Source organism: Carya illinoinensis, chromosome 11 (assembly GCF_018687715.1).
Source record: "Carya illinoinensis cultivar Pawnee chromosome 11, C.illinoinensisPawnee_v1, whole genome shotgun sequence".
Classification (NCBI taxonomy): Eukaryota; Viridiplantae; Streptophyta; class Magnoliopsida; order Fagales; family Juglandaceae; genus Carya; species Carya illinoinensis.
In genome coordinates, this window is record NC_056762.1 from 29,920,221 (window position 1) to 29,992,309 (window position 72,089).

The window sequence follows — 72,089 nt, forward strand, 5'->3', positions numbered from 1 at the left end:
ACAATGTGGATATGATTATTTACTATTTCTATCTTCTATAATTATTTGCAACAATTTAGGGACATAAGCTAGCTGTGGAGTGTCTGTCTCCTATTTCAGACTATATCCAGTGTAACCACGTGAGTCTCTCCGCTCTCTATCACTTTTATGATATGGTAAATATGTAAAATAAAATAGATGTTTGGTTTCTAAAAGGAAAAAAAAGATCCCCTGCAAAAGCAATCTTTTTTCTTTCATGCTCATGTCATTCACATTGGAAAAAAGAGTAAAAACCGTTATCTAATGCTTTTTTATATACACGTTCTTCTGGCCTTTTGTAGGCCATTCACAACCTAACTAAAACCAAGCATAATTAGAGGTGTAATTAGGGATTTCAAGAAAAAAACCACTCAATCAGAGGATACGCAGCAAATACAAACTATTTAATCACCCAACCATTATGCAGTTACTAAACCAATTTCTACACGTAGCAAAAATGTAGAAGAACTAGTAAAAAATGCTGAAAGAAAATTGCTGCTTTCAGATGCAAATATCTAGCAAAAGGTCTACAAAGAAAAAGCTCCCATTTTTGTAAAGCAACGAGCTCGGATGAAGGGGGAGAGAGAGAGCAATGCCAAGAATCAATACCTGTGGTGCCGAAAGGTATACCCAAGTAACTGGTTCGACAATGTCAACTACCGATTCAAACAGAAATCGGTGTCCCAAATCACTCCTCCAAAATCAGACACACACAGAGCGGGATGGGGAGGAAACAGGAACCGTAGCTGCCGCGGAAGGGAAATGAAGTGGTGCACGTTCTAGGGTCCCGTTGTCGTAGTCGACGATGGAGCTAGATTTCCACCCCAGTGTATTTCTGTTAATCGGTCACCTGGGCACTGAAGGTAGGAGAAATGGGCAAGAGGCTCGAAGTGGAGATGGTACTCGCGTGGTAACAGAGTGATTTCGGGGGGAAAATAAAAAGGTCAGTGGGATTTGGCGCCCAGAGCCTATTGCAACGATATTACTCTGCTGCAACAAGTTTTTAATTCTTCCAAGGCAACTCTTCGCTGCTATAGATTATTATTTCGCTGCAATAACTTTAATGAAGCACCCCGCTTCATTAAACCGTATGTCGATGTGAAAAGTTTGCAAGGGAAAATATTTCGCTGCCAAAGTATATCTATTGCAGCGATTTTAATTGCAACAAAATAAAAAACGCTGCAAAAGGCCTAAATCCTTGTAGTGTAGCCACAATACGACTTTCAAAACTTTAGTTCTAGTTTATCATTACTCTTCTTTTATACCTGTTAGGAGGTATTTTCGTCAGGGCCTAAAGCCTATAATATTTCCCTAGGAATGCTGGCCCGAGCCTGGAAATGTCCCCTCTTGGTAGCTCGGGGCAAGTCCTAGACCCGTGTGGGTTGAGCGGGCTCCAAACCCATGCGGATCAAGGGTAATGGTCAATATTGAGATGGGACATTGCAGAACGGCACGAGAAACCATGATCAGGCGAAAGGGAAGAGACGGCATCAATCAATTCTGCCAGAAACCCACACTAAATGACTAATACCAAGAAAACCATGCTACATTAAATGCAGTATGGCAATGGAGACTCCAGGGAAAGACGTCCCTCTGCCCCATAACACAAGGCATGACCCTCCTAACCTAAAGGACCAAATATAAAGGTTGTCCAAGACTACGAGGTAAGGGGGGATGAATTCAAGTCTGTTGTCAATTATACACCATTGTTATCTTCTTCTTTAAAGTATATTGATCTCTACTCTATACTAACTTTGGCATTGGAGATTCCTTGGGCCATTGCAGGACCACCCATCTCCGCTTCAGGATCCACCTCGAGTGAAGACCAATGCCCCTGAGCAACCCGGCCCAAAGGCATACGAAACACGACATTAACAATATCCTAAGAGGAAAAGGTAAAAAATAAATAAGAAAATATATTATTTGCCCATGGTTAAGGGACATGGGATCCAAAGATGTGTGGCAAAATGACAATGTCTCTGTTTAATAATTTATTCCCATTTTTAGAATAAACATTTGAGTTTTGCTAGATACAAGCAAGTCCGTGCATCAATTCGCACGCCAATGATCTTTTTATTTAAAAAAATAAAAAATAAAATAAAATTTGAGAGAAAAAGAAAGTCTCATATCTCATAAAAATTATTTCTGTTTTCAATTCACATCGTTTCGTTAAATATATTTTTTATATATCAATATTAATGTGTAAATTAGTACATAAATTTTGCATAAGATTTTTCCTAAAAATGGACTCTGCAAGCAGCTAGCATGTATGCTTAAGTGAATTCTTCCCGCAGTTGTAAATACACGTACGTACAATAAATATGTAGCTCACTTAATAATAAGGGAGTTGCTTCTTCCACAGAAGGTGATCGACCAATTGTAGATCTTTATTTTTATTTTTTTTATTGTTTTTACTTAATAGATAAGTAAATTTTTTTAAAATGTATTTATGATTTTTATTTTTTTTTTTTAAACTTTTAACGTGTTTAAAAAAATATTTAGAAAAAAACAAAAAAAAAGATTAAAACAAAAAAGTTACCTATTCGGTGAGTACTTCGGTGGCCTCCCTATGCGGCCTCTCTCTCTCTCCCACTCCTCATGCCGCAAGAAATGTAGAGTAGGAATTGGCACATCTTTCGGGACAAAGCATTGAAATACTATAAAGTCGTCGGCCCCTTGAAATAGGTACAAAGCATGTCTTCTGACTAAAGTCTTCTATTAACAAAATGGCTTGGATTACGTACACCACATCTTTCAGTCCGTTATTAAAGCAGCCATTTTATTTTTTTTTTCGCCTTATTATTCTGGCCTTAATATTGGACAATTTTTGGCTTGTCAAATCCCTTCCTCCATGAGAATTGGAGGAAAAATCTTGACAGAGTAACCGCAAGATGTTTTGGGTGCTTCCATTAAACCAGATTACGTGTGCCAATTATACAGCCATTTGGTGCTTAAAAATAAGCTCCAGGGATCATCAGTATTTTAATTTGGATTTACAAGAAGCTCCTTGCTTGATTCCTAATCCTTGCTGTTTGTCTTCCATCAACATCCTATACACTTGTTTCTACTAATTAATGCTGATGATATCATAGTTTCATATCGTTTGTCCATTCAAGCATCCTAATTAATTATCAGATGCTGGGCTTCATCATCTTCACCGATCCAAACATATCAGCTTTGGAAGTACTTCTTCATGTCACCAACATGACTGGTTCATATCCTTATTCCTCTATCATGTTTTCTAGGTAGCACATGACGATTGGGGTCTACAAGTGGGCTATACGATGCACCTTGGTCCATGTATCATTTCTTGAGAGTGCAAAGAAGCAACCACTTGTCTCAAGGTCAAGCACCAAATCCGAGTATCAGTCTAGCCATGCAATATCTTGGCCGAGGATGTTGTTTAAAGAACTCCAACTTAAATTTCATTGTCCTCCCCCTCCACTCTCTGGTGTGATAAGATAAGGGCTTTGACATTGGCGTCGAACCGTGTTCCATGCTCGTACCATACATATCAAGGTCTACTACCATTTTGTTTAAAGAAGAAAGTGCACAACGACGAGAATATTAATTAATTGCAGCTATCCAGTTGACAAAAACCTTAGAAAATGAAAATCATATTTCTACTTGTCAATTAAAGAATGAACCAAACGTACCCTCACTTTCCATCATTATTTTCAAACTAAATAATTAAAATTTTATCATAACACAATATATCAGTTATAGAAATGTAATCATGTATATCACAGCAACAATTTGAACGTTATGAATATTCGTTGATAAAATTGACTATTGATGTAATAAACTCCCTACCATTTTTATTTTTTTTTTAAGATTTTGAAAATATTTTAGGACATTATCACGCTTAAAGACATTGCTCTACAAGATAGAGAGTGTTGGTAAAAATCTTAAGTTCATAAATATATTCCCCCTAAATCTAAGACTTAATAGCAACTTGAAGGTATTCTAATTAGCTTCATATACAGTCACTCGGCTGTGATGTTGCAGAAACCAAAACCCTGTTCAATAAGTGGAACGCATTAGCTGTCCGTTCTAAGGTTGGGCAGTAAGGGTCGGAGAAGGGCAATCACTCATTCTTAAAACCAGCATTCTTAAGACCAAAGAGTCGGGCGGAAAAAGGGGGGGGAAGCTCTCCGTTCCTGGTTCTTCTATAGCTGGATCCGAAACTGATAACATTCGAGATTATGCAGGATTATACACGAAAGATCCTTTTTTGGCTCTCTCTTTCGCCCTATGTCTCTTATCCTTAGGAGGTCTTCCTCCACTAGCAGGTTTTTTCGAAAAACTTCATTTATTCTGGTGTGGATGGCAGGCAGGTCTATATTTCTTGGTTTCAATAGGACTTCTTACGAGCGTTGTTTCTATCTACTATTATCTAAAAATAATCAAGTTATTAATGACTGAACGAAACCAAGAAATAACCCCTCACATGCGAAATTATAGAAGATCCCCTTTAAGTTTAAGATCAAACAATTCCATCGAATTGAGTATGATTGTATGTGTCATAGCATCTACTATACCAGGAATATCAATGAACCCGATTATTGAAATTGCTCAGGATACCCTTTTTTAGCTTCTAGAATCTATTTCTTAGTTCAAGATCCATTTAAACTTTACCAAAGATATGCAAAATTAGGGGTGCTACCCCTTATACAAATGGGTAGCCACCCATCCTGCATCCCTGTTGCATTTGTGGAGCTTAGTTTGCATTTGTGGAGCTTAGTTTACTTTTATGGCTGCCCGATTTGATAACCCAATCCGACAAGCATCACAATTTTTTGGTAAAGTTTCAATTAGGCTTTGGCCATGGAGTACAGGCTTGGAAACGCTCCCAAAAAAAAAAAAAATCACCTTGTTTGTGACTCGAGAAACAAAGTTCGCTAAATGTTTGCGTGACAAGTCACTTGAGTGAAACTCATGCAGAAACCTCACTCGAAACTCGCTTAAGCAAATACTAGGTAGAGAGTTCACTTGAGCGAATAACTCAATAATTGTGAAATTAGGATTTCCGTCGTACAACCCTATAAATATGTACTTAAATTCTTTGTAGCTTTGTGGACATAAGCAACTTGTTGAACCATGAAATCGTTATATCGTGTGATTGTTTATTTTTCTCTTTGCCTCCTACCTGTCTGTAGCATCATTGGTAAGAACTTGGTGGATTTTTCCCCCATCACCCCGTCCTGTATAGGTGGGTGGCTAAAGTAGCTTCTGCATTTCGTCCCTGCCCACAATCATGATCATCTGCATCCGCTTGCTAAGAGGACAGATGGAAACCACCACTGTTTGGCTACCCGTTCCACCAACATATTATTTTTCAAAAATTGTACAAAACCATACAAAAGCAACACCAATACCACAACCATGAAATCTCATGTGTACTCATATCTATAGATCTATGAGGTAGCGATGTACTCAAATCAAGAACTCATACAATGTGGGAAAAAGGAGAAAAGTAGGTGTAGCAGCAGCAGAGAAAAGAAAGAGGAATATTATGAGAGAATGCCCTAATTCATATTGAAGAAGGAAAGACCCAATTAATTACAAAGAAAGGGAAATAGAGTATATCAGTTGAAGGCCTAACAAAAGGTTCTAAGAAAATAACAAAAATGAAAACACCCTTTGACCACAACTATTTACACTTCAGCCTAAAAGGACAAAAGAAAAATATATATACACATATATTACCAATAAACTTATTCTAGAATCATCTCCTTATAGCACATATTTCAATTCTTCAAACTATAAACCCTCCAGCAAGATGGAGAATAGATGTTATCTATTCTCAGCTTGGAAAGATGAAGTAATAGAACATGAGATGGTAGAACTTTAGTAAAAATGTTAGCCAGCTAAGAAGAAGTGGCAATATGAGCTCTCTGAATGGAGCCTTCTTGAATCCTGTCTTATATCAAATGGTAGTCAAGTTCAATATGTTTAGTGCACTCATGAGACATTGGATTAGCTGCTATATGAAGAGCGGCCTGATTATCACAAGAAAGAGTAGTAGCTTGTGGATGAGAAATTTGGAGGTCAGCTAAGATGTATCTTAGCCAGGTGAGTTCATAACAAGTGGTGGTCATTGCACAATATTCAGCTTCTGCTGAAAAACGAGAGACTATGGTTTGTTTCTTTGATTTCCAATAAACAAGAGAATTGCCCAGCATAATGCAATAATCAGTCACAAATCTATAAGTGTCAGGGCAAGAAGCCCAATCTGAGTCACAATAAGCTCGCAATTCCAAGGAAGAACTAGCTGAGAAGAAAATCCCTTGACCTGGAGATGATTTGACATATGTCAAAAGCTTGTGTGCAACTACCAAGTGTACATCAATCGACTTATCCATGAATTGGCTTAAAATATGGACACTATAACTAAGATCTAGGCAAGTATTGTTTTTTTGATAAATAAAATCGAAAGGCGAGTATTGTTAAATATAATAACCTTCCAATAAGCCATCTAAAAATATTAAGGTCACCCAAAAAATTTCCAATTTCCTTGTTGAACTCAACATTTTGATCTATAGGAATCTTAGAAGGATGAGAATTGAGAGTTCCTGAATCTGCTAGGATGTCTAAAGCATACTTGCATTGGCAAATGTAAATTCCCTTAGAGGACCTGGCCACTTCAATCCCAAGAATATATCGTAGCGAACCAAGATCTTTGATCTTGAATTTATTATGTAAGAGATATTTAAGAACAACAATAGAGGTCATGGAAGTGTTGGCAACAACAATTTCATCGACATAAACAAGAAGAGATGCTAAAGACTCAGCAGTATTCATGGTGAACAAACTATACTCAACTTTTGACTGTTGAAAACCAAAGTCAAAAAGAGAGGTAGAGAATTATGATTACCACCGTCTTGAAGCTTGTTTAAGTCCATACAAGCTTTTAAGCAATTTGCTCTTTTGTTGTAACCAGGTGACTTGTGCATGTAAATCTCTTCTTGTAAGTCCCCATGAAGAAAAGCATTGTTCACATCGAATTAGTGCAAAAAGCAACCTTGAACAGCAGCAATAGAGAGCAAACATCGCACAGTTTCCATTTTAGCAACAAGGGACAAGGTTTCAATATAGTTAGTTTCTTCTAGTTGTGTATAACCTTTAGCTACTAACCTGGCTTTGTTCCTTTGTACAATGCCATCAAAATTAAATTTCACTTTATAGACATATCGACAATCTATAGCAATTTTACTAGGGGCAGATTAGTTAATTCCCAAGTATTATTTGCCTCCAAAACTAGCAACTCAATTTCCATAGCTTGGCACCATTTAGAATCTTTCACAGCTTTGAGCATAGGTAGTTGGTTCAAAATGGGTAGAAATGAAGGAAGAAAAAACTTGAAAAAGTGGAGAAAATCTCTGGTATAAAAGGTAATCAGAGAGAGGAAAAGAAATACCTGGTGTGTGTGTGTGTGTTGGCACCTTAGGCAAAAATTGAGTTGGAGAGTTAAGTTGGACCTACTCACAATGAAACTCTTGTAGATACTGAGGTGCCTTTCTAGTTCTAAGGGACTTGCGAAGTGGAGCAAATTAAGTGCAGGTGGAGTAGGAATAGAAAGATTATTGGCTAAGTGAGAAGTAACAAGAACAGGAGAATATGAAGAAGGGTCATGATGGAGATTGGAAGATGCTGCAAGAGTGTCTAAAAAAGAGTTGCCTACATCAATAGGTTTGAAACTAGATTCGTCAGCTAAAGGTTTCAAGTGAGGAAAAATTCTATTGAATAGATATGGGCTGATCAATATGGTGGGATAAAAGCCAAGAAGAAGAAATATCATTTTCCAGGGAAGAAGGAGATTGAGAAATGTTTTATAATGGAAAAATTGATTCATGAAACAAAACATCACAAGATATGAAGATTCTGTGATTATTAAGGTCCAACAACTTATATCCTTTAACTCCAAAAGGATATCCAAGAAAAACACATTTCTTTCCTCTAGGATCAAACTTCCTCCGGCCTTGAGACAAAATAATGGCAAAACAAAGGGACCCAAAAACTCTTAAATGGTTGTAGGAAGGTTGAGTGTCAAAGAGGATTTGGTAGGGACTTTTGTTATCTAGCAAAGGTGTAGGAGTTATGTTGATCAAATAAGCTACAGTTAAAATACAAGTATTCCAGTACTTGAGATGAACATTTGACTGAAACTTCAAAGCCTGGGCAACATTCAAAAGGTGTCTAAATTTTCTCTCTACAATCCTATTCTGTTGTGGGGTCTCTACATAGCTTCTTTGGTGAATAATACCTTTACTAGCAAAAACATCTGTCATTTGGAACTCCCCTCCATTGTCACTTCTTAGGATTTTAATTCTAGCCCCAAATTGAGTCTCAACAAGATTATAAAAAGACTCTATACACTGCCTAGTTTCAAATTTAGCCTTGAGAAGATACACCCAAGTACTTCTTGAGAAGTCATCAACAATGGTAAGGAAATACTTTGAACCATCATAAGCAACAATGGAATAAGGCCCCCATATGTCACAGTGCACCAATTCAAACAAATATGATGATTTATGATCACTAAGAGGAGAAGAAAGGCGACTTTGCTTTGCAAGAGGACAAGTAGAACAAGGCATTTCATTGTCACGATCAACACTATTTCTAACTATAGGATCATCAATTAACTTCAATCTAGGATTAGAAAAATGGCCTAGGCAACAATGCCAAAGACCAGAAACAGATAAGCTATCTATGACAATAGCAAAAAGTAAAAATATTCTTGTAAAAGAACTTTGAAAACTTGTTGGAAAGGGTAGAAGGACCAACCACAGTCTGCAAGAGGTGATAAAGACCAAGCTTAACTTCACCCATCCCAATCGTTGTCTAAGATGTGAGGTCTTGGATGAAACAGGAGTCAGAGAAACAAACAACACAGCATGTGAGTGACTCTGCAAGTTTCTTTGCTGATAACAAATTGAAAGTGAAAGAAGGTACAAATAACATATGTCAAGACCAAAGTGTCTGAAATTTGAACAACACCAATGTGTGTTACTGGAACATCATTTCCATTTCGCAATTTAACAATGTATGGGACCTATGCAGTCATTGTGGTCAAGAAGGAGGTGCAGCAGATTATGTGATATATTGCACCGTGTCAATAATCCATGGAGTGTTAGCAACATTGGAAGGTTGATGAGTATAAACTGATAAACAAGTTGGAATACCAGAGAATTTAGAAGAATTCGAAAGACCTGCTCCTGGTTTGAAAATGGCATGTACATTGTTGGCAGAGTGTGGAGTTTGTGAAGGATCCTTTCGATGAAGAAGAGCCAAGAGCTTCCAATATTGCCCCTTGGTTAAAGCCACTTTGGCTTCATCATTTTCCTCTTGATCAGTACTCACTAAAATAGCAAAAACTGATGTGTTCTTTGACTTGACATGAAGCTTGTGCCCAGGAGGATATCCATGAAGCTTATAACACTTCTCCATTATATGTGCAATCATATTGCAATGAGTGCATATCGGTGCTTCAGCATTTCCTGTCTTAAAACAATTTTCAAACAAATGTTCCAAAACCTTACAATAAGTGCAATAAGGCCTATTTTGTTTGCAATTAGTAGCAAGTTTTGCAGAAAATTTGGTGTTTACATAATTCCTCTTAGTGAAATGAGCCATAGAGTCAAATGTGGGGGGTTGAGAAACCATCTAATGTTGCCTCTCTTGCTGTTGGACTAAGGAAAACACCTTGTTGACAGGAGGCAAATGATTAGGTAGAATAATCTGATCTCTAACATTGCTATACACATCATTTAATCTCATTAAAAACTAAATCATGCAATCTCTCTCATATCGGTCCAAGAGAACCTTCAGCTTTCCACAATCACACTCAGGAATAGAATCATACACCAAGAGTTCATCCCACAAAGTCTTAAAGTCTACCATAATAAACACTGATTGAATCATGTTCTTGCATCAAACAGCCAAAGTCTATTTTAATAGAAAAATTCTAGGACTATTTTGTTGAGAATACCTATCTTGTAGCTCCACCCATAACTCCTATGCATCATCCACGAAAATGAGAGTTGATTTCACCTAGCTACTAACTGAGTTCTAGATCCATGAGATGACCAAATCATTGCATCCTTCCCAAGCATCCAATAGAGGGTCCTCTAGCTTGGTGGGTCTTTGAAAATCTCTATTGATAAAACCAATTTTGTTCTTGGCCCTAAGAGCTATACACATAGCTCTGGACCAAGGAACGTAGTTTTCAGTGGTCAAGAGATCAGTCACTAAAATGATTGCTGGGTTATCTCCATTATCCAAATGGTAAGGGTTGGTAAGGTTGTTAAAATTTAAGAAGTGTGAAGAGGGATTGTTGGTGTCTAAATCCTGCTCTGATGCCATGTGGGAAAAAGGACAGATGTAACAGCATCAAAGAAAAGAAAGAGGAATATCTAAGAGAATGCCCTAATTCATATTGAAGAAGAAAAGACCCAATTAATTACAAAGAAAGGGAAACAAAAGTATATCAGCTAAAGGTAGGGGTGTAACTGGTCCAGTTTGGTCCGGTTTTGGACAAAATTTAGGACTGAACTGGTATGTACCAGTTTTATATTTTTCAAAACCAATTACGCACCGGTTACCCTCTTAAACCGGTACTCCGGTTTTATCGGTTTCCAGTCCGGTTCGGTCCGGTTTTATCGGTTTTAATGTACTATATTATATATAATATAATATTATAATGATAATATATTGTAGTATATTATAATATATATTATAATTGTATTATAGACTATAATGATATATTATAGTATATTATAATATATATTGATATAGTATTAGTATAACTATTAATATGAACTATATAATATTATTATAACTATTAATACAATAAGCAAAATAATATAAGATTTTAAAAGTTTATACTATATTAATTAGTAATTTATCATATAATACAAAACTATTTTATATATAGTTATATATTGTATATAAATATTATATACAATATAAAAAATTAAAATGTATATCGGTCCGGTCCAGTCCGGTTCGGTTTTAGAAAAAGAAAAATTGAAACCGGACCGATTTTGACCAGTTTAAGAAAAATAAAACTGGTACCAGACGAACCTACCTCAGGACCGGACCAATGCCACCGGTTTGGTCTGGTCCGGTTCGGTTTACCGGTTTATCGGTTTTTTTTTATACTCCTAGCTAAAGGCATAACAAAAGGTTCTAAAAAAATAACGAAAACACCCTTTGACCTTAACTATTTCACCCTAAAAGGACAAAAAAAACAAATACTATCAATAAACATATTGTAGAATCATCTCTGTATGGCAGCAAGTTTCAATTCTTCATGCTGTAAAATACAAAGAAATCTTAAATCCATGGCAGCTCATCAACAACGTGGTCTTCAGTTGCAGAGACTCGTGGCTAAGTCATGGTCATATGACTCATCCTGTTGTAGATTGTGCCTTGGCCATAACCCACAACCACGGCTTGGCCATGGGTGTTGAGATTCTAAGAAGAAAGAAGAAGAATAAAAGGACTGAGGGGAAAATAAAATAAATTAAAATAAATAAATAAATGAAGAAGAAGAAGAAGCTGAGAGAGGAGCCATGTGAGAGAAATAAGGGTAAGAAATGAAAAGAAGAGAAGAGAAGGGAGAAAGAAAATAAAAGCAGCTGAAAAGTGAGAAAAGATAAATATTAAAACTTTTAGTTTATATCCTTATTTTTTATTTCAATAATAATAATAAAAACCTACATATATATTCTACAGGTGGCATGTGTGTACTCAACCCACCCCAAACCTACATGTGAATTTATTCTTGTTTATTTTTATAAAAAAGTTTATCTCATTTTTTTAATTTCTTATATAAAATAAAATAAAAAATTCAACTTTTTTAAATTTTATTATAAAAATAATATTAAAATAATATATTTTATTAATATTTTATTTAACTATTAACTTTAATTTCAATTCATCTCATGCCCACAATTAAGATGGGTCAGTTGGGGAGTCTAATTGCCCAGCCCTATTCAAAACCCTTGGATCTAAATCTATAATTTCATGGCGAGATACTTTTTAGAAAGTTCTGACGAGCTAACAACATTAAATTCTGCTTGTATGGTGTGGGCTTCAGTATCAAATATTTGATAGCACGCCTCTATCACTCAATGTACAAAGCTGCGAAATTACCCCCAGCCTCACCTGCGACTTTCCATCACTAAAAGGACAACCAAAAACCACTAACCAACAAGCAGTGTTACAATGCCAACATATGAAAGCCTGCCTTTAAATATAAAACCCGTTAAATTAAAGGAAAAATTATAGCTGGGTTTCTCAATAATACAGCTTGGAATAATTCTTGGTCAATATTCGACGGAGAACCCCCACAGGTTAAAGCGACCTTTCTGGTTTTTGGTTGAAATGAAAGGTGACTTTCGTAGAGAAGTGTCATCAGAAAGCAAAGCTTATTTCTACCTAGCTACTAATATTACCCAATCTTCTTTCCAGGAAAATGCAAGAAAGATAAGAAAGATTGAAAATTCCTCGTATCCTCAATGACATTGACTTTGACCCTACCAGAATATATACATACACCCCCAACTCTACGTCACGACTGTTCAAAGTCCCAAGAAAAGTAAACGGTTTTTGGTTTATAACAAAAAAGATTCTAACAAGAAATTTAAGGCTCAGCTGAAGCCACAACACTCAAGGTGAGATAGTTCCGAAACACAAGATGTAAGTTTGTGAAATTGACCTAAAAGTTATCAGCTATCTTGTGAAAGACCATAGAAATCACTATCAGCTTCGCAGTATATCTTCCATATCACTTGGTAAATGCCAAAACTGTCTGTAAACCATGTTTATGAGTAAAATTATGTCTGCAACCAATTGTGCAAGATATGTATTGCTTTCGAAATCATATAAACTCAGGAATTGGTTCATGCCAGCATCAAGCACCCCCCCAGTGATGCCAATGTTTGAAGGAGGGTGGATGGGAAGCAAGCAGAGACATTACTATAGCGTAATTGATGAACACGGATGAACATATGAGCAGTTTCAAAATTTCAGCAGGATTCTGAGAAATTTTGGGATCTCAATAAATACTCTCATATCGACACCAGAACTCTTTGGCATGCATGATGCAAATTAAAACTTAATCAATATCTATGACGCATCTTTAAACAAGTGTCCCCATTCAAGTAAATGCAACAATATATTCAACACATAAAAGAATGGCTAAAAATATTAACTGCAGGCAGATCTCTACGTACTTGAGTTTTAAATTCATAAATAGATCGTAAAAAAATGAGATAATATAAAGTAGATACATTGTGATACTCTCCCCTGCTAATCTCTTTCTGATGCAAATCAAACTCAAAAGGAATAAAGATCTTTCACGAGTTATTCAGTTTTTCATAGACAAATTTGAATTGCTCAAACGATAAAAATCTTCAATAGAATGCCAGTAGCTTGAGAAACAATAGACCAATTAGATGGAGATGAATTTGACTTCAAACTATATAAGATTACAGTCAAAATCTGACAAAAACACGAGAGTTCTTGCCATAGATAGCCTACATCAAAATTTTCAATTACTGTGATCCTACCTCCTTTATGTTACAGCTCTGTCGAATTGTCCAGATGAGTTTTCTGGCCTTCACAACATCACCCAAGCTAAAAGTTGTCCAAAAAATAATTATTGTAGCTGTTACAGGATCTATTATCAAAATATACTACAAGAGGGACATCAACCGATTGACGAACAAGAAAGATGAAATAAACACCACTATGATCAAAAGGACCTCCTACAGCAGTAGTCTACATTACATTTTCACAAAAACAGCTCTTACGAGTGGATGCGTCCATAAAAGATGCAATTCCTGATAAAGCAATGAGCTCACAAGCATAAGTTGCTATGGCAAGGATTATTGGTCCCTCCATCTTGGACTTAGGATGGGAAAGAACCCTGAAGGGGATAATGGAAATAGGCCTGGAGAAGGTGGAGGTTGAGGACCTGGACCTAAAATCCCCGATTGTGCCATGGGAGAAAATGCAAAATTGGGTGTCAGCGGCAGAGGGAACTGAATCCCTGGTGAGTACAAAGGATATGGTGATCTCGGTGACCACAAATTCATGTAACCCGATGGGGATGGCAAGAGGAACTGAGAGATTGGGGAGGGTAAAAGGGCAGGGCCATTTGATTGCGGGGAAGGGAGATTAGGCATGGGTGGGGTAGGACCATTCACCCTAGGAGAAGGGAGAGCAGGCATGGGAGGATTAGGAAGTAAAGCAGTGGATGGTGGATAACCCTGAATTTGACCCGGAAATTGCAGTTGTGGTTGAGCTTGAGCTTGGTTACCCCTTTGACCTGGATCCATTATTGAATTCTGAAGATATCGCATGTAAGCCGAGATAGGAGACTCAGCTGTATTTGCCCAAATTGAGTCCCCAGGTGTCAGTGGCTGCAACGGTGTGGGTGATGGCTGTCCAAACTGACCATGTCTGACAAAGCTATTATTGTACACCATTGGTGGAGGAGCTATAGGAACCGGCATCGGAGGGGGAATGTGAGGCCGGTTGATGGGCGTTAATGGGGGAGGCCGAATTTTCTGCAGCCGCACACTCTGGGGTTTTGGCAGGTTGTTCGGAGGTCTGGGCAGAGGTTCTTGAGAAGGTGAACCAGTAAGCTGCTGAACAATATTTCGAAAGTCATTCTTGCTAATGTTGTAAACCTGCGGCTGGGGCTGCTGCCTGGCAGGATTATTTGCAAAATTTGGTTGGTGCAAGGGACTCTTCCTTATATTTTTCCCCATTTTGTTCACACCCAAATGATCATTATGCCTGTTCTTGGAGTTATCCATTTGGTAAATCTATATACCTAAAACCCACAATAACAAAGAAATACTGCCTTTTGTATTGTCACGCAAAGTCAAACCATTCATATGCTTCAAAGCAGCAGCCAGAAATTTAAACTGCAGCTCAAATGCTAGCAATTTTTCAGAGAACCCAACCTCAATTTCCAACCATTTCGGAAAATCAAATATTTAGTTTTTTTTTTCTGCGCCCACAAACCATTCAAGGCTTGGAAAGACCCAAAACCTTATAATTCAAGCTCAAAACAAGCTTGACTTGTTCACGGTGATGTAAGCACAGAACAAATCAACCCCACAAGAACAAATAGCAAACCCGATAAAGCTGAGAGAGTCAGAAGCATAAAACATACCCTTTTCTTTGCTCAGTCGAATCAACAAAACCCAGATTAAATCAGCTTCGGTAAGCCCAGGAATTCCTCAAATCCCAAGCTCAAATACTTGGGTTATACCAAATTAAGAACCTGAAATCTGCAACAAGACTCCACCCCCACAGAACCGAGAAGAAACCCCCCAAAATTATGACAAAAGGCGAGCAGCAAATATTCTCAAAGCTCAATTCCAGGTCACCCAACAAGAAATTATCTTCAGAGCGTACGAACTCGAAAAAGATAAATAGCAAACACAAAGAAAGCAAGTGATAAGGAAGAGAGAGGGGACAGGGATTGGAAAATTAAGTCTCGAGTAGTGGAACTCAGCACCAAGGAGCGTCCAACTGCATCTTCTTCTTGCTCTTCTCCTTTTCTCTCTCTAAAAGAATACGGAACCCTAGAGATCGAGTTGAACGGAGACTCATAATTCAAAAGTCAATGTTGAAACGAAACGAATGACCTGTAATTCATTCAGCTAAAAAAAAAAAAAAAAAAGAATGACTTGTAATTCTATTTGGGAGAGAAGAGAATGGAATGGATGGGGGACCTAACAGTGGGACCCGGCGGCGACGATAGGAATGCATAAGTTGATTCGTGACAAAACTCATTTCCGGGTATGGGCGTTTCCCAGGCCACAGAGAAACCAGATGGAGTGGTTAACCAAAACTCATTTTATTTTATTTTATTTTATTTTATTATTATAATTTTTTTAAATTTTATATAAAATATAATAAATAATTTAACTTTTTAAATTTCTATATAAAATTAATATTAAAAACTTATATTATAATAATATTTTATTTATTATTATTTAAAACATTTTATCTCATCTAATTTAAACTGTGTAACTAAATAATTTAAGACAGACGATATAGTTATATATAAACTTTATAATATTTATTATTAGGGCTGTTCATCCGGACCGAGTTTTACCCGAGCCGGACCAAAACCCGGATAACCGGGTTTCCGGATATGGTTTTCGGCCCAGATCAAATCCGGGTCGAAACAAAGATTTCTAAACCCAGGTTAACCGGGCCGGGTACCGGATTTTAAACTCGGAACCGGGTTTAAAACCCGGTACCCGTGTTTCTTCAAAAGATGAAAATGCAAGCACTCTGTCGCTTTCTCGCACGCTAACCTAATTTCTGAAGACGCCGCAGCTAGCACTCTCTCGCTTTCTCGCACGCTCTCAACCCACACCAAAGGTCCGAAACCGTAGCCTCTGCCGATCGAAGTTTCACACCGAAGGTCTTGCTTTTCATTCTGTCTTTAGGAATCTAGGATACGTGATTCTCATATTAATATTTGATGAATGTTTTGGGTTATTACCCATTTGATACTTCGTACTTCATTCTGTTGTTGAAGGATTACCGAGTGTTATAAAAGTACTCTGTAGATAGTTGTTTTTTAGTTGTTTATTTAACTATAAATTACTTTATTAAGGGATTTTTCTTCTTATATATTGCTTTTTTTTTCCTCTGTTTGGGTTTTCTAGAAATAGAGGTGAGTTCAATGATGCCAAGAACTATAAGTGTAATTCTGTTTGGTTTTTCCTCTGTTTGGGTTTTTTTTTTTTTCCTCTATTTGGGAAAATGACCTGTTTAAATAAGTGTAATTCTGTTGGTTTTGAGGATTTGTGAGAATTCGAAGTGGGTATTTTTTGGGAGCTGAAAAGCTATGGTGGGCTACATAGCATTGCATTGCATTTTTGATAAATCATAATAAACCAAACTTTTTTTTTTTTTGATAAATCATAATAAACCAAGCATTTGGAGGGTAAATCTGAAAGAGAGACTGTAACTATGTCCATCTTATCTGTATGCTTGTTAATCTTGTCTATATGAACTTAGCTTAAGGCATGAATTTCACTTTGGTTTCTTAATTCCAGTTGTGTAGAGAAAAAATAAACATTTCTAACTGAGAAATCCCTCACCTTGCACGTATACATGCATCCACAGTATCAGAGTCTGCCAGATTCTAATATATACATTAAATTATTATGTATATATTATGAACATTGAATACTACAGATTTCATATGTTGATGCTACTCTGATAATGATGAGTGTCGAAATCGACCTAAATAGCTGTCCTCTGTCCAATCTGTTGCTCATTTGTAAACCTAAAATCTCAAATTAACATGTATATATACCTATTATACAGAAATCAATTGTTTAAACAGAACCTTGTTCTCTTTTGTTTTTTCTCTCTTTTTTTATTTTTTTTTATTTTTTAATGGATATGTTTCAGCCAGTAATACAAAAGAAAGAACAAAATTTAGAACAGTACAGATTGGCCCTTGGATTTGTTTATATGATGTTCAGTTATTTGTTTGCTGTGTTTGATTTTTTATTCTACTGTGTTTGTTACTCAATAACAGATGGAAGAAGATTCTGTGAGTTGTAATGTTGGTACAACTCAAGGGGTTGGTAGTGACTCCTTTTCTCTTTCAGTTGATGTGGAGGAGCATGGGAATCTACCAACTTCTTCATCCACATATACACAACAGCCTACCCATTCCGTCCCACCTTTATCCAAAAAATTCAAGAAAACACCTAGTAACCAATCGGTGGTTTGGGAACATTTTAAGAAAGTGCTACCTCTTGACCCCAATAACCCAAAAGCTAAGTGCAATCATTGTGGTAAGCAGTATAGTTGCCACTATAGGAATGGCACTTCTTCTATGAATCACCACCTTTATAATGTATGTGAAAATTCCCCTCTTAGGATTAAAGGAGCTGGAAAAAGTAAATCCTCTAGTGGTAAAAGGGATGCGGAGGGAAGAGTATGTAGCCCACAAGGTGTAGTAAAGTATGACGCTGAAAAACTTAGGGTGTCAACCGCTAAGTTTTTTATTAGGTGTGAATTGCCTTTTAGGCTAGTGGAGCACTTGGGGCTTATTGAGTATGTGGCTGATTTAGAGCCTCGATTTTCATTGCCATCCCGACTCACTCTAAAAAAGGATTGTATTAAACTGTATAACGAAGAAAAGATACAGCTAAAGAAATTATTAGAGGGTCAAAGAATTTGTCTAACCACTGATACCTGGACATCGGTGCAAAACATGAACTACAAGTGCATTACTGCACATTTTATTGATTGCAATTGGAAATTGCATAAGAAAATAATAAAGTTTTGCCAAATTCCCAATCATAGGGGCGAAACTATTGGGAGGGTGTTAGACTTGGGGTTGCATGATTGGGAGATTAATAAGATTTTGACCATCACAGTTGATAACGCCTCTTCTAATGATGTTGCTGTTGATTACATGAGGAGGAGGATAAAGGATAGTGATTGTACCATATTGGGTGGTGAGTTCCTTCACATGCGGTGTGCTGCCCATATATTGAATTTGGTTGTTAATGACGGTTTGAGAGAGGTTAATCAATTAATATCAACGATTAGAGAAGCCGTCAAATATGTGAAGTCTTCACCTTCAAGGTTTTCCAAGTTCAAGGCTTGTGCAATAAAGGAAAATATTAGCGGGAGAATGCTTTGTTTGAATGTTTCCACTAGATGGAACTCCACATACTTGATGTTGAGCACCGCTATAAAACACAAATTAGCATTTGAACGTTATTATATGTATGTAGATAATGAATTCGTGAACCCCACTAGTGATGATTGGAAAAAAGCACAGATTTTTGTAGAGTTATTGAAAATATTTTATGATGTTACATTGAACATTTCTGGTTCTTTGTATGTGACAGCTAATGTATATTTCTAGGAATTGTGCACAATCGAAGATACATTAATTGATATGTGCATGAGTAATGATAGCATCACTAGGACCATGGGTACGAATATGAAAAATAAGTTTGAAAAGTATTGAGATAGCACAAATAAGTTTAACTTGATGATATATGTTGCATTTGTGCTTGATCCAAGATACAAAATGTTGTCAATGAGGTTTTGGTTGCGACGATGCAAAGGGGATGAGATGGGGGATAAGATAGAGTCCAAGGTTAAGCTCTTGTTAAGCCGCTTGATTGAGCAATATAACAAATTTCGTATGGCTATTGGGCGGAGTTCTAATGTGGCTCAAGAGAGGCCAAGCACTACTTCTACTTCTTCTAGTAGCTCGACTAAATTTGATAGTGAGTTAGAGAAATACCTTGAGGAGCAAGGGTTCATAGAGTTTAGATCAGAACTAGATAGGTATTTGTCGGAGGGATGTGCACCAAAATCACTCAATTTTGATATCTTGGATTGGTGGAGAGTTAATGCTGCCCATTATCATGTTCTTGCTGAGGTAGCACGTGATGTGTTAGCCACCCCCATTTCCACTGTTGCCTCGGAGTCCGCATTCAGCACTGAAGGACGCATCTTGGATCCTTTTAGGAGTTCATTGTCTCCAGAGACTGTCGAAGCCCTCATTTGCACTCAAAATTGGTTAAGGACCAAACCTGTCGACATCCAGGAGTTGGAAGAATACATAGAGTTGATGGACCTTGAAGGTAAGTTTGAAACTTGAAATATTTTTTTGATATCTATCTAACTTAATTTAATATATATCTAACTCTGTTTTTTTAATATTTTTTTAGATGATTATCTAGCTTTAGCTTCACAGCAGGCTGTTGTGAATCAGCCTTTCCAGTCATGTTGAAGAAAAACTAGAGTAAGTGAAACTTTTCTTTGTTCTGTTTCTGTTGCTTCACATTTTCTGGTATATACGTAGCTGTTAGTGTATGTATTATTATCATGCCTTTTTTCCCTTTGTTGATACATGTATAAACAATAAAGCTTCAACATGCAAAGATACTAGAAGTTCAAAGACCTGCTTTCCAACGAGAGGATTGATGCTCACTTGATAATGCATATTTTGATGGAACTATGTCACTGCAGGTATATGACCCATGACACTTGATGATCAGTCATGAAATTAAGGGGTCCCCCAACGACAGTTATTTCCCATTAACATTTAATGTACAACACATTTTCTTTTCTGGGAAATGATCTATCTGTTCGTTAATGTTACCTACTTATTAGAAACAGCCTTCGATCAATACCTATAGCGTAATCTGTTTGGCATTGGGTTATATTTGAAGTTGGTATTTTGCAGTTTGTAGTGTTTTGAGAATTATTGTTTCCAACCTTGGTGTAATTCTTTTGATTTTAAGAATAGAAGGATGTGAATGTGTAGGCGAATTATGGGTTACAGATGAGTTGGAGAATTATTTTCCAGTTGGTGAATGTAGTTTTGAATGTTAAGAGTTGTTGGATGTAATTTTTCTTGTGCATGTTTTGGGATACTTCTACAGATTTGATGAATGTAATTTTTCTTGTAATGTATTGCTTATGCTAGGTGCTGAAAGTGATTGAATACATTCTGTTTTACCTCTCCCACCATACCAAGATGGTTCGGGTGCTGGAACTCCACGTTTGTTGTTGCTTGTTAATTTTTCTTTTTTGAACAATAATAGTAGGTGCAAGATTCCAATACTTATAAGTTAAAACCAGCCGGCAAATGCCTTGTGATTTTATTTGATTCAGTGGAGTTGCTAATTTATAGTCTTAATCACATAATCTATAGCCACTGGAAAAAAAAAAAAAATCGGGTTCAACCCAAAATCTGGAATCCGGTTATTTCAAAACCCGGGTACATCCAGGTTTCAGACCGGGTCTGATCCAGATTAACCCGGGCCGGGTTTCAGCCCGGATTTGAGACCCGGGTGTACCCGGGTTCCCGGGTTAGAACCTGGATGAACAGTACTGTTTATTATATATTTAATATGAATATCAACGGTTATAAGTATTATTGGCCCGTTTTATTTTTTCACTTTAACTTTTTTAAATTTATAAGATCTTTATTTGCAAATTTCATACGAGTAAATACTTTTTGTTTAAACTTTTTTATCATGTTTTTTTTTTTATGAAAAATAAATATTATTTATTTATGAAATTGAACTTACAGCTATGACTTGAGATATATAAAAAAAATCTCATATTATAAGCTAACTATTCACTGTTGGGGCTTTACTAGTACATAAATTTTTTTATAATTGATATGGTTTAAACTTCTATAACTCTTTACAGATAAATCGTCTGAAAGACCACACTCTGTCTAAAGCAGAGATTTTAAACTCCACCTTTCATAAGAGCATAGGACTTTCACTCTATGGACAAAATATCCAAAAGACTTTCTTTTTTATTTTTACCTAAACAAAAAAAAAATAACAATAAATATAAAAAGATTACATGTGTATATCTGCATTTTAAGCTAGAAGAAAAGTAAAATATAAGAAACAAATAGACTGTAGCGACGCTTGAGGGACACGAGTCATGCTATGAGTCTAGCAGCCAGTCGAGTATGAAGAAACCGAGATCTCTATTCCCAGAAACACTGTGCGTGGGAACAGAAGAAGCTTCCCAGTGCGATGGAGTGCGATTCTCATGTGCTGCTTTGACCTGCACGTGTGACTGATCACGTGTCGCTTTGGTTAACAAAAGCCTTCAACCATATGAAAAGATTGGTGGCTTGGGCGTCTTGTAGTGGGGCGCTTGGATAAATAGTTTTATATGGTAATAGAGTAATATATGTATGGAAAATTTTATGCATATTATTATACACACTTAATAACAGTCTCATATGATCAGTGTTTTTTTAATTTAAATTTTAAATTTCAGAATTTAAAATTTTCATGATTTTTAATAGCTGACGCATTAGCATGTATAGTTATGTAAGTAAAATTATAAATATAAATAATATTTTCCTATGGTAATAAATTAAATGGTAATCACTCTAAACAAAAATGATAAAAGAATGACAATGACAAAATCTAAATAAGAAATAATATTTATAAATTCGCATTTATAAACTCAAAATAGCAAATTAAATCATTAATAAACAACCTAACATGTTCATACGGAAAACCAATCTTTTTGGATGAGTTTATGCTGACTTTTGTTAGTGATGTGATGCATAAACTCAAAACAACAAATGGTAATGCTTTCAAATGTGAAACCAACCCCAAAGGGATTATACTTATTTGCACCAATATCTCCATAATTTCCGCTGGTTAAAACTTAATAGTAGAGCCCACCAAATACGTTTGGGATTGGTAAAAGAGGAATGCTAGCACGAGCTCGGTCTCGAGAAGAATAATTTTTATATATTTTTAAATATTTTTTTTAAAAGTAAAAAATTCACAATATTATTAAAAATTATTTCCTTTAAAAAAAAAAACAAATCAGGACATAAATTCGGAATCCACGTTCAGTAGGTTTTGTATTTCTCTTGGTATAATAATGGAATCTTTTTTCTGTCTAGATTCATTTTGAGCTATAAAAATGTGAATGTATTTCTTTCACATTCTATTACATACAATCATTTTTGTGTATTTGTTACATATTTCATTAATGTGATTAACCAAATAAATTATTTTATATTAAAAAAAGTGATCAAATTAGTGGAGTGCGTAAGAAATACACAAAAGTGATTGAATATAGAATTTTTAATTTCTTAATAGAGAAAATCTATTTATAAACTTTATTTTTTACACACTCAGCACACCGCTGAGACTATACTAAATTTATAATAAATCTCACTATAAGTGATGTGTTAAACATACTAGCTTATGTGTAATAAAACTCTTCTTAATAAGAACGAAAATAGTGAAGTACTAGGCTATATAAATTTCAACGAGTGACCATAATGTCCATAAGGTTATTAAGTCCTTAGTCATATTTACGAGAGCCGTGTTGAATCCACCATTCTTTTTTCCCCACCGGCATCCTCCTTTCCTCTTCACATCCTCATGCCTAATAGTTTAAATCAAAGTTGAAAAAATAGGTGTTACATTGTATTTGTACCTTTACAATCCAACGACTGGAATAAATCAAATCCAACTTAGACTTTAATTTCTTGATGGAGACTACGTCAAATGGATGAGTTCTAAAGCAAAAGCCAAGAATTTCATTAAAGCTGTGTTTGGATAGTGAAGTGATCATCTGAGATCACTCAATTATTATTTAATATTTTATTATTAATTTTCATTACTTTTATTATTATTTATTACTATTCAATATCTCACTAGCCAAATATAGCCTAACACTTCGAGAATTCAATGCTTAAATTTTTCACCAGAAAACTGTTAGAAAAAAAAAAAAAAAAAAAAGGATTGCAACCAAGAATTATTCAAGAAAGCAAAATCACAACTTTATTAATTAAGTAATATATATATTGGATTACACTTTATACGAAAAATTATCTTTGTAAGTATGTCTGAACACGTATGTCACGCTAATGGCACGAAAACTGTGACTTTCACAAGCATCACAAATATAAAGACAATTTATCGTTCACCGAATCACCTTAACATGAAAAATTCTATATGCACTTGATATGTGCGTGAAGATAGTATAAAAAGTGTGACTTCCACAATAATAATTGCAAGTACATTATATATATATATATATGAGAGCATCCGCATTGGTATAACTTTGCATATATACATATTATATGTATATATATGTATATGTAAAGTTATATTTGCATAATATGAATCTAAATTTATCTATATTAGATTATGCATCTTTAAATATTTGCATAACTATGAACAGTACATTTACATATTTGAAAATTTACTATTCACTCTCTAAAATATATTTTACTCATTCTTTCTCTCTCCTCACACTCTCTTTCTACATATTTTACATTTACATATTTTACTAAATCACTCTCTAAAAAATATTTTAATCAAATATTTTATAAATTTGAAGATCAGACCCGACCCGTGCACCTCTTTCTTATAGGTTCGGAGTATATGTATTGAGTGCTAATAGAATTTTTTTAGATGCTAATTGCATGTATTAACCTAGTACATGGAATTACAAACTCTATTAAGAAAAAAGGCAAAAAAATAATAATAAAATGATAATATATATATATATATATATATTCTTTTTTTGTTGTCTCAAATATGCATAAGTTAACGTGGCAATTTTACTTGAATGGTAAAGTGAATTTTAAAAAAATGTGATTTTGCATATGCATAAATCAATATGGATGTTCTGAGTAATACTACATATAGTTATGAAGTGAACAAACGTCGTATAATTATTTTAAAAAAGAGTACAGTTTATTATTAAAAATATATATTTTTTATGTAAATCTTATATTTATTTATTTTTTAAAAAATAATTATACAACATTTGTACAATCTTATTATAACTATTATTTTTCATAGAGTGGTGGAGTAGTACCGCTAAGCCAAAATTAACTTCACATTTTTTTCAAATTTTTAATTTAAATTTTTTTATCATTTTTAAAAAATAAAAAATATATATTAATTTACCAAAAGTCACTCTTTTAATTATTAAATAAATTAAAAAAAAAAAAACATTAATGAGCAGTCGGTTAACTGACAAAGTAGTGTTTTTCTTTTACATAAGGGTGGGTTGGGCCTATAAGTTAGGCAGATGGCGGAGTGGCGCCTATTGCCTTAATTAGCAGCCAACGTGTGTTGAATCCAATCCCTTGCCCTCCGATAAGTGTTCATCACTTCATGCATTTTTCTAGGAACAAAAAATATTCTGCTGAAAAGGAATTTAATAAAAGTATCACTCCGTACGTACGTAGTTGAAGCCCGTGTATGGGCGGATGTTGCCTCTAAAGTCCACTTTTTTCTGTCTATGCTTTGAATGCTGATTGGACTTACCACTTTGCATAAAAAAATTACATTAATATACTTAAAATTATTTTTTTAATTATTAAATAAAAAAAAAATATTTTTTTCTTAAATGATACCCCCGAACGGCAAAGTGGCTTTTTCCTTATTCTTTTATCGAGCAAATGAGACCATCAATGCTTCGTAACTCATAATCCATGCAATACATAGCACGATGATGGTATGGGTTAAAGCATTTCGATCGGATATCTATAATTTTATTTTTATATAATTTAAAGATCAGTTTATAGTTTTGACTAAGTATATCTAAATATTTAAGATAGTGTGGAGCCATTATGAAAGAAAAATAATAAATGCTTTTAAAGTGTCAATCGTATTTTATTTATTTCTGTAATTAAAGTTTAGTTTGGTTTAATTTGACAGATCTTGAGAATCATCTTTATTACATTTTATCTCATCTCAATATTTAAATATTATTTAAATACAAATATTTTTTAATTTTAAAATTTTAGCTTTATTATCTAATAATTACCTAATTATCACAAATTTCTCAAACTTCCAAACAAAATATAATTCAACATTTTCAAATCTCAAAATAAAACTAATATTAAAAAAATTATATTTTAACAATATTTTAATTTTATAATTTTTTTATTCAATTTTTTCTTTCTTATTTTTGAAAATACCTTAAAAATATTAATTTAAACTATTTTATTATTATTTACAGATTCTCGTCTTATCTGTATAACCAAACGATGCCTAAAGCAAGTCTCTTGATTTTCTTTTAATGCCTCCTTTGTCTCTAGCTACTTTATTTATGGAAAAGCTCATAAACTTTATTTTGTTTGAAATGAGATAGCTCGTCGAGAGCTCCGACATATTTATGTTCCTAATTTACCTTTGTCACTCATATGCACACATCTGTACATTATCAACTTTTTGATTTTGGGGTTTTCAACTTTGGAGGATCTTTGATCTAAGATTCATTGCAATAAAAATGTTAAAAGACTATTCATGATTCAAGGTTTTAACTTTTTGAAAATTGTGATTTCTCGAACTCAATTGATTTTTAACATAAATACACGAGGTATTTTTCTCATTTTATTAATATTTATAGGTTAAAAAAAGTCATTGAATTTTTTTTTATGAAACCTTAAAGTCAATTGAAGGTTGAACTATTTGTATAATGTGATTGTACTAAAATAATTGTTTACCATGGAAATGATGTATCAAATAAGCGGGTTAGAATCTGAAACAACACGATTAATTAATTGTATTGATCGAGTTAATGTCAAATCGACTTGCATCTAATTAAGATGATCTTAATCCTATCATTTAGCCTAATTTGTTTTCACAACTCTTCTCATATAATAATTACAATTTTTTTTTTAAATTCTCACATCAAATAAAATAAACAATTTAACATTTTCAAATCTCAAAATAAAAATAACATTATAAAAATATATTCTAACGATATTTTGTTTAACTTTCTTCAATTTCAATTCATCTCATCTCATCTGTAAAAACAAACTACAAGATATTGAGATCATTCAAGCAAATCCTAGTTAGAGTGCATCTTCGAAAGATATTTGAGATTTATAAAAGTTCTTCTATGGGCAGGGAACTTCGCACAGGGATTGTGCAGGAACGAGTTTCCAATAAAAAAAAAAAAAGAAAATGAAAATGACCATTTGCCCAACATGAATGGAACTAGAAACTGGGAAGGCTGAAATGCAAAACACGACCAAAGACGAACTGCAACCCATTTCCTGCTTATAGAAGAATTGCAATTCATTTCCTTGCCATTCATGTCCGTCTCCCTCATTCACCTTCGTCTCAAAAACTACAACCCATTTCCGTGCAACCCAGATTTTTTGGATAGAACCTCTACCTTCACCAGTCGTCTACGTTGATGTTATCTCTCGTAGTTTTGGAACACTTCACCTCCTCCACCAGTCATCGACATCATCTGTGGTAAGTGGGTTCATTTCCCCCAAACATTGTAGCCTAGCCAAACATTGTAGCTTCCAAAGCACCAAACAACAACCCTCTGTTCTTTTCTTCACCCAAAACTAGATTTAAGAATCACCCAAAGTGGTCGAACGTCTCAGCTGACGTGAAACCAACCTCCACATTGTGAGCCTTCCTTCCACATAAAATCGATGCCATAGCCAGCCCAAGTTGTTCCACCACCACCCTATGTTAGGGGCAACTTAGGTGTCACAGAAATTGTTGTGCAACCACCTCCTTGTAGCTTCACTCCTTGCCATGCTCTTTAGCCGCGCCACTACTGTCGATCTAGTCTAGCTCGATCCTAATACCCCTGGACCATTGCACCCACTCAGATTGATGGCACTAATCTCCTCTCTCTCTCTCTCTCTCTCTCTCTCTCTCTCTCTCTCTCTCTCTCTCTCTCTCTCTCTCTCTGTAGCCACACACCAAAGCCGCCACCATTGACCTCCAGTTGCACCATCGTTGATCTTCACGTTTCATCGCCAACACCCTCACACCGCATCGGATCTCCACCAACATGCACGAAGACAGAAGTGGATGATCTCGGTCTAGCCATCCCATGGAGTGATCGTACAAGTTTAGGGACAGTGTGTGTCACATTATTCCCATGGAATGATCTTTTGGGTGCTTGTAATTGTGCAGAGCTTTTATGTTGTCGAAAACCTCAGGTTTCACATCTAATTAAGAAAACTATTTTGACATGTAGTTCATCTGTTCTTGTATTTTTATTTAGGTAATTTAGGAAAATATGACATTATCTGAGTTGTTGTCGAATATCAAATTGTAAAATCTGCAACTGCATTGCCACCACTATCCTACAATCAAACTTAAGATTTATAGAATAGGCCTTTTTGTAGTGAGCTGAACGGAGATTTTTATAAATTTAAGGTTGGGACACAAATTTTCAGGTCTTGGCTGCGCTTTTGAGATGGAGGACAAGGAGATGTGGATGTTAGGTTTCAAATGCAATATCGAGTCTAGAGAAGCTTTGAAGATGGATTTAAATGGAGGAGGGGGGATAAAGGAGGGAAGCCGAATGGATGTTCGTGCGAAATGCATTGTATCATTTTCCACGTAGACATTCGTGCGCAATTCCTGCCCCAAGTATCTGCATCCATCATTTTTCAATTTATAAATATAATTATAAAAAAAATATGATTACAAATACATTCGTCTTCACTTAATATATTAAACTAAACATTTTTCTTTTCAACTCTTGTACGGAAGGGAATGGAGAGAGAACAAAAAACACAGGCATATTTTAGAAACAAAATTTTGGGGTGCTTTTGAGATGGAGGACAAGGAGATGTGGATGTTAGGTTTCAAATGCAATATCGAGTCTAGAGAAGCTTTGAAGATGGATTTAAATGGAGGAGGGGGGATAAAGGAGGGAAGCCGAATGGATGTTCGTGCGAAATGCATTGTATCATTTTCCACGTAGACATTCGTGCGCAATTCCTGCCCCAAGTATCTGCATCCATCATTTTTCAATTTATAAATATAATTATAAAAAAAATATGATTACAAATACATTCGTCTTCACTTAATATATTAAACTAAACATTTTTCTTTTCAACTCTTGTACGGAAGGGAATGGAGAGAGAACAAAAAACACAGGCATATTTTAAAAACAAAATTTTGGGGTGAGAGAGGCTCGAACTCTCGACCTCAGGATTTCTCAGATAGCTATGAGACCTACGCGCTAGCCAACTGCGCCACCACCCCTTTTGTTATTTCAGCAATAAAATAATATAATGAACATTAAATATTCTTTCTAGAACGCTCGGCTGCCAGCCCAGATCCTGTCTCGGTAACATCGGCTTGAAAAGCACAACCCTGTCTTTCGCAAGAACAAGTCCAAACAGTCACCACTTCTGCTTCCTCTCCTCTCTCTGCAAATTCTTTTTTTTTTCCCTTACTTATTCGGACCCATTTCGTCAAAACAGATCTGATCTGCATTCCTAAAGGTACCTTTGTGCTCCCCCGCCCCCACTACTTTCCCTTCCTAATTCATGCTTTTAATCGTGCTTAATTTTCATGTCACACTGCCGCATTTTTTGCTTTGATCTTTATATTCTGTATTGTCTCTGTTTCTTTCATCCATTAATTCACTTCCCTCCCTTTTCTATCTTGCGGTCGAAATATGTATTTTCATTGCCTTTTGTTGTTCCATTAAAAACAAAACTTGCATGAATTCCAGCTATGGAAAATCTCAATTAAGTTCTTTCATGATTCTAAATAAAAAATTTTTTAACGTTGCTGTTGTTGTTTTCATTTTTAATCGCGGTGGTGGCTACAATGGTTGGGCTATTATTTTTTTTTAGGATTACTGTTTAGGGTTCTAGGTATGAAGGTCTAATTACTATTCCCTAATTAACAATGGGCTGTCTCAAGTTCTGCATGTGTATAGCAATACGTGAAGAACACAAATCGGAGATGAATGGGTGCTCTTAAATATAGAAAGGAACTAATCCCCCCTTTTTTGAGGGGTGGCGGGATTATGAAGATGGCTTGAAATTGAATGCTGGTGATGTTTAGATTGAGGGACTTCTTGACTAGGTAACTTATATAGGTGAGCTACTCATGTTGTTGAGTCGTTGATGAGCTCTTGGATCAATAACTTAGCTGTGATTTAAACTATTAATATTATAGATACCATAATATCATTAGTCCATGGATAATATTAAGCCCTAGTTAATACAGGTTCTATTTATACCATAATTTCCATTGAGATGGAATCGTTCATTCTGATTGTTAATTATGCTTTGCATGGATCATTGTTGGGGAAAAATCCAAAGTCATGACCGAAATGGAAAATCGTATTACGCCATCACTTTATTACGTCATTTTATGATATCACAAAATTGGCTGTGTTACAAGGGATGATAGACACATTTCAAATGCTAAAAGCAAATGAAACCGTTTTTTGGATGCGCCAATGAGCTTCATCTCAGATGGCACTTTCTTAGCCCTTGAGAATGGAGTGGAGAGTGAGGTCATAAATTCGAGGCCAACTCGGTGCGTTATCAGATTTTATATTTGTCATTATTTAAAATAAAATTCTCTCATTTCTGTGGGGTTCTGGAGCCCCAAGTGTCTTAGTTTGTATATTCCCAATCCAATGACGGCTAAGGTTTGTTTGGATGCTTAGAATATCTCAAAATTTTGTGGATAATAATGAAATAATTTATTAATAGTAGTGAAATAGTTTGTGTTAAGATGTTATATTGGGTTTTGGGCAAGAAGAGAGAAAAAGTTGAATAAAAATATTATAAAGTTAAAAAATTGTTTGAATATTTTTTTTAAAAATTGATTCAGTTGTATTTTTTATGTGTTTTGTTTGGAAGTTTGGGAAAACTGTATTGGGTTTTGTGTTTGGATAATGATTTGGTAATGATTAATAAAAAAGTTGAAGATTTGAAATTGTAAAGTGTTGTGTTTGAGTGATATTTGGGAAAGCAATTATGAGAAGTTTTTAGAATATCTGAGAATATCTCATTACCCAAACAAGGCCTAAGTCTAATTGTTGGATTACTTTTCTTGAAGGGACTACAACAATTTCAGTAGTGCAAAGTGTAGTCCATTTCCGATCATTAAATTGCTACTCAATCTCATACCATTGCGATAAGTAATTAATTAACTTATGCATAACATTGACTGGTGATGATAAAAAAAGAAAATGAAGTTCTCTAGTGCCCTGGCTTCTTGGTCTCCATTATTAGCTTCCATAAATTCAAGCACAAGTAAAAAGGATTTTGCTGAACACGTTGTGGAGATAAATGTTATGGTCATTTTTTAGCCTTTTCGGATCATGCGAGTTATGTTACTTTATTCAATGTCTATTTTTTGTTTTGGTGCTTATTAATTGAAGTTGATCCCAGATCATTTATACTTGCTATACTGCTTTACTTATAAAAAAAAAAAAAAATATTCATCCTTGTTATGGTATCTGGATGATGTGATCTTTTTTGTTAAGAGATTAGATGGTTGACAGAGTGTGATGTGATGCAGTCACCAAATGGGCATTGCGGGGACTGGAAAAGCTAACTCTCATTGGTAAGAAATATGAAGTGTTTTTCATCAGATTGGAAACGATACGAGGATTGATTGATTTGCTTCATTTTAGTTAGTTTCTTAATGCAGATGCTAACCTCTATCCAAAATGGAAAATGGAAAAAATATGAATGCCACCGGAACACAAGATAGCTTTATGATGAAGCCCCATGACCAAAGACAGCGCACTAGAGGCCACCTTGATGTTATCACTCGTCGCATGAAGAACCGAGAACGGCAACGTAGGTATAGGGCTCGGAAGCGGCTTGAAGCAGAGAGTAAGAAGTCTTGTGTTATAAATGAGTCAGCTCCACCACAAGTAGATTTACAACAAAACAAGATCCATAACCCTTGTATGACCCGTGTGCATTGTAAACGAGATTGGAAAAAGGACGCAAGAAGGGCTCATACTTCTAAGGATCAAGATGTCATACCTAATGGCACTGTTAAATTAACTAGTGAAAATCAGACGCCAAGCTTGGCATCTGGAATCAAGGCAGAACCATCATTTGAAAGGGGTTATTCTGAGATTTCTCATAGCATGGTCAATTCTGAAATGCATAGAACTATCAGTGGTCGAAGAGATTGGAAAGGAGATGCAAGAAAGAAAAAGTGCTAGTGGTTACCAACCTGTAGGGTGCAACATCATACAATTAGAGTGTCAGATAACTCCTTATTATGATGTTTCAGACCGTTCTGAAGTTTTAGTGGCTCAAAAAACTTGTGATGTTATTATGCTAACTGAAGAAGTTGTTTGTGGGAAAAGTTTTTGTTCACAGTTTTTTTTTTTTATTACCTTTTCAAAACCTTTGATGTTGCAGATGAAGGGCATTCAGAATATGCCAAGAAAAGTTACCATTAGGTTACTGCCAGGTTCTGACGGTGGGAGAATCCCGCTTTAGTTTGAAAGGCTGGTATCATATGGTCAAGAATGATCAGAATGTATGACGTAATTCATGTAAGATCAATAAACATGAATCGTGAATATATGAAAATAGTGTCTTGTTACTGCATTAAAGGCCAAGTAAATTACGTTTCCATGTCATATTTGTTGAGCATCTGAATTCATATCTTTGAATTTGTTTATGGTCAATTATTTTGATAACTCATAGGTGTATAACCGTTGTGTGGACTTTGTACTACTTCCATTTAAAATGTTAATTGTTAAAATAAGTTGCTTTGGAACTCTCTAAATAGTTAGGTCTTGTGAAAGAGCAAGGTGCTTTCTGCGTTTCCCTTTGAGTGGATATCCTTTGATCATCTTCTTTGTTTTTTAATGATTTATTCATTTAGTTATTTGTATTATTTTTTGCAGGAGTAATTTATTTTTGAGTAATATTATGTATAGTCATAGAGTATGTACAATCATTTTGAAAAAGAGCTGGATCTATTATTAAAAAATTAATTTTTTTAATATAAATTTTATATTTATTTATTTTTTTTTAAATTACATAATATTTACATATTTATGATTATAAATATAATTTCTCTTTAATTTTACCTGCAATACTATCTCCTCGTCATTGATGGCCACTCTTTAAGCATTTATCATCTGTTCTCTTGTCAAAAAGGGAATAAATCATCTTGTGTTTCTGTAACAGTACGACGCCATCCCTTGACGTATTATCGGCCAACCAACTGGTATCTGGCAGAATGATGACGTGTACAGCAGCTGCAGATAATATTAATATTGGTTTTAAACGTAAGTTCAGTATGTATCACTGGCAAATCCTGAGTTTTATTATCTTAGGGGTATACCCCATAAAAGCAACTGTACATTCAAGAGGATTTGGAGTCAGAACCCTATTCCTATACAACACCAAAGAGCAACGGCAGGTGATAGTCAAACCAAAACCATTACATGACTACAGTTAAGCATGGTAACAGTTCTAAGCATGAAGAATACTAATGGAAAGAGCATCATTATAGCCATGAAACCATTTCTATGGTTACCTGGATACATAAATACTGTTTTTCCCACAACAACATGACATCCTACATAAACATTGATTAGCTTGACTGCACTAGTACTGCACAATTCATTTATACAAACATGGTGATCATATCTCAAACGGTGCAGCGTCTTGCCACTTTCTTTCTTTCTTTTTCTGGGATGAAGGCGCGAAAATTCTTGACCACTTCTTGCAGAAGACACTACGCAAGATTTTTCAACTAAAATATAAATAGCAATGGATTTAGAAATGATTGATCGAGTACAACTAATTACACCCGAGAATATTTTGGAATACAGGACCTAACTGAAACGTCATTTTCATAACCACATTGATGATCCCATCCACCCTTAGATTTGACTTCAATTAGTGCATCTGTACGTTGAAACACAATACCAAAAATAATAAAAACGACACAAATTAACAGAAAAGAGGGATAAGCAAAAGAAAGTTGTTACCATGCATGCATGTGTCAATATTTTCTCCCTTTTTTCTCTCCCCCATGTGCCAAATCCTCCAAGCTCCAATCCCTTCTCATCCCACAGCTCCTCACCAACCGGGGCTCTGTGCCGCCTCCAAATCCAACAACTCCTTCACTACAAGTCCGACGATGACCCAGCCTTACCTTCTTCTCTCCCGGCTTTACAAATCCACTTCTCATATTCTCGTAGGAGAACAGATGAATGTTCCCTGTCGAGAACAGATCCACCTTTACACAACAACATTCTCCTGATCGGTCAAATTCTGTCTCAGACTCCGATGTATTACTCTCCTTATACTTGCATGTAAGGCAATTTAGGTTCATGGCTATATATATATATATATATAAGTATGTATGTATCCCAGGGTTGTTGTCGATGGGGAAGGAAGCTGGGAGGAGCTGGGGGATGAGGTCAAGTTCTAGGCTCGAGCTAGGTTGAAGCTTTCAAGGCATGAAACGGGAAGAAGAAGACAACAGGAGAAGAGAGATTGGAATACAAAGATGTTAGGTACGAAATTGGTTTTGGTTGTTAGGATCATGGAAAAATGACAACCGGAAAGACAGCTTAACCAGATCTAATTTTGGCTTTCAACAACTTGCAGTGCCATAGACCAATCCAATGGTATAAGATACGAATTTTAGGGTGCTATGTTTCTAAGAAGTCTTAATTTGGGGTTCATATATTAATATAGGATTGAAGAGTCATGTTTATCCAAATCAAATAAAGAAAAGAAAAGAAAAGGCTGATAAAAAAAAAATAAAGATAGATAATAAAAAAGATTTTCAATCATAATAATATGGTCTTAAAAAGCATTTTGCTGCAAATATAGTAATTTTGAAGTAATTTGCTAACACAACCAAATACAACTTCGTTGTAAGAACGGAAGCCTTTTCCCGGCAAGCTCCATGCCAAAAAAAGCATTGATTCCATCTGGTTGGCTACAAATAGAACCCAGCAAACCTGGAACAATTAGTTTTAGTTCATAAATTATTTTTAGTTCCCACAATCGCCGCTTGATATTTTAACATACGGCCAGTAGTTCTACAATTTCTACATACTTGCACATAGGAAATTTTATCATTGTTTTTGGGGTTTTGGCTAACACAACCAAATCAACTGCAATATATCGTGAATTGACCTAGCTCAATACACTAGAGTTGTATAAGATCAGACCTTGAACATTGATATCTTACATTTTTCAGAGAAAGATTGAAATTTGTTACTAATGAATTAACTATCCTCTAGGAGACGTTTCAATGCCCAATCTGCTACATATAGCAAAAGAAGAATTTGGGTAGGATCCTATAGTACGCTTGTAGTCTCCTTACAGTTACACTGCAACAAGCTACTTCATATGAGGTTATTCGATCCATTGGGCCAATATATAAAATTCATTATTGGAGTTTTTTGTGTTTCACATTTATATTATTACAGTAAGTTCGTATAAAACATGTCAGTAATCCATAAGCCTAAATTTTTTTGTTGTGGCAATCCATGTTATGATAGATTTTTATTTCTTGAACTTTTATCGTACTTTACTTTCGCAGGGCCATCAACAACCTTTCGAGTATAACAATATGGAATTTCTAATAATACCAACAATGTCTTGTCTTTACAATAGGGGGTGGGCTCCAACTCCGACAAAGTCGGAATGCACACCTCCAACCTCCGACTCCGACTGAGGAAGGAGGTTCAAATATCCTTCGACTTTGACTTCGACTGGAGTTAGAGTTTGACTCTGACCGGAATTTGGAGCTCGGAGCTTCGATCGGAGTGAAGTGGGCTTTATCCCATTCAGATTGGGCCTGGGCCCACAGCCCAATATCAAAGGCCCAATATGAAATTAATCATTGTTTAAAAATCTTAAAAAAAGATAAAATAATGTAAAAAAATAATTAAAAATTCTAAATTACCATGTGCAATGACTCAATCACGTACAATACAAAAATAGGTGATTTAATGTTTGCAAAGTGCAAACAATAAATTTAAATTATCAACTATAAGTTCGCAATAAAGTTAAATTTATAGCACCAAAATATAAATAATAATTTAGATTTGATTTAAATAGTCCAATCTCGCATCAGTCACAGTCAATAAATTTGAGTTGATGACTCGATAGTGATCACTGATTTCCTTCATGAAGTTTTATTGATCAGATGCACTATTATTTCTTTAGTCATTTAACTATAGACTTCTAAACTATTAGCCAAGTGATATATGACATAAATAGAACACATTTACATTATGAACTCACCTCTACCTCTAACTCTAACGAGTTTTGCATAATGGTATTGGGTTTCTCACCAATAAAGGAGTTAGGGGGTGCTCCATCCAAACGGTGCTTCTATCTCAATCATTCATAATTAGTCTACAGTTCACAGATAGGTCTATAAAATTATATAAATCATAAATTAAATAATGAAAACATTAAAATTATGTAAATAATCATTTAAAATCATAAAATTACCTAACTCAAGCCTATCGCTCTTGGCATCAACAATATCTACTCCAATGGCATTTGAACTTAACCAGTTTTGTGTGCAAACGAGGGCCTTGATGGTGGTTGAAGACAATGAACTCTAATAAGCATCCAAGACACGACCTCTAGTACTAAAAGCCGAATCAGAGGCAACCGTAATTAAAAGAATGACTAGTACATCCGTGGCTATTTGGGAAAGAATTGGAAACTTGCTATAATTCACCTCCCACCAAGTTAATATCCAAAATGTTTCACTAGGTGCCCCGAAATCTTCCATAAAGTAAATGACTTACACTACATAATATTCCTCGATGCACGGTTTTGATGATACCGTCATAGCTGCAATAAATTTAAACTCTGTGCATGTGTGTCATCCTAGGAAGACGTTGAGCCGGTCGGGCATGAGAAGCTATCACCTTCGGTTGAAAACTGACTACAATTGTTGTAATGACTATATAAATCATCAATATCATATTTAAGTGATTTAATAAACTAATCAGCATCCTTATCACTGAAGATGTCCCTATTCCAATATTTTACAATCGCCAACTTATATCAGGGGTCAAGGATCGTAACTACAAATAATAATCTATTTATCTTCTCCACATCCCCCAATATTTATTATATTTGTATTTCATTCTCATAATCATTACATTAACAACCCAAACTGTTAGCACAAATCTATTGCAAGTGGTCATAAAGCCCCGAGATATCCTCGAAGTACATGTTCATAATATGTCATAAAATAACTTCAAAAATTGAAAAAAAATACCTGACATTGGCCCAATCAACTGTGTTCGGCATACCGAGCCCACTTCTTTCCCAATTGACTTCAACAAAGTATATCTCATACCCCTATCCTCGGCCTCTATTTGCTCAAATGCTGTTTGGGACTTCTACACTACAACCAACATCATGTAGGTAGAGTTCCATTAAGTCAAAACATCCAATTGCAACATACTGGAAGACAGGATCTCAAGTTGTTTGGTTACTGTCTTAAACTGGTGTAACCATTAGAGGGAAGCCCTCACATATCTCACAAGGTTCCATACTTTAATAATAGAATCATCAACCTCCTTGAACCCCTAAGAAACTATGAGGTTGATGGTATGGGCACAAAATTGAACATGGATAAATTGGTGCTTACAAATGATATCCACATTTATCGCCGTATTCCATCTGAACCAATCACTCGCAGTATCATTCACATTGGCATTGTCAATCGTGATACAAAACACTTTTCTGATACCTCAGTCCTTTATACAGTCATCCATTTCTTTGCTAATGGATGAACCCTTGTGATCAATAATTTTTTTAAAGTCATAATCTGCTTGTGTAACGTCCACTCACTGTCAATAAAGTGAGTTATGATATACATGTAGCCCACATTCTGCATGGAGATCCATGTATCAGCCGTAAATAACACTCTCTGGCCAGTGACCAAAAACATTTCCTTCATTGCTACCTTCTCCTTGGCATGCCTCTTCAAACAATCGTGCATCACAATATACTGTGAAGACATGGAAAATCGTGACTCTAAAGTGTTCACAAATTTACAGAAGCGTGCCTACCTTGTCAACTGTGATAATAGGCATCTCATCAATGACGATCATTTCTACAAAAACATCCCTCAACATCTTCTCACTCTATTGAGGGATTGATAGCTTCTTAATCTGCATGCCATCAGTGGCCATAGAAGTCTCATAACTCAGTTTTGTCTGATCAATTGCCACCGGCCCTTTGTGTATCTTATACTACCGGTAGCATGTAAGATGTGCTATTAATACTCACGTGCGTTACTTCTTTGAATGATAACTGCATACTTGCCCAAAGTAGTGGCATCGAGCCTAAGGGTTCTCATGATCACCGGAAACTTTGGTGACTTGTTCCCATGTCCACAACATTTTTTTAGTAGGTCGTGCTGGTCAATTGGCCTCAACATTCATCAACTTCTCCTCCTCATTAAGTATATCAACATCTTCTAGATCTATTGAAACTAGATTACTTGCACAGGAGGTAGCTGTTCTAGATGGGGGTCTACTACCCGAAGTACCCTGTCGGTGATGCCAACAGATCAGTGTCATTCTCTTGTGGAGAATTGCAGCAACATGGTGTAGTATCCATAATTTACTATTCAAATAATCTGGAACAATTAATAAGCAACCATCATTTAACATGTTACAAAAATTATCTACAAATTAGAAACACATTAAAAAAGAAAAACATATGTGTCTAGTCATGTTTGTGATTTTAAAAATAAATAGAATACAAAAAAACTAAACGTTTGCTTGAGCCACACTTGAGCGAAGGCTCGAGCGACCGTTGTTTGGGACAAAAAGACCCGATTTTTCCAAAACCTAAATCACTCAATTCTTAAATTTAATAGTTTAAAAATTGATATTATTAAAATGAAAAACAAAAGATCATAAATATTTCACAAATTTCAAACCACATTGTGACAATTAAATGATTTCAAAACCCTAAAATTCTACAAAAAACTAAGTGAGCGAGTGAGTGCTGAGTAGCTTACAATTTGTAATCAACTCCGGAAGGTGACTTGCGACAGCCTTAGGTGATGGCAGACTATTGGGGGAGGTAAAGCATAGTGCCGAGAGGAGGGAGACAAAAGGAGTTGTAGGTGGGTGTTGTGCAAAAGTGAGGGGGGAAGAAGGGAGTCCTGCGTTTAGAACCACCTTCTTCACGAGCGGAACGATGTCGTTTAGTTACTTCATTAGGGGGTCTTGCATTTTGGACCTCCTTATGAGTCATTATGTGATTTTTTTAAAAAATATATTGGAGTTCAGAGTTGGAGTTTGGAGCCCACATCGAATTCCAACTTCGACTCCAACTAGTGGAGTCAGAGTTCCTCTGATTCCAAATTTTGAAAACTCTTAACTCCGTCAGAGTTGGAGCCTTGTTAGAATTTGGCCCGAGTCAGAATTTCAAAACTTTGCCCACCCCTACTTTACAAACATACTTACTCCAATCGTCACAATAAATAAATTAATGAATATGGCCTAATTTATGTAATCTACCCATAAACATCTTAAACACATCAACAATAGCATGTAACCAACATATCACATATTCATCAGCATAATCCCAACTTTCAAAACATGGTTGAAAAATAAGAATATAGATGGCATTCACAAGAGAATATCATAAATATGAAATTATAACTTATATCAAGAAATCTCACCTGTTTTGCCAAACCCACTCTAGCTAGTGCAGAACTTCAAATTATGCTGAACAAAAGTAGGACTTTGAAGACATCTTGTACAATGACACATTCAACAAAACCCATAGTTAAGAAATAAAAAGTGTAACTGCTGGCATTAGTATGACTAAGGATCTCCTGAAGTCTCTCTTTGAGACTAGTTATGAGATTCAAACATTTACAAGTTGTCATACTGCTGTATATGGTCCCTCACAGCCATTAAACCACCTTGAATTTGTTCATCTCAATGTTGGTAGTTTTTTGAATTTTTATTTTTGTTCTTTTCATTTTCCTCAGCATGGTGTTTATACTCTCCTTGAGTATTCTTGACATTTTAGAAGATTCGAGAATAACATAGTCGCTCAACACCCTGGAATAGCCTAAAATATTGCCCAAAACCTCCTTAAATATCGCTATTGCTACGTCATTATTGCGACTCTCTATCTCTTTGGCGTTCATCATTTCAACCATCAGATTCTACAACATGGAGAACTTTCACTATTACCATGGTATAATTGAGTACTCGTTTCATTTTCACTACTTATTATGTGATAACATATAAATTAGTCATTCTCAATATAGTATGATATGCAACTCATCATTTTCAAATATTAAGACTTTGTGTTGAAAGTATGAAAATCCAGGAGGTCACTACCTCTAATAGGCTTTTTGGGCATAGCATGTGGCTTAATAGTTAAATTTATTGTACTATAAAATAATAGTAGTAATTTGCACTAAAAATATCGCATTAAATAATTTGTCAAAGTTTTGTTGTTAATAATAACTATTTATATCTACTAAAAGTTGTGCTCTCATAATTCTTTTATATAGTAGGTGTGATGAATCTTCCCTTCTTCTTCCACCAAGGCATATCTTTGTAAAAAGAAATCAGATTCTTGTCCGTCTAAGTAATGTGAGATAGGCAAGCCATATTATTACGACAATGTACTTCATATACTTAGGAAACTCTGAAGAAGATCATTAATAGTTGAGGCCTCCAAGCGAGATCGCGATCTCTCTCTCTCTCTAAAACCTCTCCCTTCTCTCTAAACAACAACCAAAATTCTCGGCTAGAGGGGGGTGGGAGCTTAGGCTCCCTCCCTCCTCCCTCCATCTCCTCGCCTCCCTCCCCCTCCCCATTCTCAGTTTGTATTTTTTTTCCTCTATTTTTTGTTTTCAGGCCAAATAAGGGAGAATCACAAATCTGGAAGAATCCGGTGACCACCGACCAACACGCACACCTCCATGGTGTTGACCAGCCACCGATCTTCAAGACCACCGAATACGGTACCAAACGGAGTGGAGAGTGGCCTGCACGCGTGGGTTAAAGTTTCCCGGCATTCCGGCGTGTGGTGCTCACATGCCACCGGGAATCTCTCTGCCGATGTCATGAGCGGCGTTTTTGGGAACTGTAAGTCGAGGACTTCCAAGATTGGCCGTTGGTTCTCTCCCAGCGTGGAGTGTGTTCTGCACACCCTACAGTACCTACGGGTTACACTGATTTTTCGTGTACAGTGTTTTCTTTATAGTTTATTTTATGTCTTGTCTTTTCTTTTCAATAAAAAAATCCAAAAAAAATAGTACCCCCTCCGCTTGGCGGTGCTTGGTGGGGTTGGTGTCCTATAATGAATGAATGTCAAAGTTGTATGTCCTTTTTAATGAATGAATGTGAACTGTTATTCAAAAAAAAAAAAAGGAAACTCTGAAGAAAAAAATCTGAATTGACAAAAACTTCACATTTTGTTCCATTAATACAACAAATGATGTCCTTTCTCTTGTGTGGTTGACCCTTTGTTTACACCTATTATCTCTATTTTGGTTGGACATTTTTCTGCAATAAAGCATGCCTTAGCCAATCATTCATCTTACTTCTTTGATTATTCTACTAGCATTTTCTATTTGTTTATATGGGATTCAAGATCTAGTTTAGCTTTTTTCTATTGCATTTCCTTTTGGGGGAGGGTTGTTGTGGAGAGACAATTTAAATGGTGCTCTAGAGCATAAGTAGAAAATATTTCAATATTATTAAGAGAATTCTTAAAATGCAATTGACCACTTTTGCACTTTAAGATGATATGAAATGGACTGTCACAACATATTGGTCTATTAAATAATCTCATCTTAATGAAGTTGTTGACTTTTGTAAAATCCATATTGTTGTGGATTTGTTTAGGAAGTTTGTTAAGTACATGTTTTATATACTCCTCATTGTTTATCATCTCCTCAACAATAGTTCAGGAGAGGACTCGAGCCAATAAGGAAATCATTGAGGCAAAGTAACTTGCCAAAGAAAACTAAAGAAAACAATCTGTCTTAATCTAATAAATTGCTCTTTGTATATAGAAGTTCTATTACCTATGCCTATTTATTTTTCTTCTTTAGATACATGATATTTTATTTCCTTCATACTTAAATATGAATATCCACACATTATTTCTTCAGTTATATAATTTTGTAGAAAGCAAACAAAGAAGATGAGAAAAGAGCAAATGATAGAGAATCACATAAAATAGACCAGGATAAAGTGTTTTATTCTTTTGGCTACATTATGACCACCATTTAACATTAGTAAATTATATTTGATAAATTTCACTAATATTTGTTTATCCTCTCCATTTCTTGTAGAATGAATTAAAATGTAGAATGAATGGAAAACCCAGGCTTGAAAAATGGGTATGGTTTAGTCTAAATCGGCCAGTTTAACTTGGTTAGGCATAAAATGAACCAATTTTAATGATAAATATGGTCAAAGAATTGGCTAAACCGACCAATTCAGACTGACCAGACAGATTCATACCGGTTATTGTATTCACTCAGTCGAATGATTAATAAGGACAAAGTTGCAAACGGAAAACAAGTTCAAAGTCCAAAAAGCAAGGCTGAAACGTGGGCCTTGCCACCCTAAAGGCTAAAAAGCTCAGAATCAACTTTTTCAGTTTTTCTTACTCTTGAAGACCTAGTGTGGTTGAGCCTTGAGGACGGAATACTTTATTTTCGATCTCATACTTTTTTCTTCGTGTCTCTCTCTTTAAGTCTCAGCAACATTTGCAAGTAAGTATCTCTTAGCTTCTTTATATTTATGTAGTCTGCAATTTTTTGGACAATCAAGATAGTTTTTTTTTTTCTTTTGCAACGAGATTATTTTACGTGCCTCTGGATTCAAGATGCTTATTCTCTTTGTTTTGTTCTTCAACTATCAGAATTTTTTTTATTTTTTTATTTTTTGTTTGTCTTGTAAGGCTTGATCCAAGAGGAGGGGTTCTTGTCTTCCACTTTTCTAGTGGCTCTAAACTGTAACATTGTAAATTTTTTAGAAGTTGGAAAATATTTAATAAGTTAACATCATCACAACAAAATAGCTGACAAAGCTACTTTTTTACTAGCTACCTATTTATAACGTTTTTTTTAGTAACTGGTTGCTAAGAAGGAGTGGAGAGGGATAGATTCATTTTGAATAATTTCACAAATCTATTTTCAAGCTCAACTCAGAGGGACACGATGGAGACTATGTAAAATATAGAAATGAGGGTTATTGATACTATGAATGAAGACTTAACAAACCCTACACTGAGGAGGAGGTCCACAAGGCTTTAATGTAGAGGCATCCTGTTAACATTGTGTTTCGTATGCCTTTGGGCTGAGTCGCTCAATCAGTCCAGGCTTTCACCTATCAGTCACCTGCCAAGGAGGTCAACAAGGGATCGAAGAGCACCATTTCATTTGCAGGATTTCATATATTAGCAGGTTACCTCTCTTCACCCATCTCAAATGTTGAATAAACAGAAAGGTAAGAGTCTCACAGCTAGTGCTTACCCTTTCAGTGATAGTATTTCATAAGAAAAACTATCCAATTTACATAGAGTTTTTGTTGGCTCCATTACATCCCAACATGAACCTAGAACTTACCAAGAAGCCAAAGACTCACCTGAGTGGTCAACAGCTATGAGAGCTAAAATAGAAACTCTTGAATTTAATAAGATTTGGGACTTAGTTAATTTGCTACCTGATAAGGAAACAATTGGATGTAAGTGGGTGAATAAGCTTAAGTTCAAAGCTAACGGGGGTGTAGAAAGACTAAAGCCTCGTTTGTTTTCAGAGATGATATGAGATGAGATGAGATAAGTTGAGATAAGTTAAATAAAATATTATTAGAATATATTATTTTTGTATTGGGATTTAAAAAAGTTGTATTGGGATTTGAAAAAGTTAAATTATTTATTTTATTTTGTATGAGGATTTGAAAAAGTTGTAATGATTAAGATGAGATGAGATGAAAGTTTTGTGAAAATGAACAAGGCCTTAAGGCAAGATTAGTAGCAAAGGGATAGACCTAATAAGAAGGACTAGACCATCACGAGATCTTCTCACCTATAGCTAAACTTGTCATTGTGAGAACCCTCTTGGCTATAGCACCAATAAAAAGATGGGGCCTTTTCCAATTTGATGTAAACAATAAATTTTTGCATGGTGAGTTAGATGATGAGGTTTATATGGAACTCCCCTGGATATTCTAATGATGACAATAAGAAAGTGTGCAAATTGAATAAAAGTTTATATGGTTTGAAACAATTATCATGACAATGGTATTCTAAACTTTCCAGTTTCATTATCGAGTAAGGATTCACACAGTTCAAAGCTGATTACAACTTGTTTACCAAGAGTACTAAAGGAACATTCATATCCATCTTGGTCTATGTGGATGACAATATATTGTATGGTGATTGTATTGAAAGCATTAACTGTAACAACCTGCTAGAAATTCAATTGTGAAATTTCTATTAACTTTGTAACAGCCCGCTAGAAATTCAATTGTGAAATTTCTATTAACTTTACGAACCTCCTGAAAACCCCATAAGTTTTCACGAATCCATTAATCGTATAGGTTTTTGTCTAACTACATAGTTAGTGTTATTATTTACTATGGTATCAGAAATGTGTTTTTGATTATTGGAGATAGTTAGAAGTGTCAAAATGTATTATGGTTTGTGCCATTAGACTCGGAGGGTTATTTAAGATCTTATGGCGCAATAATATTTTTTCATATTTTCGGACAAAACGTCTATTCAAAACTGTAGATATTATTGGATAAAAATATCTTAAGCTAATTTTATGGATATTATTAAATAAAAATATTTTAAGCTAATTTCATGGATATTATTGGGTAAAAATATCTTAAATTGATTTTTGTAGATATTATTAGGTAAGAGAGTCCTACACTCCACTCTCACTTCGGGTAAGAAAGTCCTACACTTAACTCTCACTTCAGGTAAGAGAGTCCTACACTTAACTCTCACTCTAGCCTTATCTCTTCTATATCTCATCCATAAGTATCTCCAGCCACCTCTCCCTACGAAATTATTTTCATTTATACTTTCCATTAAAAAAATATCAAACACTCTCTCTCGGATAGCTTTTAGGAGTTCTTTTGCATGCCCATTTCGAAACTTTTGTAAGTGTTTTATCATAAAGTCTCCTTCATATAAGTTGTTCCTCTTTTAATCTAGTTCACGTGGATATCTTATTTGTCCCATTTGAAGATCATTTGGTCAGTAAAATATTATATAAACTATAAAAAGGTCATTCTGGAAGATAAACTGGAGAATATGTTATAGTTTGGAGTTTTTGACCAAGCTAATGGATAGATATTTGTCCGAAATTTTTATGGAGTATTGTTAACATGTATATATGACTATTGGTTGAGGATTTTTGCATGATTAAAGGTTTTGATAAAATATTTTCTTAGATTTAGAAACTTAGAAACTGGAAGAGGAAAAACAGTTTTTGTTTTGAGAAAGTTTAACTCTTTGGTGGTCTAAACCTATTCCAACGACTTTGATAATTTTATTGGAGGATCCTAAGCATCTTATATACATGTTATATTATTATTTTGAAGATATTTGATGTTAGTTTCAAAGATATGAAATTTTATGCAAAGAGATATTCAAATAAGCCAAAGCGTGGATGTTCTTGGCTAAATTTATGTTTTGGTTAATTTTTAACCATGTGATATTGAATTAGAAGCTTATATATATTTTAGGACATCTTTTTAAACCATGTGATGGTTTGGTTTGAAGATCACATATTTATAAGTCATAGATCAAAAGGTTGATCAAAACAAGTTGGAAACAAAAATCAATGGAAATAGCATATGAGAATTTCGGCCCTATGGAGTTTTAATAGTTGTGATTAGTTTTAAATTTTTCTAAATTGATATTTGAGTTGAAGATAAAATTTACATGAGGCATGTAAATTTTGGTGACTTTTGGAGTTAGTATGCAAAATCCTTAAGTTATGGGTAAAACAGTCATTTTCTTATATGTAGAGAGTGAAATGAAAATTTTACTCTTTAAGTTAGTATTTTATATATTTCAATTTATTAGTGATTTAGTGCTAACTTTTAGAATCACTAATTACAGTTCCTCATGATCGCGCTTAAAGTTTTATAAGAAATGCGGAGATCGAGATAAGTTAGCTTTTAACTTACTAGTAGTCTACTGTGTATGTGTGCTAAGTAAAGGAGCTACAGTGTATGTATGTGTGTTATAATATATGCCATGCCATGCCAAGTCATCACGTAATTGTTTGTTATACAGAATTTATTCTGTCATCAGTTTTTATCTGTTACATAATATATTCTGTCATGTATTGCTGTACATTACAAGTACATCATGCTAAGTATGTCATCTATTACATGTATATCAAGTCATGTAATATTCACTGTTGCAAATATGTCATATTAAATATGTTGTCTATTATATGTTATGTCATGTTACGAAATATTTCTATCTCAAGTTAGTCATGTATTTCAAGTTATGTTCAAGTCATGTTATGTTACATCAGGGTTTCAGTCCTTTCATATTCCAGTCACGTTTCATCTTGATTACTTATGTATGGGGTCACAGCAATTGTGACGCATACACTACGTGAGACACAGCAATTGTGACACGTAGAATATATGGGGCCACAATAACTGTGGAGTATGTATTTAATCAGTTAAAGAATAAGTTTTCGTAGAATACATGGGGCCACAACAACTGTGGAGTATGTATTTTTCATGTTAAGTCAAGTTTGTGTAGAATACATGGGGCCACAACAACTGTGGAGTATGTATTTACACATAGAATACATGGGGCCACAACAACTATGGAGTATGTATTTTTCATGTTAAGTCAAGTTTCAGAGCAAGTTCATGCTAAGTCAAGTTTCAGATCAAGTTCATGTCAAGTCAAGTTCAGTTCATGTTTCAATTTAAGTTATGTCAATTATGTTATGTTGTACGCCAAGTTATGCTTTAATTACTTATGAATTTGATTATGCATTTATGTTTTTACTGTCATCCATGCATCATTAGCTTGTATGGAAGTTTTTTTATTAACTTACTGAGATTTGTAATCAAATCTCATTTTGGTAGTCCCAACTACCATTCCCCCCGAATGGTAGATCTTGTTACAGGACCTGAAGGAGAATCAGGAGCTGATCAACTAGACACAGTTGACTAAGCGACGGTGCGACGTCAATGTTAATATAGTAGTTAACGTAAATTACTACTTGTACGATGGAATTGCATCTCTAGTATTTTTTGGATCATAACCATTTTGGACTAGTGTTGTGATCTGTTCAATGGGTCTTTATGTATGAAGTATATTTTAAGTGATGACTTGCAAAATTTCATATTGCAGAATTCACAAGTTCGCTCGAGCGGAGGCTTTTGGCTGCTCGAGCGAATTCAGACAGATTCAAACACTCGATTGCCGCTCGACAGGGAGCTCGAGCGGGTTGCTGAAAAACAAAGATCACTCGAGTGGAGACATTGGCCGCTCGAGCGAAATCAGGCAGAGTCGAACGCTCGACGTGCGCCCGATAGGATGCTCGAGCGAAATCAGACAGAGTCGGACGCTCGACGCGCGCTCGACACCCCGCTCGAGCGAACATCATATTTTGACAGAATTAGGGTCTTCCGCCGTGAGACCATATAAAAACAATTTTTCACTCTAGGGCCGCGAGTTTTGACTGGAGAACAACTCTTGGGAGAGAAAAACATAGCTAGAGGGATTCAAATCATCTGTTTTTGGAGAGGGAATTCCAATTATTGCACGTATGTTGGAATCATACACGAGCACGGACCGGAGAAAAGCGTTGAATCGTTCCCTTGAGCTTTTGACGACGAGTTGCGGCTGCAAGGAGAATTTTTCAGTGTTTATTTTCTTCCCATCTTCTCAGAACAATTATGGTGAATTCGTTTATGTTGAATTTCATTTCTAGCATGAGCTAAATTTTCTACATTCTAGGAAAACGATGTAACCTATTTCCGAACTATGTTTGATTGTCTATGCTAATTTAATGCAATTCTCTCTTTGTTTATCTGATTTATTCTGAATTTATTGCTTCTAATTAACTGGCCATTGATTAGATGATAAGTAATCTTGTGATTTGCTATCGAAAGAGGGAATCATAGGGTAGATCTTGGATATTTCAGGATAGGTAAGTATAGAGATCGAAAGACTTGTATGAACCTATGTAGTAATTAAATCATTGGTCTTATTGCGTTCTTGATTATTGAATTTGCATATTCTTGTGTGAATTGATAACCAAGAGTCAATTCCAATTGACTATCGAAAGAGGCTTTTGGATGAATTAGAGATTTGCTAATAGACAAAAGAGATTTAAATTAAATTAGCTGGATGAGAAAAGCATAGTGAAGAAGTAGGTGAAATCGATTTCCTAGAAGTTTTCTTCCCATTAATTTGATCTTCGAACGTCAGTGTTATTTCCTTTGCATATTTTTCGTTGAGTTGATCTAGTTTAAATTGCAACTACAAAAATCTTAGTGATTCCTCTAGATAAAATCAAGTTTAGTATAATTTTGGTATTTGGCAAACGTAAGGTACTAATCCCTGAGGACGATACTCTTCTTATTACTTTACTATAAAACTACGATACTGTGCACTTGCAGTTTTGCACCGGTCATTAAGCATTTGGGATATTTTCAATTTGGTGCATAGTATTGCTAAAAAAAAAATTATCCGCTGCGAATATTGCATAATGTTAGATGCATGTTAGGAACATTGCATCTTATATGTCATGAACGGGGGCAGGTAACCTTGTGTTGTATGTCTCGACGCTTCAAATGTCCGTCCAATCCCAAACGGAATTTGGGGGCGTCACATTAACTGTCTCAAAACTACTCTTCATGAATAATTCAGAATCAAAGATCTATGCAAGCTAAAGTTCTTTCTTGGAATTGAAGTGGCTAGATCTGAGAATGGCATCCATATATGTCAGAGGAAATATGCTCTAGACATTTTGAGTGACTTGGAAACTATTGGGTCTACACCTGCTAAAATCCCTATGGACCATAACATGAATTGATTAAGGAGGAAGGAGTGTTGCTCCTAAAACCAACAATTTACAAAAGGCTGGTTGGTCGATTGTTGCATTTGACAATAACTAGGCCTGATATTTCATATGTAGTCCAGTTATTGAGTTAGTTCATGGATAGTCCTAGGGTCCCTCAACTACATGCAGCACACATGATCCTAAGGTACATCAAAATGGCACTAGGCCAAGGCTTATTCTATCCAAGAAATTCAAGGTTACAGCTGCATGGATATAGTGATTCAGATTGGGGGGCTTGTCCTGATAGCAGGAGATCTGTCACAGGGTATTATGTCTCAATTGGTGATTCATTAGTTTCTTAGAAGTCCAAGAAACAACATGTTGTTTTCCAAATCCTTCTAAGAAGCAGAGTATAGGGTCATGGCTAATCTATGTTGTGAATTGACATGGCTTAAATACATGTTCGAAGATCTACAAGTTGAACACCCCCAAGCTGCCTTTCTATACTGTGATAACAAATCAACCTTATACATAGCTACCAACCTTGTGTTTCATGAAAGAACCAAGCATATAGAGCTTGACTGCCATCTAATTCTAGATAAGATACAAGAATGAAGCATTGTTACAGAACATGTGTGTAGTAAATCACAAATGGCAAAGTTCCATTCTTGCATCCTCAAGAAGGGAGTAGCAAATATTCTACCAAAGCTTTGGGTTCCCAAAACGTCTATTCTTGCATGCTCAAGATGGGAGTAGCAATTATCTACTCTCCATCTTGCAGGGGGCTTTTGAAGAATAAGGAAGCTGCTAAGTTGGAAAGGCAAGAGCTTAGTCATCCTCACCTACATCAACACTGGATGGCATGTCAGCAAAGGAGAGAAAAGAATTTACAAAGGGAAATGAGAAAAGAAAGCTGTGAAGAATAAAGTTCTTTTTGTTTGTATACATGCAGTGTCCTTTTTTCGTCTGCCATGCCATTTCTTTCATTCATGTAAAAGTAATGTTGGGTGGGTAGAGTGCATAGCAGACTCTTTGCAGTCTAGTGACATGTAATGCTATAAATAGTAGACTTTTGTATAGACAGATAGTAGAGAAATATATAGAAAACCAATTCTTTCCAATCTTCCTTCATCATGTTCTCAAGTCCTTAGTGTTTTAAATACGTTGTTTTCATAATTCTTACAAATTTCGAGTTTCATCATCTCTCTCTAGTCAAAACATTTTTCTCTTTCAAGTTGTCTTCAACTGGAACGATTTCGGTAATCATCTTTCTTTTCCTTGGGTAACATAGTTTTCATTAATAAGTCGTATATGTTCGTACTTTCTATAAATTATTTTGCCTATGAGTTGTGTATTTGAATTAAAATACATATTTTAGTATTCTTGTTTGCTTGTTGTAATGCTACTAACTAGCATATGTGTGAGGGGGAAAGGGCCTAGGCCCAATAAGATCAAGCCAGAGGGAGCGAGAAAGCCCTAGGCCCATCAGGCAGAAATCTAAGTAGACCAAGGGCCTGAGACGGAGGCCATGTGCTGAGCCCACAGCTCGCCTTCTCATCTAAAGAAGCCCTAGCACCGAGCCAGACCCGGTCAAAGAGCTCACCATGGGAAGCAGATGCATGAGACCTTAGTGGACAACCATGATAGCAGAGCATCCATGACAACCGACAAGAAGGAGATCATACATGGAGTTACATCTTTGTAATTTAGGAAAGTCTATTGTTAATATTTTTAATGTATACGTTACACTGGATAGCTATCCATACGTTAGTTGCTTTATTGTAATTAGTAGATACCTTGTATAGCTACACTATGTATCTATTATAAAAGGAAATACAATGATACCTCTAATCTCATCCCGTGAGATAGAGTTTCTCATAAAGTCTTCATGGTATCAGAGCTGACGGTGAGATAGAGAGAATTCTTGTTTCCTTGCAACTATGGCTTCCATACAGCTATAAAATACAGAAATCATTTTAATCATTCTTTTATAGTCGACAGTTTTCCTCAAGGTTTTGCAGCCCTCAAGATGGATGAATCACAATAAACAACATGGCAAGAACCACCTGGCATCCCGACACAGGTGCCATTGATCATATGACAAATGATGTAGGTAATCTTCATTCCCTTAAAAAAAATTTCTAGTTTGAGGGTGTTATAGTTGGAAGTGGAGAAGTATTACCTATTACACATATAGGTCAAGCCACAATTGGAACTAGTTCATCCAAAATCAACTTCAATGATGTTCTTGTGGTTCAAGAACTCAAAAATGACTTATTATCAATCAGCAAATTAACCGATGATTTACCTCTCACAATTGAGTTTGTTGGTTCTGGTTTTATGGTTAAGGACAGGATCACAAGGAGAGTGATAGAAACAGGGAAGAAGAAGGACGACCTATATTTTTTTAATGAAGAACACTCAGAATCTACTATTGATGGTCCTGCTACATATTTCTTAAATAGATTTCAAAAAACAAATAAACAATGTTGGCATTTGCATTTAGGACATCCTAATGCAAAGGTTTTAGATTATCTTTTTAAGCATAATTTCATTGTTATGATTCCAAGTCCAAAGAAAATGAAATTTGTACTAGCTACCAAATGGGTAAAGCCACAAAATTGCATTTTCTATCTAGAGATAGTAACATTAATGTTCCTTTCTATAAGGTACATTGTGATCTTTGGGGGCCTGCTCCTACTCTATCAAGAGAAAAGTTTCGATTCTATGTAGTGTTTGTTGATGAATACACTAGCTTTACTTGGTTGTTTCCTCTCAAACAAAAATTAGATTGGTTTAATTGTTTTCTTCAATTTCATCAATATGTTACATGCCAATACAATATGAAAATCTGTTGTATTTCAAACAGATGAAGATGGAGAATTCTCAAGTAATATTTTGACAAATTACTTAATAAAACATGGCATTTATCATCAATCTTGATGTCCCAAAAACCCATAACAGAATGGGAAAGCTGAGAGAAAACATCGCAGCATCATTAAGTTAGGTCTCTCCATGATGTTTCATGCCAACTTTGCTCAACATTTTTGGCTTGATTGCTCCTCCATAACAGTCTTTTTACTCAATAGATTGCCAGCTCAAAGTTTGTAGATGGATTCTCCCTACTATCGATTGCACAAACAACATCCTGATTACAGTGTGCTTCAAGTTCTTGGTTCAAGATGCTTCCCGTATCTTGGTGTTTATAGACAGAAAAAACTAGATCCAAAGTCTCTAGCTTGTGTTTTCATTGGATATAACACTAAGCACAAAGGTTACAAGTGCATTTATCCACCAACAGGTAAAAGCTATATCTCGAGACATGTGATTTTTGATGAATTTGTGCTTCCTTTTTGCAAACTAGATCTGCTGTATGGCTCCACATCTGCTGAGGGAGAATTCTCATCATTTGAAACAACTTCATCAATCCCATCTTCAGTATTTCCTCCTCCTCCAATACCTCAAATAATACTGCCTGATTCTACCAGTGAGCCTCTTAATCAATGCCAACAGCAGCCTATCCATGATCCTATTATTCAAGAAATTTCTACACTAGAATCATCATCAGGTACTGCAATTCCACCAGCACCACATATTATGGTTACAAGGTCTAAAGTTGGAATTAGAAAACCAAATCCCAAATATGAAAACCTACATACACTTTCACCAATACCAGACATTCCAAAGTCAATTATCTCAGCCAAAAAGCATCCTGGATGGACAATAGCTATGCAAGAAGCGCTTACTGCTCTTGCTGAAAATAATACTTAAACTCTTGAACCAAGACATCCAGACATGAATGTGGTAGGTTGCAAATGGGTCTGTAAAGCAAAATTGAAAACTGGTGGTTCTTTGAAAAGGCTTAAAGCTCTGCTTGTGGCAAAAGGCTTCACTCAAATTGATGTGGTCGATTTTTCTGAGACATTTTCTCCTGTTATTTGAGAAACCATTATTAGAACACTTCTTACAGTAGCTATTGTCAAAAGCTGGCCACCAAGATAACTTGATGTTAAAAATGCTTTCCTTCATGGAAAGCTGGATATTCCTATTTGTATGCAACAACCTCCTAGTTATGTCAGCCAAGATCATCCTACATAGGTGTGCAAGTTAAATAGAGCTTTGTATGGGCTTAAACAAGCACCAAAAGCTTGGTTTGATGGACTAAGTGATTTCCTAATTCAACTTGGTTTCAATTCAAGCAAAGCTGACCCAAGCCTATTTATTTGTTATTCAAATAAGGGTGTACCCATCCTATTACTCTATGTTGATGATATATCGTAACAAGTGAAGACTTGGCTAAAATTGATTGGCTCATTCAACAGTTCTCAATCAAAAACCTTGGCAAGCTTCACCATTTTCTTGGCTTTGAAGTGCATAGTCTCGAATCAAATATGTTTCTCAATCAACATTGATATGCTCTAGAACTTTTAGCAAAATTTGATATGATTGATTGCAAACCAATTGCAACTCCAATGCCTTCCAAAGGATGACAGCTTGACTCATGTCCTGAACCATTTCATGATCCCACAAAGTCTCAAAGCATTGTAGGAGGAGTACAGTACCTTTCCTTTACAAGACCAGGCCTGTCTTATTGTGTCAACTTTGCTTGTCAATTCATGCAATTACCTACGATAGCTCATTTCAAGCTTGTCAAGCGTATATTGAGACATCTAAAGGGCACAGTTAACTTTGGAATTTATATACATGCAAACAACCCACTTGATCTATATGGATTTTCTGAAACAAACTGAGTAGGTTGCCCATTGACGAGGAGATCGACTTCAGGATTCTACACTTTTGTTGGAGGGAATTGCATATCTTAGAGTGCCAAGAAACAGAAAACAGTTGCGAGGTCAAGTGCTGAAGCAGAGTATCAATCAATGGCCTCCATTGCAGTAGAATCATCTTGGCTCTCCCATCTTCTACGAGACTTACAAATTTTCTTGCCAAATGCACCTTCACTACACTGTGATAACTCAGTGCTTTGTATATGACAGTCAATCCCATTTTACATGCTCAAACCAAACATATAGAGCTTTATTATCATTATGTTCTAGAAAGGGTTCCACTTGGTTCCCTTCAAACACAGTTTGTCTCATCTACAAATTAGCTAGCTGGTATCTTCACAAAACCACTTCTCAATAAACAATTTAAAGATCTACGCATCAAACTTGGCCTTCTAGCTGATCCTCGACCATGTTTGAGGGGGAGTGACAGCATAGCATCCATGATAACTGATGAGGAGGAGGTCACCCATGGAGTTACATCTCTGTAATTTAGGAAAGTCTGTTATCAATATTTTTAATGTATACATTACATTAGATAGTTGTCCATACGTTAGCTGCTTTATTGTAATTAGTAGATACCTTTTATGGCTACACTATGTATCTATTATAAAAGGAAATACAGTGATACCTATAATCTCATCCCGTGAGATAGAGTTTCTCAAAAAGTCTTCAAACTGAGCCCTACAAGAAGGTACGAAACAGAAAACCATTGCAGAGCACAGCCAGTTGAGCATGTCAGGTAGTGGGCACACTTGGCTAGAGACACGTCGCATTTAATGAAGCTCAGGGAGCTTGGACACGCAAAGGTGTGCTGCCTGGGGCACCGTAGGACGGCACGACCTAGGCCTGACACACTATCATAGCAGGAGACTGGTGGTAGGTTTGACCCGAGCATAACCTAACACCACATTATCTCCCTCAACAACTGAATTCGAGCCGGGTATAAATACCCCAATCCCACCCATGGGAGACTCTCTCTGAACTTTTTCACTTCTCAGCTCTCACAACGTTCTCTATCACACTAAACACTCTCATTGACTTTGGCATCAGAGGGACCCCAACCCTCATCGAAGTCCACTCTTCTGCCTTGTTGCAAGTCTCGTGTGTTTGGCTACCGTGGAACTGCTTGGGCTGCAAAACACGACATCAACAATATGTTTTAGTGTTTTTGTTTGCTTACCATAAAGCTGTTAAACATCACATGTTTTAGTGTTCTTGTTTGCATGATGTAATGTAGTTAAGTATGTAAAAATAGAGAACCCTCATTTACATCTAGAGCATAATCTCCAAGAAAAATAGGGTAGTGACAGGGTTACTACTCTCTTACTACCTATTTACTACTTATAATGTATTTGAAGTTTTTTATTTTTTTATATATTTTTTTTAATCCTTAATCATTAAGAAAAAATTAAAATATATATAATTTTACTAATAGCCACTTTTTTAACCGTTAAGTAAAATAAAAAATTTAAATAAAAAATAAAATACAAAAAGAGTAGTAAATAAATAGTGTGAGGGTAGTAACCCTATCATTATTTGGAAAAAAAAATGATTTGACCATAGTTAATATCTCTGTGGCCATAAGTTGTTGTGTCGAGACATAGAGTACTCTTCTAGTTCGTAGTGTTACGAGAAAAATAATTAGAAGGCTGTAGTAGCATAATGAATTTGGTAGCAGCGGAGGAAATTAATTTTTTTTATTTTTATTTTTGGGTGATGTGTTGGTGAGGGTAATCATCACCTGGTTGTTTTAGTGGGAATCAACTTTAAATAACTACATGTTTTGTTGTTGGATTGAATATGGTTTGACATATGTTAGTTAGTTGAAAATATATATTGTAGTACTAGTTATTTTAGATCATTGGTTTCTTGGCTGGTTATAGAGAGTATAATATGAAGCCTAGAGGTCCAAAAATGCAAATGATCATAGTATTGTATAAGGGTGCTGGATTCTGATTTTTCTTTTGAAAATGGCGACATGCCTCAATCTCATAAAATATATTTATCTTTTATTTAGGTTGTGAGTGATATTGTTGCCTTTATCAAGTGGCAATTCATATATCGAGGCAAATATGTTTAATTAATCTGCCATTTTTATTAAATATTTCTGGGCACTATATTTTACTTAGCAAGTATAAAATGTTATTGCTCATGAAATTATTTTTGCAATGCATAATGAATGTTAGAAAATCTCCGAGCAATTAGTATCTCATAAAATATGTGATATAAGCATAATGGTTTCATAGCATGGACTTTTACGTCAGTTGTCATGGCATTTTCATCGATGATTATTTTTTAAACTTCATGTGAACTATGGAATGGTTACGTGAAATGATATATGAGTTTTATATTAGTACGGTCCCATTGCTAAATTATGTTAAGGAGGATAACTACATTGAAGGACTTTGAGAATGTGTAAACCAACTCAATGAGAAAGGTATGGAGAGGATAACTGTCGAAGGACACTGAGAAAGTGTATACCCTACACTAAGAAGTGAAGATGAACAATAAGTAACTACACCGAAAACTTTGAGAATATGTAGATCCCAAATAGAGAGAAGTTTATATATGAAAATGATAGCTACCCTTGGAAATGGTAGTTCCCAAAATGGAAAAATTCTTAGAAGTTCTTCTTTACGTGATACAAGATTTTCAATTTATGGTTAATACCATGATTTCATTATAGTTTTGAATTTACAATTTAGTTTTCATTTATAATTGACGCTCATATATTACATCCAGCTTAATCAATAATCATACTTACCGAGTCATGGACTTACAATATTCCACCTGTAAAATTTCTTATTTTACAAATATTATAGATCAGAAGCTTGCCAATAAGGAGGTCTAGAGAACATGTGGGAGAGATAGATTTAAAACTATGGAATAAGTGTCTTCTATGGAATAATTAAAGTTTTATTTGAAGTATTATGAACGAATAATTTTAGTTGGTTTAATGTTTTAAACTCAATTTATATACGAAGAGTTGTTAAATTTTGTTCACATATACCAGGCAATACAATTTTATATTTAAACTCAAAACTTGACTTATTATCATTAAGTTAAAAATAGTCAGAAGTATTATCACACTAGAAAATCATCTCATCTTCATTGCACATAAAGTTACCGACTACACCAAATTAAACAATCGGATGGGATAAATCCATATTTAGGTTATATCCATTTGAATAATGATTAATTTGTATGATTAAACCCTCATACGTTGATCTGCTCATAAAATCAAGTCGTTGCAGTTCAACGTAACAAAATATATACTAACCAAACCCTCCACCTGATCAAAACCAACATGCACTACAAGAAAACTCACTTTTTCCATCGATTTTGTGAATGCCAGGAATAAATTCGTTGTTATTGATGCTTTTTATTGACAATTTTATTATTGTTGCAACATTTCGACGCAATTTATGGGAATGAGGTATTGTGAACTGTGCAAGAATTTTTTACAGCAACTTTGCAAACAATTGCAGCGGTTTTTTGGACACAAAATCTTTTCTTCTATTGTGTCGAAAAAAATACAATGTAAAAGCACTATTGTGGCAACCCAAAAAATCGCCACAATAAATGGAATTCCCGAAACGACATTCTTGGTATTTTTCCTTCTTCAGGAGCTTTTCACATCGAGTTTTCAGCCTTTTGCAACAAGTATTTCGACACAAAATATTTCCTTTTATTGCATCGACAATAAACCCAACGGAAAAGCACTATTGTGTTGAGAAAAAAAAAATCGATGCAATAAATCGAATGTATATCGATCCCTTTACCGATACAACATTCTGGGTATTTTTCCTTCCAATTTCGAACAGCCCCTTCTAGACCTAACCCTTCCTCTGTTTTCGTTGCTTCCATTCCCCCACGAAAACCCCTTACAGAAGTTGCTTCTCCCCTCGGAAGGCCTTCCCTGCATAGTATTGTCTCTATCTCGCCTTTTCAATGGCGTTGATTTCATTTGGACTAAGGTTTACACAAACATCAAACTTGGTATTGATGTTTTTAATTGATATCTAACTTGTTTCTCAGTGATTTCGTATAACAGTTTGAGGTTTCACAAGTGGACACTGAAGAGAGATTTGATGTTCGATAGTTTGCTTTGACGAGGAGTTGATCCGATTTCGCACCATCAAGGTATTTCTTTCGTCCAACTAATCCTACCAGCAAAAACCATTTTTGATTTATATCCCTAATTAATGCTCGATTTTGTCATTCTGTATATAGTCATAAATAATGGCCAAATGTAATGTGAATTGTCTTCTGTTTTGGGTTTCTGTGTTGTGGTTTGCTAATTGGACATGCAATTTTCTTATAGTTCTAGCAATTCCCCTAGCAGTTGTGTTAATCTCAATTGGAATTGGGGTACTCTCCCATTTCAATTTGAACTTGTATTAAAGCCAATTGGAATGTTTCATTCCTTTCAATTTAACAAATTTGTTTAGTGGCCTCAGCCCCTTGCTTAATTTATCTTATGATATTTCTTCCATCAATCCTCAATCTATCCATACTGCTGATATACATAAAACCCGAGACAGAGGATATTGTCATTGGCTTTTGTTCCACTCTATCTATTGAGTTTCTGTGATGTGGTTTATTAATTGGATATGCATTCTATTAAGTGTTTTAATGGAGTTCCCTCGCACTTGTATTAACCCCAAGTTGAAGTTAGGGTGCTCTCCCATAAGGTATAAACAGAGACTATAGCCAAATTGTTTCTAGGATGTTTCATTCCTTTCAATTTAACAATATTTTTTCTCAAGCCTCATCTGCTTCTAATTTTTATCTTATGCTATTCCTTCCCCCCCAACCTACACTCAGTTTGTGCCAACAATTTATACTTTGTTCTTTGGAGATTGTTAATTATGAATGCCAACTTAAAGTTTGGGAGATCATTGTTCATTAAGAATGCCTTAAATATATGTGTGGCAGTTACCTTTCAAAAAACTTTTCAAAGGTTTGCTTGGTTTTGATCTTTGTGATAAAGACAATGAGGAGGCTAATTACCAGTGTGATGGGAAAAAATGATCTCATGGCCAAATTGTTTGTCCTGTGGTAGCTGAATCTAAGAGGGATGATAGTAGAAACATATTATGTAGCTATTGTAGTTTAAAAAATATATATGTACACTGGTTGGTCGCTGCCCCTCAACTTTTTTCGCTTGAAAAGTATAAAGTTGAGGCACCATTACTACGGTCTAGAGGAGTCAGATGTGTCTCTACAAGATTAGAGTTTTTTCCTTTCTAATTTTTTCCTTTACTTTTTGGAGTGCCCTTGGTCCATTTACCCCGGAAGCCTCAATAACATGATCCTACTACTACTAATAACTACTACAAATCTAACTACTACTACAGATCTAACTACTACTACAAATCTGTTATTTTATTATTTTTTTATAAGTACTACAGATCTGTTATTTAAGCAAGGGAACCTTGAATGACTTCAAAATGATTGCAATTAGCAATGGGTCAAAGGTAGCCTAAGCATGGTAGTTGGGTTTGGAAATTTGGTTACTAAACCTTAGTACATATGAGTTAATCTATGAAATTTATGTATATATGTGCAGGTCTAAGGACTACTAATATCTATAGGTTCTGATTTGTTCACTAGTTAGTTTGATGTTAGTTTGTGTGATATTTCCTTGTTGATATATACAATGAGTGGCCTAGTTTCTTAGTTCATTAGCTTTAACCTTGAAAGGGAATCTAGATATTACACAATGATCCTTAATTTGGCTTTTTATATATCCGAGCCATTTTTTTCTTGACCTGAACCCCCTGATAATGAAGCCCCCATCTTTTTCGTGGCTGTCAAATATCTATTCTAGTGGGAGTGCTATTCTGAACATAAACTACCTGCACCATGTGGTACTCTACTATAAACATCATTTTAACTTAATATTTCCCCTGAACAGGGGGGAACTAGCACTGTATGTCCAAAATGTAAACATCAACTTTATCTAGATTGTATAAAGTTTAGATAAATTTCAAGAAACTTACAGTTATTGACAGTCCAAGCATGTGTTCCAAGATATATAATTTGTCTTCTATTTATTCAGTTCCTACAAAATAATATATCATGTCCATTCCTTTTTTGAAGATGGACAAAAGTTGGATGAATCTCCATGATAGGCTTAGATCAGCTGAATATGCAGGAGGTGTTGAGCAGTTCCTCACATTGGCAAGAAACCATGCAGCTGGAAGTGACCACATTCGGTGTCCGTGCCGTGTATGTGCTAATAACATTTGGTTACCTATAAGTGAGGTGGAAACTCACTTGTTCATTACAGGGATTAATCCTAACTACACAGACTGGATATTTCACGGGGAGAAGGAAGTATGGAATGTGACCGATGATGAGGATAATGTTGAGGCCGTTAGTGATGAAGCAGAATACATTGATGACATAGATGAGATGTTAGATGACTTCAGGGCTGGGACGTTCGGTGAAGGAACCTCGAGCAACCCCATCCATGATGGCCCGACTCCTATACCTAACATCAATCAAAGCAACACATTTGAGAAACTATTAAATGATGCCCGACAGCCACTCTTTGAGGGTTGTACTCAGTTTTCCCAACTCTCCTTCATTGTGAAGTTGCAACATATTAAAACAATTGGGGGCTGGTCAATAAAATCATTTGACATGTTACTTGAGTTGTTGAGGTCTGCATTTCCTAATGCTGTCTTGCCACGCTCATACCAGGAGTCACGATCATTGCAGCGGGGTTTGTGCTTTACATACACCAAAATTCATGCTTGCCGTAATGACTGCATTTTATTCTGGAGGGAACATTCCAACCTAAATGAGTGCCCTAAATGTGGGGTTTCACGGTGGATGTCAACCACACACAACAAACGCCCAATCCCTCAGAAGGTCCTACGTCATTTCCCCTTAAAGCCAAGGTTACAGCGGCTATTCATGTCACAGAAGACAGCTTCTGATATGAGATGGCATAAAGAGCAACGAACAGATGATGACATCAATATGAGGCATCCAGCTGATTCTGAGGTCTGGAAGGCATTTGATAAGGAGCATAGTTGGTTTGCTCAAGATTCTCGAAATGTTCGGCTGGGTTTAGCAAGTGATGGATTCAACCCTTTTAACAATATGGCTAAACCTTATAGTATATGGCCTGTAATCCTCGTTCCATATAACTTGCCTCCATGGTTATGCATGAAAGATGCCTTCTTTATGACGTCTCTCATTATTCCTGGTCCAAAATCACCAGGAAATGAAATAGATGTCTACTTGCAGCCTTTGGTAGATGAGTTGAATGATCTTTGGGAAAACGGGGTTGCTACATATGATGCCTCTACCAAGACTAATTTCTTACTTCACGCAGCTTTATTGTGGACAATCAACGACTTCCCAGCATATGGTAACCTTTCCGGGTGGTCAACCAAAGGGAAACTGACGTGTCCGACATGCAATTTGGGCACAGATTCTATGTGGTTGACCTAGGGCCGAAAGCATACATATATGGGGCATCGACGATTTTTACCACTTGATCACATATGGAGAACTAAAAAACGTGTGTTCAATGGTAAAGAAGATCATCGCTTACCATCACTTCCTCTAACGGGACCAGAGGTTATCAATCAATTAATTCATCTTCGAGATGTGCACTTTGGCAAAGGTGTGAAGAAGCGTAAACGCACTCCAGAGGAATTGAATTGGACAAAAAGGAGCATATTCTTCACTTTGCCATATTGGTCAACAATTAAGCTTTGACATAATTTGGACGTTATGCACATTGAGAAGAACATTTGCGACAACATATTGGGCACGTTAATTAACATTCCCAGTAAAACAAAAGATAATATCAATTCACGTCGTGACTTGTCCAACCTTGGTATCAGAAATGAATTGCATTTGATCCATGATGGAGAGCGGTGTAGTATGCCACATGCATGTTTCACATTATATGGAGATGAAAGGAAAAGATTTTGTGAGTGGATGTCGAAAGTGAAATTTCCTGATGGCTTCGCTTCAAATATCACCAAATGCGTGTCTGCACATGATTGCAAAATCTCAGGGTTGAAATCGCATGATTGTCATGTTTTTATGCAAATACTACTTCCTGTTGCAGTTGGTGGGTACTTAAGGAATGATATTAGCTTGGCGTTGATTGAGCTTAGCAATTTCTTCAAAGAGTTGTGCGCAAGAACACTTGATGTGAACCTATTGAAGCAACTTGAGAGTGATATTGTGGTCATTCTATGCAAGTTTGAGATGATCTTTCCCCCTTCATTCTTCGATGTTATGGTCCACCTAGCAGTTCATTTACCTCGTGAAGCCTTGTTTGCAGGCCCAGTGCAATATAGGTGGATGTACCCTTTTGAGAGGTATCTTGGTAAATTCAAGCGGTATGTCAAGAATAAAGCACGTCCTGAAGGATCAATAGCTGAAGCATACATTCACGTAGAATGCTTGACATTTTGTTCGATGTATCTTCATGATATTGAGACAAAGTTCACTCGAGAAGATCGTAACATTGATCGATCAGAAGAGGATAACAGAGATGGCTTCTCAATTTTTACCCAGAAAGTTCGACCCTTGGGTATGTCAACTAGGCTCCAATTAGATGATAAGTTTATCAAATCAGCACGCTGGTACGTCCTCAACAACTGTACAGAAATTGCACCCTACCTTGAGTATGCATCCATCTTCTCCGCACTTTTTTTTTATCATTTGGGTATTATTTACCTTACCTCGCATCATTGCATGTTTAATATCTATGTTGGAATGATATGCAGAGAACACTACAACATTTGTAAGCTAAACAACCCACATGCTCCCGATCGTACCCATGAGAAACATTTTCCTGGATGGTTGAAGCAACGTGTACGTTGACCTTTAATAATGCCCATAATTTGTTCATCATATGCATAGTTCCTTCAATGTAGTTGAAACCTTGTCATAATTTCCATTGATGGTTTTGATAGGTTCAAGAACAACGAACAGCCGAACCTAGTGACATCTCTGATGATTTATATGCATTAGCTTGTGGTCCTGATCCACGAGTCGCAACATATGCTGCTTGCATAGTGAATGGCAAAAGGTTCCACACAAAGGATCGTTAACAACATCGACGAACTCAAAATTGTGGAGTGTTCGTAACTGGTGAACATCAATCCAACTCGGTAGAGTTCTACGGTGTTATAAATGATGTTGTCGAGTTACATTATATGGGATGGCGTCGAGTATATTTATTCAAATGTCAGTGGTTTGATGTTGGTGATCGGAGAAGAGGAATACGAGTAGATAACCATATGATTAGCGTCAATATTGACCGGACATGGTATAAGGAAGAACCTTTTGTTTTGGCGTGCCAAGCTTCACAATGTTTTTACTTAAAAGATCCAAGGGTGAAAGGAAATTGGTATGTTGTACAGAAGTTCATAGACCGGAATGTGTATGACTTGCCACCAGGGCCTCTCTCTGAAGAACATGATTCGGAGCCAAACAGTGGTGATGCATACCAGGAGGATGAGTCTGCTAATGTTTACACGACTGTTGAATCTACTGATGTTGGTGTGGCAACTCCACTAAATAGGAGTGACATAGAACCAAGCCCCATTAATGACCTAGCGATAATCGGCGACATTAATCATGATGACCTCGCAGGGGACTTTATCAATGACGAAGATGCTACGGATAGTGAAGAAGATAGAGATGGTAGTGATGAAGATTCAGATGACAAAGATTCTGATGATGATGATGAAGATTCAGGGTGATCAATGTGAGTTTATCCACAAAAGATAATATATGACCATATGTTGCGATTAGAAATCAGATAAGAGAACTGTTTATATTTACTTACATACTGCGTATGATCCTCAGGCAAATACCCTTTCGTCCCCAACCTCAATTCAGACTAACATCCAAGAGGAAAATTGTTCAAATTAGTAGAGATGCATGTGGTACGATCCCCATGGTACATTATAAGTTACATAGTGGCATGAACTAATATATTCTTGCTTTAATGAACTATGACATTCGTGGCTGCTATATGCACTGATTGTCTATTCTTCTTTCAGGTTTGAGCTCCAACAAGTTTGGATTATCCATGAATACTTGCCAGCTTGGTATTATTGGGAAATCATTTGATTCATGGACACAATGTTTTGTATTTCATATTGTCTAATGACTCACAGTTTTTATTTGTGATACTACCACAGGTATGTGGGACGTCTAGTGAGCTGATATTGCACCATTTTGAACTAACTATATTGATGTAAAAATAAAAACACCGTACCCTCACTCAATCTATTTATTGGACCACTTAAGCATGGTGAGAAGGGGGCTGATTACAGTACTATCAATACTGTAATTAACCATTAATCATTAGTACTCATCAACCTTGTAAATATATAAAACCAGTGGGAATGTCCATGTTATATGGAATCCCGTTAATCTCAACACTAGAAGAGGGATATATTATATGGATCATTAATAATGCCCCCCATGATCGTGATTCAGATGGGAGACAATCCCCATGAAAGTTCATTACTATTACAAGTTATTGCTACAAGGATATGCAAGCCAAGAAAATCTCATGACATTCGTGGACATGATGGATTATGCACGTAATATATTGGCAGTCGGTGTCATAATTATACTAGCAATGATACCATTTTTTGCTATATAAGTGCAATGCAAATCCAGTCAACAGCTGGTTTTTGACGTTGGTATGTTAGTCCAACATGAAAAGTGTCAGGGTTCTTCATTCTAGCCAACCCTATTCATCATAATGGGAAAATCTGATCAAATTAGTAGATGATATTGCCTTAAGATTGACAATACATTAATCAAATGCAATATTATCCAGTACGAGATCATATATAAAATCTGGTTGGATTAAATGGTAGCTTGTTAACGGTGGAAAGAAAAAAGGGGGCTGAAAATTATGGGCTTGGTGATTGGGGACGGCTTATATTAAGGGCGGGAGAGGTTGGCGCCCTGGAGGGAAAATGAAAAGCTAAAAGGGCTGATGGGAGATGCCAATTTACTTTTAAGCCCTTAGAAGTGACAGCTAAGTACTCAAGTGAAATGACTTGATGGTAGCAGAAGATCAGTACTTTGATCTACTTTGCAACATCGGCTGAGAGTTATCAGGAAAGAGAGCTCTTCTTTCTAGTGTTACCAGACTCTTCCTTCATTTTGGCTGTGTTGTAGGGTCGACAAGCAGCAGGATATCAGGCCTGGGTTCTTCACTATCTTAGTTAAGCTTAAGGTGAGCATCATCTCTACCATGGTGTATGTACCCAGGTTTTTAAGTTAAATTTCTGTAGGGCTTCTCCACTGTTATATTTCTTCTGACTATAATAGTAAACTGCATGGTGAGTTTCTGATGTTAGTCATCTTTGGGAAAACGGCTCACATTTTTTATTTGTTGCTTCCCTTCTTTTTCTAGCTAGGTAGCTGATTTTTCTATGTTTTTATGTAGGTTAGAAGCCTTCCAAATAGCAAGTTCAGCATACGGCTCACAATATATTAAGTAGTTCTCTGGGTCTAGGAGGTAAGTCCTGGGTTCTTTACTGATTTATCCAAGGAAAAAAAAAAAACTAATTTCCAGTTTTGACTAAGCATGTCTTATGTATTGTACCAAGTAAATGTAAACTCTGGTATATTATATGGAGAATATTTGCACAACATGATATAAATGTTTAATAAGTTTACTAAATGTTTTTATGATAATGTTCTCATACCCATAAAGTTGGCTAGAGTAGTGCTTTTGATATGTGTCAATAGATTGTTTATGGTTTCAAGTGTCAGAGTTTTTAGAACTTTATCAAGTTTATGGTTATTTAAGCTTATCATGTTTCTTGAAGTGTTTAGAACCTGGTTACTATGCGTAATCACTGTACAGGTTGACTAAATGTGCCAAGTTATATGGTTGATGAGGGGATCTTTCATTTGTCTATGATGTAGGGTAAATTTTATGAATACTAATTCCAGCAGTATATTGTTTCTGTTAGTGGATAATTACTCTTTTTAATAAGTTTACTATTTTTTTAAGCTAAAAAAATAAATCTTTGTAATTTTGTGGTGATTAACATGAAGATACTCTATGTTAACCTTTTCTAGCATGAATTGCATGATTGAAAATTTATGATACATTGTGGACACGTTAAACCAGCCTAAGATGGCTCCAAGTGGACGAGGGAGAGGGAGAGGGAAAGGACGAGGTGTAGGCAGTAGACGTATTGGGGCTGCGACAATTAGAAGACCATCACAGCATCCACAAGTTGATTCATGGACCCTACGAGATCATGACAGTGAAGAAGATAGCTCCAATGACTCGCCACAGCCACCAAACATGGTACAAGACACTGATTTAAACAATCCACAGGTAGATGCACAACCACAACCGAATGTAAATGATGTTGGTAAGCTGCCATAATCTTAACTGTTCTAATTTAATATGGGTCTATCAATTTATAGAATTCCAGTTTGGGTTTTTAGTACTTAACATGATTGATGTTTCTACAGCGGCGGATGTCGGCTCGGTGCAAGAACCATCAATGCTACCTCCCAAGAAACGAGGACGCGAACCCGCGAAGTGCACCGAGTTTGAGAAGCTACGAAAGCATGGGAAGATTTCTTTGAAAATCAATGATGGCCAAACAGCACCATGTTGTGAGAATGCAATTATGTTTACCACAAGAACAACATGGATATTAAAGCATCATGCAGACATGAGTTATGCTCGATGGACTGATGTACCTGAGAATGTGAAGGATGAGCTTATCGACCGTGTAAGGGTAAGAGAAACTACTTCCATTAGATATATGTGATGAATTTGTCCTTGTTTACTAACATTGTACCATTGCATACGTAGAGTGACTTCATATTTGACTGGGATTTGGAGAATCACCGCAAAACTGTTTGGAAACAGCTTCGCAAACGTTTTAATGCATTCCACCATCAGCTTCACACGAAATATTTAGGATACGCAAGTCATGAAGAAGCATTAGCCAAAGGATGTGAATTGGTGCAACCATTGGTTTGGGTTAAGTTATGTGGCAGGTGGGGAAGCGAAGCTTTCAAGGTATTGTAGGTTCCTTCGACATCATATATGTGATCTACTCTATTTATTCATATTTCTCTTTATAGTATATGGGCTACACAAATAAACTGACTTTGGTTACTATTTCTGATGGCAGAAACTATCAAGGCAAAATAAAGATAATAGAGCGATGTGTACTACTAATCACACAGCAGGAAGAAAGTCGTTTGTAAGAATACTAGAAGAGAAGGTATTAATAATTTTGAGTACAGCTTTTGATATATAGAGACATGTCTTGATGGTAATCATGTTGAGTGATTCATGGGCTAACCATGTCATGTATGTTAAACTTAATAGCATAGCTTATAGTAATGGTTATTTTTTCACGTTGCATGTATGCAGCGTGAACCTACATCGAACTTAGTGGAGTTCTACAAGGAAGTCCATTGGTCTAAAAAGAAGGACCAATTTGTGTCATCCACTGCAGAAGACAATTATGTGAGGCTTACTTCAATTTAGCATTATTATGTACTGATATATGTATCATCAGCTTGAATTATTTGTTCCAACTTGCATGGTTATGCTGATGTTTGAGATGGGCTTACACCAAAGTTGTACTTATTTGTGTACTGCAGATGAAAATGGTTGAAAAGCTGAGTGATTTAGAACCTGAGGTTCGTACAAGAGAGACAGCAAATGGGGTGTTTAGAGAGGTTTTGGGACATAAGTCGGGGTATGCTAAAGGGTTAGGAGAGATGATAATGCTGGAGTCTACCCAAAAACGTGAGCGAGAGCGCGATAAACAATATGCTGAGTCTATTGAGAGACATAAAAAGGATGCTGAGTACTATAAGGGTCTCCATGATGAATTAAAGGATAATGTGCGAGTCCTGTTGGAAAGACAACAGGAGTATGACAAGTTTATGAAAACCATGATGGCTGAGAGGCAGTCCCAGGGAGAGTCTCTCCCTACTGCCTAGGACGTGGGGACAAAGTATTTTGCCTTTTTTGAGATTGATATGCTGGCCACTCTTTTGCAAATTCTGACACCTTTGGTTTTTGAAATAACTTCAAGATGTATGATGCAGTGTACAACCACTTTTGAGGGCTTTCTTTTTGTGGTAGTGTTTTGGAGGGGGGGGTCGTCCAGGTGTGGTATGGTGACAATACTGTAGTGGTTAAATGATTGGATGCACAGCTTATGTGAAATGAAAATGGAATACTTGCAATATGCCCCACTGCTTGTTGTTGACTTTTGTCTGGTAATGTGCAACTCTCCCAGTTTGTGGCTTTTATGGTTTTGTATCTTACTTATTAAACAAAGTCAAAAATCATGAAATTTTTTTCCATTTGGTTGTAGGTGTTTTGATGATGTCGTGGCAGTCACTACTACAGAAATCTGGGTACATATGATGCTATTTTGGCTTTAACTTCTATCAAATATTTATATAGATATATATTTGATAGAAGATTAGATTTCACATTATCTCTTGGATAGTTGGTGTTTTTATTAACTTTACATATCTAATGTATTACTAATCTTATATATGTGTACAACAGTTTTAATGTTTTAACTTGAACTCATCTATGTATAAAAATCATTAAGTGCACAAAACCTACATCCTTGAATGCACAAGGCTAATAATCCATCCCCTCATTGGACAATCTATCCCCTTATATATTTGTGCAACAGTTTTAATGTTATGACAATTAACTCATCTGTGTGTAGAAATCATTAAGTACACAACACCTACATCCTTGAATGCACAAGGCTAATAATCCATCCCCTCATGGGACAATTAAGCTTTTTTAGAGTGGATGGATTTGGTATCTTGTTTGGTATCTGACCCAGGTAGTAGTAATTGGGAGGATGAATCAGTCCACGCTATTGCACCCCCATGTTTCAAACTGATTTTGTAGAAGAGCTAAATATGATGGCCATTCTCTGAAGGTTAATCTGGTCTTTTATTACAATGTAGCAGTAGGCTTCTCTCATTAGAACCTAGCTGCAGTACAATGGATATTGTTTGGTTTTTCTGTTCATACCTCATACTGTCACAAATTGCACCATGTATGCTGAATAACTAATTACATTACATATTTAAGCTTCAACAATCTCTCTAGCTGATTATAGTAAAATCTGCAGTTCCATTCATCTGAACTTAAATGTAGTATAGTCCATGCCAAGTTCATGGTACATTGCTTTAAATATAATTTAAGGTTGTCTGATAATGGTTGTAGTAATGACTCATAAGTGGGCTATTGTTCTAGACAAATGGGGTAAAGAGGATGATCAAGTTGGTTGCTGAACTTCCTGTTGCAAAGAGGATGATCAAGAGCAAAGGTAAAGAAGTCCATGACTTCAAGTTGAGCAAAGCAACCCTGCTATTATATACTTTTCAACCAAAGGTTAATTATGCTAGCATATCAATGCTTTATTGTGCACTTTGGGAGTCTGAGACTCCGAATATGAATATCATGATCAGACTTAAGTAATAGGATTGATGGAATGTATCTGTTACAGTATTTGACACAGATCGATTTTAATAGTTCATCAATGAATATTACTAGGTACTTTTATATGATGTTGGCAGATATTGTGGCTCGCTGGTTTGGTATTTTTTCCCACTAACTATGGCTAGGTCTTTCATCCATGCTATTGTATTGCCGGTATTATTTCTGGGAAGTAAGGCACAATTATGAGAGAAAATGTTATGTAATATCTGGATTTTGGGAACAGAGCAAATTTTATGTATTTGCTCAGGACATATAATTAATTGGGTTGAAAACTATTTTATCATTATATAGAATAATGGCAACGAAAATTGAGGAAATAACCAATTCAAGTTTTATTGAATTGATCAAAATTAAGATATATTAATTTTATGGTTCTGGAGAGTACGTAAATACATGAACCAACCCCAAATATGTCCAATTTTATGGTTATGGCAAGAGTAAGATTATTATTTCTATCGATTTTTCATACTATTTTCCTCATTAAAATCCAAATGCTTGTTGATAAAGCTTTATTCCGATTAGATTATGGAGTGATAGAAAATTTTTTATCCAACAATAAAACAATCGATGACAACAACTACTCGCATCAAACCAAAGTTCGTCACGCGTATACAATTGAACATTTGCTTCAATTTTTGTGTTGTCGCGAAATTGAAATCTCAACCAGTTTAATTTTGACATTTAAGTTTTTTGCATCAATAAGTTTTTGCCGCAAAAATATGTATATATCGATTGTATTTTCTGTTGAAAAAATAATTTGCAACGGCTGAAACTCAAGTGCACAACTTTTTTGCAACCATTATAAAACTTCTTGCATTGCATGTTTTTCGTTGCAAAAAAATTTAATCAACCATTCAACATGGAATTGGAACATGTTATTGCGTCGGCCAAAATCTATTATTGCAACGGTAAATGCAGTGATGCAAATATATTTTTTTCATCGATTTTACTGTTTCGATGAAAAAAATTAGTTGCATCCCGACGTTGGCATCCAACGTGCATCGGAGCCAAGGTCAACAAGAAATGTTTTTTGCATCGAATATATGGGTTTTTTGCATCGAAACGCACCGCTGGAAAAGGCCACTTCTCTTGTAGTGATGGGAGTGTGTAGAGGCAAGACGTGACGTGAAACCAATATAAAATATTACGTGAATACATTCTTTCTGGTGGAAGTTTTTACCTTCATCACTGCTCATATCAGTAGATCGAGTACATAATTATAGTTATCTAGCTTGCAGTTGACCCGCCCTTCACACTTTTGTAAAGTCCTTCACAATATGATGTATGCATTGGATTCCTATTGGGACCGGGGACGATGTTTTTCTGAATCATTCTTTTGGTAAGGAAGTTTGTAGAATTGTCGCTCTTTGGATATGTGAGTCATCGTCGACTGGAAGTATATTAGGCATGTTCTTCTAAACAGAAAATCCACTATGGACAAATAGGCTAAATTAGTAATCTCTAAATAGATAGATACATGATAACAAATTAAGCAAAAACATATCAAGATTGACGTTGATCCATGGGTTGTAAGAGACTCATGAAAGCCTACTTGTAGGTGAAATCGAAGATTAATCTTCCTAAATTAATTAGTTTGGGTTATGCTCACAACATGTAGCTAGTAGATCCAATTACCTATGGCTATATGAAGCTTCAGTTACCTACGACTTTATGAAGCTTGAGTTATCTTCCTGAACTAGCTAGCTTGAATGTCATATAAACTTCAACCTCAATTACTTATGGCTTCTGTGATGCCCCCAACCCCCACTACGGAAATTCGGTAATCGAGTCATCCGAAATGATAACAACACGGGTCACACATCTCATCGCTAAGTGCCAAGTGTGTGTACATGCAAACGTGTACAATAAAATGACGCAACAGATAAATAAAGTTAGTCGACTAAGTACCAGAATTTGTTTAAATACAAATTCACTTAAACATAAGCGTACCCAAAATATTATAAATTTCCAATAACAAAGTCATAAACCAAAATACATAATTTAAAAGCAGGAAAATAATTTCCAACATATACAAGGAAGAGGCACCCAATCAATCCTCTGGCGGAGTCACATCTTCAGACTTAGCTTCCTCATCATCTACATCAAAATCTACAGTACTAAAAAACAGTACTGCATGTAAGTAATCGTCCAAACAAAACGCGAGATAAAAATATATTCATGCAATAACAAAATACATGAATATGATGTCATATGCATGAGATCCCAAAAATCATCATTTCCTTGAAAAAAAGACTAATTTTCCACAGACGCAAAAAATCTCATGATTTGGCCTAAAAATCCAATCCATTAAAACAGTCTCGACATTTTTCCAGAAAATGACCCAATATCCATTTTCAAAACTAATAACCAAATTTAATCTGTATGCACCATGGGCTTCCCTACAAACCATCCACACACCCTGGCTCCCTTCGTCACACCATAAGTAATGACTATGCGTGTAATTTCGTAAAGAGCGACATCCAGTTCCGCGCCCAGCGCGTTCCTACCCAAGCATCCTCTAGCCCCTGCCAGCAAAGGGGCCACACAATCGACACGAGAGCGTTGCCATCCCGTCTGATCCTGTTGTCGACTAGCGACAATCCAGGAAACATCACTCAGTATATTGTGCTTCCAAATAACCAGAAGAGTTCCATCGAGATAATGCCTCATCTTGGTTTAGGGTCGTGATACACACGCATCCAAAAATTTACTTTTACACAAAAACCCGATTTTCCATTCATACCCATGAATATGCATGCATTATGCGAAAAATCTAATTTTCATTTTACACAACATGATCATGCGTGCATCATGCAATTCATGCTACAAGTCACAAAATAATCTAGCAAATCCCAACATCAACCAAACAAAAAAAATAACTCATTCCTCCATTCCAACCGACCCCCAAACTCTTCAAACTCAGTCCGACACAACAAATCAATCCACAAAAATATTTGTTAAAGTATAAATATATTTAAATCATGAGAATTGTTCAGAAAAATACTTATAACGCTATAAAATAACTTCCAAAAGATCAAGGAGCTACAAAAGGTGGTGGAAAGACAACGTTACAGTGCAAAATGTACTGTGGCCATGGGTCTCAAAATACTCAAATTTGAATGATGACAAACGAAGACTAGAGAAAGCTAAGGTAGGGTTTAGGGATATTGGTGGAACTAATGGAAGTGGTGGTTGACTGTGGGTGACGGCACAAAAGGCAGTTGAAGGCCAAAAAGCCCAAAACGGGAAGTGGGTTGGTCGATCTTCATTGATGACGGATTGGAGTTGGGGTTGGTAGGTTAGGTCGTTGGGAGGCCGGTGATGATGTGGTGAAGAAGTGGTGGCCAACGGTGGAGGCACGATGGCGTAGGAGCA

General features: G+C 35.8%; 2 protein-coding genes, 2 long non-coding RNA genes and 1 other non-coding gene across 5 annotated transcripts; 2 read left to right on the forward strand and 3 right to left on the reverse strand.

Moving 5' to 3' along the window:
- Positions 1 to 13,482: 13,482 nt before the first annotated feature.
- Positions 13,483 to 15,701, reverse strand: LOC122281894 (protein HAIKU1-like). Its single transcript, XM_043093757.1, has one exon. It carries the CDS (start codon positions 14,847 to 14,849, stop codon positions 13,914 to 13,916), a length of 936 nt encoding a protein of 311 aa, XP_042949691.1. The 5' UTR covers positions 14,850 to 15,701; the 3' UTR covers positions 13,483 to 13,913.
- A 12,808-nt stretch (positions 15,702 to 28,509) lies between these two features.
- TRNAM-CAU lies at positions 28,510 to 28,595 on the reverse strand. Its single transcript is given in 2 exon segments — positions 28,510 to 28,545; positions 28,558 to 28,595. It is a non-coding gene; the product is annotated as a tRNA-Met (tRNA).
- Positions 28,596 to 31,537: 2,942 nt separating this feature from the next.
- On the forward strand, positions 31,538 to 32,711 carry LOC122282635. Its single transcript, XR_006230430.1, has 2 exons — positions 31,538 to 31,881; positions 32,525 to 32,711. It is a non-coding gene; the product is annotated as an uncharacterized LOC122282635 (long non-coding RNA).
- LOC122282634 lies at positions 32,640 to 33,998 on the reverse strand. Its single transcript, XR_006230429.1, has 2 exons — positions 33,334 to 33,998; positions 32,640 to 33,250 (listed from the first exon to the last, which is right to left on the reverse strand). It is a non-coding gene; the product is annotated as an uncharacterized LOC122282634 (long non-coding RNA).
- A 25,283-nt stretch (positions 33,999 to 59,281) lies between these two features.
- On the forward strand, positions 59,282 to 60,646 carry LOC122282375. The gene has a single exon (XM_043094331.1). It carries the CDS (start codon positions 59,282 to 59,284, stop codon positions 60,644 to 60,646), a length of 1,365 nt encoding a protein of 454 aa, XP_042950265.1.
- The last annotated feature ends 11,443 nt before the right edge of the window (positions 60,647 to 72,089 follow it).

Excerpts from the sequence above, each read along its gene's own strand:
- LOC122282375 (XM_043094331.1), top strand. The coding sequence starts at position 59,282 with ATGGACAAAAGTTGGATGAATCTCCATGATAGGCTTAGATCAGCTGAA.
- LOC122281894 (XM_043093757.1), bottom strand. The coding sequence starts at position 14,849 with ATGGATAACTCCAAGAACAGGCATAATGATCATTTGGGTGTGAACAAA.